The 72,089-nt window shown below is 34.8% G+C and overlaps 1 protein-coding gene across 1 annotated transcript; it reads right to left on the bottom strand.

Moving 5' to 3' along the window:
• Positions 1–40,583: 40,583 nt before the first annotated feature.
• Positions 40,584–46,296, bottom strand: LOC111369860. Its single transcript, XM_022991557.1, has 6 exons — positions 45,655–46,296; positions 44,723–44,934; positions 41,752–42,019; positions 41,569–41,654; positions 41,375–41,466; positions 40,584–41,294 (listed from the first exon to the last, which is right to left on the bottom strand). Exons 1-6 carry the CDS (start codon positions 46,018–46,020, stop codon positions 41,038–41,040), a joined length of 1,281 nt encoding a protein of 426 aa, XP_022847325.1. The 5' UTR covers positions 46,021–46,296; the 3' UTR covers positions 40,584–41,037.
• Positions 46,297–72,089: the final 25,793 nt, after the last annotated feature.

Raw genomic sequence — 72,089 nt, 5'->3', positions numbered from 1 at the left:
CACCTTCTAATCAATTTTAAAGGGTAAAATAGTAACTTTCCATTTCCAATATTAAAATAAGTTAAAAATTAAATTAGAAAAAGCAAAAAAGAAAAAGAAAAACATAAAAGTTGTAAATCTTCATCTTCCCCACCGGCCACTGCCATGGCCGGATCTCTCTCCTCTCTCTTTTCCCTCCCTTTTCCAATCATTTTGATCTCCAACAAGGTACTACATACGAGGTTGGAGCAAGTATGTTAACATATGAGGCGGGATCCATAGCCGATGCCCTCCAGAACTGATTATTATAAGAGGTTACTATTTTGTGGGATTTCACAATTATAAGATGAAAATTAGGCACCCAATGATGCACAGACAATACCATCCTCTAGGTCCTCTTCAGATTACAACGATTTAGTTTACAAAAAGGTTGTGCGAATCAAGATTTCCAGGATTTCAATGCGATTTACAAGCTAACGCTTAAAATTCTATTCGACACATTGATCTCCCAATCTTCCACAGCAAAATTTTACAAAGCCACATCCGAAGACGACCAATCCGCCATTAATGGGCTCTTTCAATGTAGAGGAGATCTCTCAAATTTCGACTATGTCAACTACGTGAAAAAAGCCTTTAAAATGTCCAAAAAGCTTTGCGGTCACTCCATTGTTGTTAGAGTACAGCTAAACGGATGTTATTTGAGATATGAAATTGCTGGGTTAGGCAAGTGGGTGGGATTGACTTTCTGTACAAGGTTTGTGGTTCAACTCGGGCATTCTATTATTTTATGAGAAAAATTTCAAAGTACTATTTTGCCCTTTTAAAATTGATTAGAAGGTGGTCAAAAATAATATTTTTGGTCAACTATCGTCAAATTGGATGGAAACCGTCCGTTGGGGCTTCGGCTGCAATGATTTGAAAGGTTTGGGATGACGACTACAATGATTGAAATGTTAGGGAAAAGTCCACAAATGTTTGAAAGGTTTGAAGCCTCAGCTGCAATTTTCCCTTTTATAAATGTATTTTATCTGAGAAGGGATATAAGAAAGTTGGCTTTTCGTAGCTTCCTCAAGATACTATTTTACAAGAAACAGGAACTTGTCAAATGAGCCCAGAGCATCATTATTTAGTTTATGTTAATCTTGTTGGTTCTGGGCTTGTATATGTGCGGCGAGATAGTTGTTTATATGTAGTGAATAGGATAAGAATTAACTTGCAAGAGCGTAAATAAATCACGAATATATGTATGGTAATGTAGAATCAAAACTACCCAAAACAAAAAACAAATGAGAATTGAGAAGAAGAAAAATAATCTGAGGCAAGTGCATTTCACTCTTTCCTTAAAACAATATTGTCCCGTAACAATGCTCATGCACTTGTCTACCAAAATACAACGAATTTTTAATCTTATATTAGTAGCACTTCAAACCATAAGAACCGGCCAACTCCGACAAAATTTCCCTCTACAAAGGAATTTTTATGCAAAGAAGAAGAAGAGAGATTTTGTAAGAGAAGAAGAATGCTCAATGTAAAATATGAGATGATGTGTCCAAAAACACGTCCAAAGGGTCCTATTTATAGAGGAAGAAAGGGTGCAAGAGAAGTGGTGTGGGCCAAATCGTGCATTCTGTCAAGTAAATGCAACACTTCAATTTCGTTAGCTTTTTGCTAGATTTTCGCTTTAGCAATGCTGTCAAAATTCAAATAGAAATATTTTCGATCAATCCTTGCCGAACCTTCGCTCAAGCGACATGTTATCTGGCCGTACACATTTTTATTTTATTGTTTTATTTCCTCCAAATTTGGATCGCAATTTCTCATTCATCCAAAATTGGTTTCGAGAGTACAAATATACTACGATAACCTACTCGACGAGTAAAATAAGATGGCCTATTTATTTTCGTAATTTGACCACCAGATCAAATCCGAATATTTGGTCAAAGTTGACACGTTAGTCACACTTTTCGATTTTTTGTTCTTATACTTACCCAATTTTTTAAAACAATTTCTAACAAATCTATAGTGAGATAACAAATAAATTAATTTGTAAATAAGTTTATGGGGGTTATTAGAAATTAAATTTGATTTTATTGAATTATTGTGTCTTGTTATACTTATTTATTATAAGCTAAGCAACCATATTTAGTTGTAAATTTCTTTAGTAACCTAATACATTTGAATATTGAATAGGGTAAAGGCGATTATAAATTTTTTGATTAGTTCAATAATGTTAAAGTCAACGTATGAAATGTGCATCAAGTAATTGGAATTAAAATAGAGTTGATAACATTGTGGATGCTGATTTCCAGCAAAGTTTAAGTTGGTCGGTGAACTTAAAGTTGTCAATGTTAGCGGTGTTAGACATTCTTGCGATTAAGTCATTTTACTTAAAACGTTTGCTATAACTTGATCATTCTCTTCGTATCTATACATTTGCTAAGAAATGCTGGTCTAATATTGTGGTTGGCCATCTTATACGGTAAAATAACTTGACAGTTATGAATGTTAATTAATTTAGAATTAAATAAATATAATTTAATGTTCAATCAAGTGAACCAAAATTTTAAATATAAATAAATGGTTACTAAATAGTTGAGAAAATCATTATTGATAATGTTCAAATGCGCCAAAAAAAGGCAGTGCTATAAAAACAGGGCCACATGGCCCTATTTTTCCGGGAGGGGGGGGACATATAGGCAGGGTGCCTGTGGTTCTTACTCTTTTTATCCTTTGAACTATGTTGCATTACTAGGGCCACGTAGGCCTAGTAAAGGAGAATAATCCTTATTCTTATCCTTAGCGCGTTCTTTTTTATCCAGCATTTCAATATTTCTCCATTTTTTAAAAGCATTTTTAAAAGGTTATTTTGCATTCGTTGACTTTAATATTCTTAGCCATCTTTAGTTTGTTAACATTTTCATCCTCAACAGTAGGATCTTCGAAGAGCGTCATACTTAATAGTAGATATATTTCAAGTAATATCCGTCTTCTTGTATGTTTAATCGTGCAGTTCCTACAAAATAGACATAATGAGATTGGTTGATACTTGATAATTAGAAAATAGAACGAAACCTGGTTGAAGAGGTTGAAATACAAGTTATAGTAATAATTTGTTTAATATACAAAGAATTAAGCTAAAGTGATCGAATTGGTTGACATAATGGCTGATCGACCCTCACATTTTGCGCGGGGTCCCATATACAAACTTGACAGTTCTAGCGAGCTTTTAGATGTTTCATTACATGTTCTACCGAGTATTGACAACATGTTCATGGAAAAAGAGAGTAGGGATTAAGCTGAGATTTCATACGTCTATTAACTAATAAGATTTGAAAAAGCTCGATCTCCCATTACGTGGAGTTGTGTACTTGTTCAAAATCTTTGACAAGTTTCAAGCACCGAAGATGTTGGATTTGCAATGATTTCGAGCTGAACTCTTTCTCGAATAAGAGTCTTTACAGCATTAACAAATTGTTGCGTTGGTTCAAGGCGTATTCTAGTGTCACTTGTTGTCAAATCAATTTTTATAAAACATAAGACTATTGTTCCAATTGAATTTTTATATTGACATATTGGTGCTAGAAAAGGATATAAAGCATCTCAATCCTTTGAAATGCTAATTATATTAGTTGGTGGATGGTATCTAGTATTAAAAAAAGGTTAAAGCCTAACCTTAAGGGTCCCCCACCAACCCTGTCCTGGAGTATCGTGAGGGAGGTAAATCGCAGGTTATGCCTCCAAGGGTATAGGATGGAAGGCTGCTTGTACACTTGCACTTACCCAAGAGCTAAATCCATATTTCAGGATTCGAACCCTTGACGCAGCAGCCTCAAACAAAGTTGGATTTCTCCACCCTCCTCTTTTACCACTTGAAGATGTGCCCTGGGGGCGGATGGTATCTAGTACTAGTTATAACCCAAGTTGGTTTACTTCGTAAATGAATTACCTCATCTTTCACCTTTCTAATCATGTAAGCAAAGTTTGAATTATAGAAAGTTAAGACCAGCAACCTAATTAAACCTACTTACTTGATTATTTATTCTTTTCAAAAACCTTGACCAATAAGAATTCCGTTTGTCAAATCCTTTAAAAATTTAAATTGTTTATTACAGTATCATTCTCCACCATACATTCACATAATAAAATATTATACACATAAACCAATAAAGTTTCCTTACTTTGTAATCAAAAAATAATATTCAATAACTTATTATTCTCAAATAAATTCTATCAAACAGGCCCATAAATCATTTTTTGTAAAATTAATCAAATATATACATATAAATAATTTTAGTATATTGAAATTGTATGAGTCAATGAAAATAAATTGATTTTGATTATTTTCATAGCAAGATACAAATATTGACTAAAGTATTAAAAGAATATAAGAAATTGCCACATAAAAGATTATAAAGGTAAACTCTCAAGACAATTTCAATAAGGTAGATTGAACAACTACTAGACATGATTGAAAAAGACAAATACTTGATATTTGGCAATCATTCTTATCTAATATTGCATGTGTTGTTATTATGATGCAAGTCACAACAGGACAGCTGATTTTCCACGTTGTGACTTATATCAGTAACTAACTTATTACTATATTGATTAAATAATTTTCACGAAAGTAAAACTTATTTACTTTTAATCCCAATTTAATATTGAATAATATAGTAATTAAGGGTGATAATAAACATTGAAGAAAATTGCACTGTTGGGCTGCCAACCTATTGTTTTAGCAACAAAATGATCATTAACCTTCGTTAGTCGTTACAATTCGCATAATCAATTTTTTTTAAGGACGAAAAAAAAAGGAGAAAAAAATTAATCTTTAGGAAATGACATGGTTCATTTCAGTCGGGTATTTAACCAAAGTGCTCAATATGCAGTAATGAAACTGAACCGAACCAAAAGTGACTAGGTTTGGTTTGATTTTAGTCTGATTCTTTTTGTGTTTAAATAATGAAATGGACTATTTAAAATCAAGATTATGCTTTCTGTTGACCTCGAAAATTGGACTTTCCACCTGGTCAATCGAGAGCTACTCCACGTATTTCTCGCTGTGCACAATCAACGTATGGTCAGACGCACACCGCCGGGACCAACAGGGGTGGTGGCGGCCATATACACTCCGACGATCAAGTCAGGCTCAGGTGGTTGGAACAGTACCCAGGGGTTGTGCAAAATAATAATAAGGGGGAAGAAAATATATATATGCTTGTTATGGAGTGCTACGTAGTAAGAGTTTCATTACATTTGCCTCTTGTCAACCCTTGGGTATTTATAGGTGGGATGAACCGTTGGATGTGGAGCACGTGTATACATCTGACGGTATGAGGTGTCTGCTCATAGGCGTCAATCAGCCGCGTCTGTAGAGTAGGCGAGTAATTGCTTCACCCGAGTTGAGTTGATATAAAGTTGATAAGTCACATCAATTAGCCTCATGGAGACGTCAAATCAATTTAAACATTAGGGACAGAAAGGATCTTGGCAAATATCTCTTTCTGAAATTGACGGCAGATCTTTTGACAGAAGTCCCTGGAGTGCAATTAGCCTCGGCCTCAGGGGCGAGGACGCTTCGGTAAATTCAGCAGGATCGCCTATGTTTCGCAGTGTGATAGCAGGTCGTTGACATTGAGGAAATTACTTCGGAACCACTTCGGGTGGGTGTCTGTCAGACTTGACATTGGGGAGACCACTTCGGAACCACTTTATGTGGGTGTATGTCAGACTGGAGTGCGTGGTGGTGGAAATATAGAGGTGGTTTGAATAGGGGCGTAACAGTGGTCCCCCAAATCCAGGTATGAATATTTATATCATGGGTGGACTTGCCTTCCCGATCGGATGTGTCTGCCTCGGTACGTGGACCGTGACTTGTGGGAGTTTGTGGGCCAATCTTCTGCATTCGCCTAAGCGATGATCTTAGGCAGATTCTATAAAGCTTCGCTACTGTGTAAGGAAAATAATTACTCATATGAGACAGAAGTGCTGCAAGACTGGATGATGCGTAGGAAGAAGGTCAATGCAGCTACCGAGGCGATGACCCACAGTGGACTCGCTTCAGATGCGTCTAAGCTTTGTAAAGTTGAGTGAGGAGCTCATCTGCCACCGTTGCGCTGACCCACAGGGACGACGCGTTGGGAGATGGCTAAAACTTTGTAAAGCTTAGGAGGGAACGCAGGAACCGAGGCGATGACCCATAGGGGACTCCGCGTCAAGTGCGTCTAAACTTTGTAAAGTTGAGTGAGGAGCTCATCTGTCACCGGTGCGCTGACCCACAGGGGGCGACGCGTTAGGAGATGGCTAAAACTTTGTAAAGTTTAGGAGGGAACGCAGCGACCGAGGCGATAACCCCCAGGGGACTCCACGTCAGATGCGTCTAAGCTTTGTAAAGTTGAGTGGGGAGCTCATCTGCCACCGGTGCGCTGACCCACAGGGGACGACGCGTTGGAAGATGGCTAAAACTTTGTAAAGTTTAGGAAGGAACGCAGTGACCCAGGCGTTGACCCCCAGGGGACTCCGCGTCAGGTGCGTCTAAACTTTATAAAGTTGAGTGGAGAGCTCATCTGCCACCGGTGCGCTAACCCACATGGGAGGACGCTTTGGGAGATGGCTAAAACTTTGTAAAACTGAGGAGGGAATGCAGCAATCGAGTCGATGACCCACAGGGGACTCTGCGTTAGGTACGTCTAAGCTTTGTAAAGTTGAGCGACAAGCTCATTTGCCACCGATGCGCTGACCCACAGGGGACGACGCTTTGGGAGATGGCTAAACTGTGTAAAGCTTAGGAGGGAACGCAGCGACTGAGGCGATGACCCACAGGGGACTCCGCGTCTGGTGCGTCTAAGATTTGTAAAGTTGAGTGGGGAGATCGACCTGGGGGCGGGCATCTGACTTTAAATGATTTTACAGTTCTTGCGTATTTTCAAGGTGACAGTTGGGTGTCATGCCCATTCCCCTAAAAGGCTGCTGCGGCTACTTATTGTCAACGGCTGGTGGTGACCGAGGGGACGCGTTTTATATGAGCGTGAGGGTCACGGCAAGATCTTAGGCGTAGATCAAATCTGGCGCTTCAGTTCAACGACCTAGATTGATGATGTGACAGATGGCCTAGATTGATTGCATTTGAATTTGACGGTGGAGATCACCTGGAGCGTTCTATAAAAGACAGACTTTGAGCGTCTTTGAAGCTTTTCACCCTTGTGCAAACAGAAAACTCACTTTGCTCTCAAATCATTCGCAATTTTTGGCGTTTTTCGAGCGTTTCCGACGAGAAATATCAATTTTCAGCGACGTTACATCATTTCCTGATCATTTCCGGCTGGGGCCCTCTGAATTCATAAGTTTCAGTAACTTTTTGGATATTTACTTTCTGAAAAATGGCTTCTGAGGAAAGTTCTAGTTCAGGGAGGGGGCTAGAATTAGTGAGGATGGACGGGCCCATTGTAGCGATCTCCTCCGATATAGCCAAAGCGATTCTTGGGGAGAGAATAAGTGGAAGACGCCGAATAGCCCGGTTAATACTTCTGTGCACTGGGGGGTTTCCGATTACCCTTCCAAACTAAAGGAGGTCGACCTAAGAAAACTTAGGGTAGAATATAGGATTCCAGATAGCATAAATCTGCTCCCCGAGCCTGAAGAGAGGGCCTACTACCCTAGGTCGGGGTGCATGGCCATAAGTGAGGCGATCCTTAGAGCCAACCTTAGGCTTCCAATTCACCATTTCTTTAGGATGGTACTTACGTCCTATAGATTAACTTCGACCCAACTCAATCCGAACTCCTAGAGCCGAATGGCAGGCTCCTGGATGTTGTGGAAAGAGGCAACACCTGGGGTTGAGATATCCTTCTCCGTCTTTCAGACCCTTTATATCCCTAAAGTAACAACCAGGGGGATAAGACCCGAGGCTGGTATTACCTTACTTCATGGGGTTTCCATACTCCATTCGTGCTCGATCTGTCGAGCTCCATCAAAGAGTGAAAGTGCTCGTGGTGCTGGGCCATAGGACGATGGGACACAATGGAGGGGGACCCCCTGGCGCCTCTTACAGTCCCCCACGAAGTACTCGACACTTAGTGAGTATCGTAGTTGCGTTTCTTTATGTTTCTCTTCGGTTCGAATCGTGACTAACATTTGTATTTCTCTTGAAGGTACTCTTCCTCAGTGCGAACTGTCTTCTGAAGACTTCGACACCATTTGCATCATCTATCAGCTGCCTCAGAAGAAGAGGTCATACCATCGGCTGATCAGAAAAATTCTGCACTTCGTTACACACGACCTGATGGCATCTCAAGGTAACTGTCCGAAACCTTTTACCCTTCAATATTTCTGAACTCTTTGCACTTGTACTAATTCATCGTTTGTTCCTTGCAGAAAACTTCAACAAGAAGATGTCAGTGCGCCCCGACTTTAAGACCATCCAAAGGTTGATGGCAGAGGCACGGGCGCTGAAGGCCTCCTCCTCCTCCTACAAGAAGCAAATGGAGGATCTGGTGGATGCCAGTAAAAGGCTCCAGCCTCCGATGGAGGAGGAGGTGCCAGAGGACCCCGAGGTCGACTTGCTACGGAAGGGCAAAAAGAGTGCCGCCCCTTCTAAATGCCCAAATGTGGCGAGGCCACCCCCCATTCTGAAGCAGACTACAATTCCAACCGGGTGGCCATTCTGGAGAAGAGGCCTGCACCAGCAGCGGTTGCTACTGCCCCGACCACTTAGCCACTTGCTGCCGTGCCTATTACACAAGTGCCAGGGACAGCAGAAGAGGAAGAGGGCCCGTCCCTCTAAGGAGGTCGACTTCTTGGGCATCAACCCGAAGGAGTCGGTGAAAGAAGTGTTGGAGGCTCTCCCTCCAGAAATGGCTGCGGTGGCGGTGGTCCACAACAAATATTGGACTGAAGAGTGGAGGGACCACACCGCTTCCTACACAGCCAAAGACCTGGTGGCGGCCAACGGTGCCTGCGTGGCCCGAACTCTCAGCACTAGCATCCAACTATTGGGCTTGGTGAAGGATCTGAATGCTAAGAGAGAGGACCTCGCCAAGCGCCTCGAGGAGGTGATACACTACGAGGATGATGTGAGAGAGGCCCGGGCCAAGGTCACTGAGGAGGAGGAAGGGAGGAACGAGGTCGAGACCCAGCTAACTGTTGCCAGGGCTGAAGTGGAGAGGCTGAAAAAGGAGCTAGACGAGGTGGAGTGCCAGGTGACTGCCATGAGTCAGCGAGTGGATCATGCCAACGAGCACCACCGGCTTGCCACGGAGGCTCTGGAGGCCTCAAAGAAAGAAAAGGCGGAGGCTCAATCTAAGGAGATCGCCTCCTTGAAGGAGGAGTTGAAGTCAGCAGGGGAGGTGGCGGTTCAGAATTTCATTGACCACTTCGAAGAACACCCCCTGTACGACAATTTCTCCAACTTTTGGCCTCCTGGAGTGCCCAAGGCTTGCTGGTTCGACTGAAAGAGGTCCACCCCACCCCGGACATCTCCTCTTTGGAGGCAGAGTTCGGGGGACCCACTGGAGGCTGGCCTGATAGGCTTGCTGAAGAAGCTCCGGAGGCCTCGGAGGCAATCGAGGCAGAAGTGGTCCAAGAAGACCCTCCAGTAAAATAGGGCTAACTTTTGTAATGGTTTCGACCTTTTTGTGTTTCAAATTCAAGTAAATGAAATGAAATTTTTTGTTTAAGTATTGGTGATTCTGCTATGTTATTGCATTGATTTGTTTACCCTTGTATGAAAATTTAAGACTAAGCGCCTCTTAACAATATCCAGTTAATAACAGAAGATCTGATCACTCAAGTTAATATGAAGCGGACCGCTTAAGTAAACATGAAGTGCCTCTTGACGTTAATCAGTTAACAATTTGAGATCGGGTCACTTAAGTAAATATATTGAAGGACTGAGGAAACAATTTACTAACCGATGTGGCACAGAACCGAAGTTTCATTACTTTGACAAATCATACCACACTTTACCAAGGAAATTTTAGCACTTAGTAGGCTAGAGAATTTACAACTAAGATCAGATCAAAACACTCATTCATTAAACAATATTGAGATCGGATCGGAACAAAGGCTCATCATTGATAGTACTTCCTTAAGTGTTCGATGTTCCATTGATGAGGTAGTGCATTTCCTGCGATGTCTTCAGTTTCGAAAGTGCCAGGTCGAGATTCTCTACGGATGCGGTAAGGGCCCTCCCAGTTCGGTCCAAATCCGGACCCTGTTGGTTTTGAGGATTGGAAGACCCTTCTGAGGACGAGGTCCCCCAAGCGAAGAGTTCTGTTTCTGACCTTGGAGTTATAATAGCGGGTCATCTTTCGATGATACTTTGTCAAGTTCACTTGGGAAGCATCCCTCCTTTCTTCAAGAAGGTGGAATTCGCTTATTCAAGCCTCATCTTTGCTGATCTCGTTGAAGTGTATCCGACGGTGTGATGGGACCCCGACCTTGACCGGGCTCATAGCCTCGACTCCGTAGGTCATCTAGAATGGTGTTTTCCCTGTTGTAGTTCGGCTAGATGTTCTGATGGCCTAGAGAACGTGGGGGAGTTCGTCCACCCAAGCCCCTTTTGAGGTGTCAAGCTTCCTTTTCAAGGTGTGCTTTGATAATCTTATTCACTGCCTCAACTTGTTCGTTCGCTTGAGGGTGATGAGGTGTTAGAAGTCCTTCTTTATGTCTAGCTCGTTGCATAATTCTCGCATCTTCCTGTTGTCAAACTGTCTTCCAATGTCGAACACTAAGGAGTGGGGAATGCCGAACTTACAAATGATGTTCTTCCAGACGAATTTAGTGGTGTTCACCTCGGTGATCCTGGCAAGAGGTTTAGCCTCGACCCACTTAGTGAAGTAGTCAATGGCGACAATGGCAAAAGTTGCGCTTCCTCTTCCTTTTGGGAGTAGACCAATGAAATCAATGCCCCACTTGACGAATGGTCAAGGGTTGGTTACTACGAAGAGGCTCTGAGAAGGCTGCCTTTGAATATTTAAGAAGCGCTAGCACTTGTCACATTTCTGGACAAACTAGCAAGCGTCCCTTTTCAGGTTCGGCCAGAAGTAGCCTTGACGGAGAACCTTGTGTGCCAGAGCCGTTCCTTTGGAGTGATTTCTGCAGATTCTCCCATGGATTTCCCTGAGTATGTATGTGACCTCTTTGCCTCCCACGCATCGGAGAAGTGGCAAGGCGAAGCCTCTCTTGTAAAGAGTGTCTTCTTGCATGATGAAGTATGCAGCCCTTTTTCTTAACTTCCGCGCCTCGCTTTTAGGAGTAGGCGGTGATTGATCCTTCAGATAGGCGATGATAGGCTGCATTCATAATGGGGTGCCTTCTATCCATAGTACCTCCTCACCTTCGAAAGTGGAGGGCTTTGATAAGTGCTCGATAGGGACAACCTTTAGCAGCTCTGAATCCTTACTGCTAGCCAGTTTTGAAAGGACGTTTGCATGTGTATTTTCTAGGCGGGGGACTTGAGTCAGTTCGAACCTTTCAAAATGAGGAACTAGGTCCAGAACCAACTTCAAGTGTGCAACCATGCTACTGTCCTTGGCTGCGAAGTTCTCGTTGACCTGATTCACAATAAGTTGAGAATCACTGCTCGCCAGGAGCCTTCTGACTTGCATCTCTTTTGCCAGTCTAAGGCCCGCTAGAAGGGCTTCGTATCAACTGCGTTATTCGAGGCCTTGAAGCCGAACCTCACTGCGCAATTCAGCTTGTGACCTTCTGGGCTTTCCAAAACTATTCCTGCCCCGGAGCCTACCTCTCCTGAGGATCCATCTACGAACAGTTTTCATGTGGGGAGCTCGGCTAGTTCCATTATTGTCTCCATTTCTGGGGCTTTGGAAAACTCGACCATAAAATTTGCAAGGGTCTGGCCTTTGATGGCGTCTCGAGATCGGAACAATAGATTGAATTCACTGAGCTCGATCGCCCACTTTAGCAGGCGTCCTGATGCGTCTGTTTTCTGCATCACTTGCTTCAAGGGGAAGTTGGTGAGAACTTCGATTGAGTGGGTCTGGAAGTATGGCCTCAGTTTTCTTAAGGCTGTGATAAGGGCGAGTGTCAGTTTTTTCATGTCTGGGTAGCGTGTTTCAATAGGGAGAAGTGCTTTGACATAGTGCACTGGCAGCTGACGCTTACTTTCTTCTCTGACTAGGACGGCGCTGACCACCATGTCCAAAACCGCTAAGTATAGCAGTAGTGACTCATCTTGTTGAGGTTTTGATAGGAGGGGTTCCTCTCCGAGGTACTTTTTTAGCGCCTGGAAGGCTTCCTCACATTCAGAAGTCCATTGGAACTTCTTTTCTTGCTTAAGCACATTGAAGAAAGGCAAACTCTTATCTGTGGCTCTGGAGATGAAGCGACTGAGTGCGATTACCCGACCATTGAGGCTTTGGACCTCCTTTGGTTTCTGAGGTGACCTCATCTCTAGCAAGGCCATTATTTTCGCTGGGTTTGCTTCAATTCCCCTTTGGTTGACAATATATCCCAAGAACTGACTCGAAGCCACTCCAAAGGTGCATTTGAGGGGATTCAACTTCATCTTATATTTTCTAAGTATTTGAAAATTTTGGTGGAGGTGACTTACGTGTTCGGCTGCCTGGAGGCTTTTGACTAACATGTCGTCCACGTAGACCTCCATGATTTTACCAATGAGTTCGGTAAACATCATGTTGACCAGCCTCTGATATGTAGCTCCGGCATACTTCAATCCGAAGAGCATGACTTTGTAACAGTACAGACCTCTGTCCGTAATAAATGACGTAGCTTCTTCATCAGGTAGGAACATGGGTATCTGGTTGTACCCTGAGTATGCATCCATGAAGCTTAGCAATTCGTGTCCAGCAGTGGAATCCACAAGTTGGTCTATCCTTGGAAGCGAGAAGCTGTCTTTAGGGCACGCCTTGTTCAAGTTTGTGAATTCTACGCACACCCTCCACTTTTCGCAAGGCTTTTTCACCAGGACCGAGTTGGATATCCACTTCGAGTAGATGGCTTCCCTTATGAAACCACTGCGGCTAAGTTTGTTTACTTCGTCTTTCAGTGTCTCGTACCTCTCTGGATTGAAGGCACGTCTCTTCTGTCGATAGGGGGCACAAGAGGAGTTGATGTTAAGATGGTGGCAACTGATCCTTGGATCTATTCTTACCATGTCCTCATGCTTCCAAGTGAAGACATCCAAGTTCCTTTTCAGGAAGCTTATCATCTCTTCTTTTGCTTCGGGAGATAGTGTCTTCCCTACACGCAAAACCTGACTGGGGTCTTCTGGGTTGGCAGAGAAAGTTTCCAGTTCTTCCATTGGGGTTGCACTTGGTTTAGAGTCAATTATTTTGGGGATCTAACTCATCAAGAGGGTGCCCTTGTTCAGGGGCCTCTTCCATGTCGACGTCTTCCTCTTGTTCAGAGGTATGCCCTTGTTCGGGGGCATCGAGCATTTCCACGATTGTACTGGTTTCAGCGGGAACCTCAGTTAGAATTACATTAACAGTTCGGGGCTCCGACTTTCGCAGCGAGTTTAAGTAGCATGCCCTGGAGCCCATCTGATCACCTCAGACCGTTGCAATCCCATGTTCAGTTGGAAATTTCATACACAAGTAGTGGATGGATGTGACAGCCCAAAGATCTTTCAAAGCGGGTCTTCCCAATACTCCATCATAGACCAATCTGTGGTCTATCACTAAGAATTCCATAAAGTATTGGGCCACTAGGGGTGCCAACCCCATCTCGACGGGCAGAGTGATCCGCCTTCGTGGGACGATGTTGTCCCCAATAAATCTGAATAGTGCGTCGGTCATGGAGATCAACCCATGTTCAATCTGCATTTTGTCAAAGGTGGAGCCGAACAATATGTTCACCAAACTGCCATTGTTGAAGAGAATGCATTTGAGCCCGTTTCTGGCTACTACGGCTCTCACAACCAGTGCGTCGTAATGGGGATAGTGAACTCCTTGCACATCTTCCTAGGAGAAGGTAATTGGGGCCATCCTGTTGCCCTCTTGGGACTCGTTGACAATGTAAGTGATCATTGGCGGGTCCTTTGCTTCCCTTATATAATTTTTTTGGGCATTCCTGGTGTTTTCACCGATGTGGGGTCCCCCAATGATGGTATCAATTTCCCTGATAACCTGGCTCCCAGAGAATGGGGCCTGATTTCTCTGTCTAGATTGACCTCGGTCCCTTGATTCTCTTCTCCGAGGTGATTGCTCTCTGTGCCCTCTCTCTCTCCTGCTTGGGGAGGCAGATCTGCGAGGATATTCATTCCTGCTGGAAGGGTGTGGGTTGCTTCGATTAGGGCGTCGATTGGCGTCTCGGCACTCACTAGTGTCATGCCCATAGAGTTGATGGAAAGTGCAAAACCTTGCCCCTTCCAAGGGCCTGTTTGATCGCTTCTTCTTCTTTTTCTTGCTATCATTTCTTCCAGATGGCCCTGCTTCGCCAATAGCATTTTCATATGCCAATACCAGCACTGCATTTAGTGTGGTAAAAGTCAGTGCCTGTCCGGAGGTGGGAGCTATTATGTGTCCTGCTTGGGTCCATTGTTGAGTAACAAGGTGTGTTGCGGGTCCTCGACCTACCTGCCTCTGAGGCGGAGGGAGTCCCTGGGCAGCACGGTTTTGGTGATCAATCATTTCTTCACTCACAATTTCAACTCTCATCATTTCCATGAGTTCATCATAGGTGGAAGGATTCTTGCTGCGCACGTCCCTCCAGAACAAAGTGTTAATGTTGAGGCCACCTTTTAGGGCTGAAAGGGCTTCTCTGTCAGTGACCTGTTCACAATATGTGATTTCGTCCATAAACCTAGCGAGATAGCTTTTCAGCGTCTCTCCAGGGGCCTACCTCATGTCTTGCAGGCATTGCACCGGGGCCTCTCATTCTCTTCACGAGAGGTACTGATTCAAGAATGCCTTCTTCAAATCTAGCCAACTTCTAATGCTTAGGGGGGAGTCTGCTGTACCACACTTCAACAGTTCCGCCTAGTGTTAAATGGAAGGCTCTGCATTTCAAAGAAGGCGAGGCTCCCCTGAGACTCATTTGTGTCATATACTTGGTGAGGTGCTTCTCTGGGTCCCCTTTCGTTCATATTTGGGGATCTTAGGGGGCATGAAATTCGCTGGCATTGGGAAGCTTCGAATCTCCTTTGAAAAAGAGAAGTTATCACATTATCATCAATCTCAAAAGACTGACAGGGCCCATCTGACCCTTCATCATCTTGAATGCTCTGGGGAGGTGGAGGTGCTTCTCCTCGACTCCCCCAATCGACTAGATTCCTCATATCCCTCCTATTTCTAGAAGGAGGAGCCTGTTCTTGTTCCTGATCTGAACAAACTGATCTTCTCACTGGGCGAACCCTATTGCTAGGATCCTCCCCTATCCGGTCGAAGACGCTTACCGACCTCTGTTCCTCATATTCTTGAGGAAAATTGTCCCCCAAGTGTGGTTCTGATGGCTGGTTCCCTTGCACATAAGATGTGGCTTCGATGCCCACTTCTCTTTTGAGGGGGCGTTCTCTGTGCTGATTGGTGTGGCCTTGGGAACGAGATACTGGGGCTTCTTGCGCTGGGTAAGATCCTTGGGGCATTTGAGAGCCCTGGTGATCTCTGGCTTGTATGAGAAGTTCATGCATCGCCATATTCTGAGCTGCGATGTCTCTCATGCTCGTAGCTATTTGAGTCATTCCTTCAGTGAACAGAGTTGAGTTGACATAAAGTTGATAAGTCACATCAACTAGCTTCATGGAGACGTCAAATCAATTTAAACCTTAGGGACAGAAAAGATCTTGACAAAGATCTCCTTTTGAAATTGACGGTGGATCTTCTGACAGAAGTCCCAACATGGCTGTTCTTTCACCTCGACGACGCCGATGATGGGGTCTCTGGTGAGTCACATTGTTATGGAGTGACTCCTCTTCAGAGGCCTTTCTCATGGGATTGTCGTCTTCATGGCTATAACTCATCCTATCTCCTTTTTCAAGGGTGATGAGAACTTGGATTGTAACTCGACTTTGTTCTTTTTCAAGAACGTGCCCTTTTCAGGGTTAGTCGCTAGTTTTCTGGTGATTTCTCCGGTGGAGAATGCAGAACTTTCAATGGGAAGTGTTTCTCACAGACGGCGCCAATCTGTTGACCTCGAAAATTGGTCCAAATTGAAATTTCGTTATATAGCTTGTATTGTGTAAACTGATTTGTGCGATTCCAAGGAAACATCCGCCTTTACTATTATATGTTAAATCGTCTTGTTACCTCCAACTTTATTGTATCCAAATTTTGATTTCCAAATTGAACTAGCGTACAAATTTTTGAAGTAACCCATTTTTATGTTAAGGTTATGTGACAATTTGATCGCAATTGTGCAACCAAGAAGAAATCAAGCTATTCCTTTTTCAGTTTTCAAAGGGTAGATACTAAATAACTTCCATGAAAATATATCAAGGACCAATAGTGCAATATTCCCTAAATATTCAAATTTCGGATGTTTGATTTTTCTAAGTATACTATAACAAAAAACACAATAACCAAAAAGCAAAAATCCACTCTCAAAGGGATCCAAAATAGCGTGTTTGATTGGCTTTACTTTCTAATGGAAAATATCATTTTTCATCCAAGTTCCTACTTTTGGGATTTTTGATTGACAATCTTTTCCAGAGAATATATTTCAAAATTTGATCACATGATCATATTTTCCTCAAAAATATTTTCTTTATGAGGGTGGTTTTTATTTTCTAGACAATTCACACTTCTCAAAAATTTAACTTTATTAAAAATACAATTTTTTCTAGGTTGAAAATCAAGCCAATCAAACACATTGAAATTGAAGGGTGATTTTGACTTCGGATTGAGGTTTGGTGGGTGTGGGGTGGATGAAGAATATATTATTTTATTTTATTCCTTTTTTATTTTTGATTTAATTATTTTCATTATTTAATGTGACAAATACAAAGTTACAATTTTGCCTCTTTTTAAAATATTAAAAATGTGATCAAGCTCAATTTTTTGGTCAACTAATAAACATGAATGAATTCCACTGCAACACTTTGAAAGATTTGGGATGTGAATGCAACGTATGAAAATTTTGAGATGAGTCTTCAACCTTTTGAAAGGTTTGGAGGTGCAGCTGCAATTATACCGATGAACTGGTATAATCTCCATTTTATTAAATTTTGATGTCATATTTAACGGGATCTAACATCCAGTTATGAATGGTGTCGGAATTGACTTCCTAAGCACTAGGTGACATGACACACTACAATATTTAGGTAGTAATCAATTGTTATCTTCAACGATTTACTATAGTGTGTCATGTCACCTGAGTGCTTAGTATAAACTGAGCTAGTGCTTAGGAGATCAATACTGTAAATGGTGTCATATATGACATATTAGCATTAATGCCTGAGTGCTTGCTCATAAGGTTCTACTTTAGCCCTTTCTTGTGAAAAACGAGTTTTGTAATAATGATTTTTTGGAGAATATGTGGTTAAAAGTAAAGGAATATTTGGGTTTACTTACAAAATTATTTTATTTGGAGATTGTATGACTCAAAATGAGTTCAGATAAGAATGAGTTTTTAAATAATGGGATTTAAATGGGGGCTAAATAACCTCTTACGTGTTTATCTTGATTAAGAGATAAAGAAGAACTATTCCATTTTATTACAGGAGATGATGTAGTGAATGTTCATATTAACCAACCATGCATGAAAAGAAATTCACTTTTGTGGAAATGAGATCTGTGGAAGAGGCTAATAAGTGTAGTTTCTACACTTATTTGGGATCCTAAATGATGATATTTATTTTCTGAACGGATTAGTACCTGATTTGTTATTTATTGTTTTTATTGCGAAAAGTTCATGTTTCAAAAACGAATTGGAAAAAAGAATGAAAATGGCTAAATGAAGCAAATCTAAAGTATGGGACCAAAGTGTAAATACTTAATGGTTGATTTGGACCACAAAAGATACTTTGAAGATTGATGGGAGTCAATTGAATGCAAATTGGAGTCAAAAGGAAAGGGATATGGTTAGAATATTATCATAAGATATCTTCAAGATTTTTGGTCAACTTGAGACCCATTTTTCGGATTGGAAAACGTTTGAAATGGAAAAATTGTATTTCTAGAAGAATTGTATCTCTTTTAACTAGTTTTTAATGCACTTTGAATCACCTAAATCGGACACTAAAAGAGAAAGATATGATCAAAATACTGAAAGTTGTACAAAGACAAAATTACGTGCGCGCGAAGGCAACTTTCGTTATTTGATTCAAACTCTTTTGGAAAACAATTTGGACGTGAATTTTGACCTAATTTCATCATATAAATACAAGATATGGATGACAATGAAAGGGTCCCTCTCTCGCCTCTTCATACACAATAGTTTCATCAAATCCATCAAAAACAAAGGGTCAATTGCTATATATTGAGAGAGAAGATCAAGTCATAGCAAGGAATTGAAGTTCAATTACATCAAGTTTTGAAGAATTCAACTTTGAACGTGAAGATCAACATCTTTTGTATTCTTTCATAATCCGGGTGATATTTTTCTATTATTCTTCTTGTAATTTATATATTAATATTCTAGGCTAGTTTTTTATTATATTTGATGAATGATGAACCCTATCGTTTGTTTATTTTAATTCAAGACAATTAATTTAGTATTTCATGATTTGTTCTTGATTGATTTTGCATTCCCATTGAACTATTTAATTGTTTAATCACCAATTAGATAGTAAGTTGCTTATTGTAGTGTAAAAATATTTACAATAAATTTAGAACGCGGTAAAATCAACACATGGACAATAAGCGTTAGGAATAATATCTATGGCATGTGCAATCATGTGAATCAATGCATGTTTTTCATATGAATTTGGATTAGGAATTGGATCGGATCGTATTAAACATAGGTTTAATATATCTTGGGAAAGAATATTAAATAAAAGTGGATTACCGATTGTCTTGAATGCATGAATTTACTAGATTGTAAATTAAGAGTTGAATTAAATATCAATAGGGGGATTCACGATTCTAATACAAATATTCACATATTAAATAAATATTTTATTTGCTTTCTTAGTTTGAGATTAGTATAGAAAACATACAAATCACAACTTTTTTGATTTTATATTACTTCGAATTTAGTAAAAGTTACTTAACTAAATATTAAATCTTATTTCTCGTGGGAACGATACTCTTAACTCACCAATTTTATTGCTTGCACAACGATCCCGTACGCTTGCGGGTTTTACACGAACAAATTTTTGGCGTCGTTGCTGGGGAATAACGGATTTAATTTTAGTTTAGTAGTTTATATTAGATTCGATTTTTTTCACTTTATTATTATTATTATTTTGTTGAATTTAGCTACCCACCCCGATCTCTATTATTTGGTATTTTTTCCAGGTGTTATTCAGTAGCATATGCAAGATTCTGACGTTGATATAATAAAATTATTTTTGCAATAATTAATCTCGACATGGACGATGAGAAAGAAGATATATATTGTAAGTTCTACTATGGAGTGCATTATACTGGCTACTGCTTGTATACATGCACTGACCCAAGAAGGCTCAAGCTTCTACAATTTCAACAATACTTGCGATGTCAAAGATTAGCATTTGACAATGCTAATGAAGACTACATGCCTGTGGGCGAGTGTGTCCCTTCAGACACGCTTGTGGGAGTTGGTCCTTGCATGTTGAACAAGGGGTACTTGCAAAATACTATACTGATCTTGTCAAGTTAGATGAAAATAAAATGTGCATGGGAGATGGCATATTCTGGATCGAATTTAAAAGGTGGGGGTATAATCCACTCGAGAAGTTTGAAAGAAAAGAGTTTCCATTGCCCGTAGATGTAAATTGTGAACCAGTCATTCAACCTGAGGATATATCAATTATAGAAAACAAGAACGAAGACGATAAAAGTTCAATTAGAAATGAACAAAATGAAGGGGAGGTAATTAATGAAGAAGATGTTAACTCACACTTTGTTGACTTCATTGATTGCCCTATCATTGAATTTGTAATTAAACTCGAAGAGGAAGAAGAAGTCTACATAGTTGAACTTGAATCGGATGAGATAAGCAAGTCATATAACATTGGAAGGGACAGTACTAAAATTTGTACAAGCAACGAAGAGTGGCACAAAATCAAAAGGGGCAAACTAAGCAAGGCATCAAAAACGTTCTTCAAAATTCCATGATGCCGAAACAATAAAGTCAAGCTAAAAACTATAAATAAGCGCTTGTTGAGAGGCAACCCAATATTTCTATCCCTTTTATTTATTTTGCTTTCTACTTAGGATAATTTAGTTTATTTATATGGTTTAATGAGGGAATTATCATCCATATCCCATTTTTCCTTATGTTACTTGTTGGTTTATTGATGTTTGAGCCAAGTAACACTTTTTCAGATCTTTTGTGTCTTAATGCTTTATTTATCTGTATTGTGCAGGAATATGACGTCGTGAAACACTTGAACCAATCATTACCAAGGAAACAATGGGAGACAAGGAAAAGTTAGCCATTGAATTTCATCGCCATATCAAGGGAGTCTTTTAGGGAATTATCATCCATATCCCATTTTTCCTTATGTTACTTGTTGGTTTATTGATGTTTGAGCCAAGTAACACTTTTTCAGATCTTTTGTGTCTTAATGCTTTATTTATCTGTATTGTGCAGGAATATGACGTCGTGAAACACTTGAACCAATCATTACCAAGGAAACAATGGGAGACAAGGAAAAGTTAGCCATTGAATTTCATCGCCATATCAAGGGAGTCTCTTTTTTTTTCATTTTCTCCCCCACCCCTTATATGATGAGATAGAATTTAAGACATTGAGGACAATATCTAATTTAAGTTTGGGGGTGAAAAACATGAGTTTTCATTTGTTTTGTGTATTTTTGTGTGTGTTATTGTTTTAAATATTAAAAAAATACAAAAAGATAAAAAAAAATTCAAAATTTTCAAAAATATTTTCTTTTTGTGTGCTTGTGTGAGTTAGCTAGCCTGGCTAGTAATAATGTATATATTGAATTATGAATTAATCTATGAATGGTGAATATGTTGCATACTTAAGTTAATTTTTTTATTTTTCCATGCGAAGTTGATATATATTGAGCACATGAATTAAGTTAAGCATGTGTAAGAATGAGTTAATTTCATAATTGGATAGGTTGAAATAGCAGACCATAGATGCTAAACCCAAACCAACTATATTTTACATCCTTAGACCAAATTTAGAATAGTTTGGAGGATTTCACTATTGTAGGAAGATTTTGAGATAAATGGGAATTCCATGTGTGTAACCAAAAAAAAAAAAAAAAGAAATAAAAAAATCTTGTGTGAATTGTCTAAGGACAATAGGATGAAATTGGGTAAAAATCTCAAGTTAGAAGTTGGTTTACTTGGATGGGTGTTTAATAAGGGATATTGCACTAATCAAGGTATAAAAAATAATAATAATAAAATAAAATATTTTATTTGAAAATTTCTTTTCGTAGCCTTTATGACTCAAGTTATTAAGCCTGTAAAGGTGTTAAAACTTGGTGTCCTAAAGTCAACTAACTTAGGAGTCATCAGCCTAAACCTTGCTAAAGGGGTTATTTAGAAAGTTTAAGAGAGAGAATACTGAAAAAAAATGTTAAAATAAAAATTGAAAAAAAAAAAAGAGAAAAGAAAAAATTGGTACATGAAACAGAAGACGCAGTAGATGCCTTGATTAAGTCTCAAACACTTGTTTAAGAAAATTGACTTTTGATAAAGGATTATTAGCCTAGTTGAGTTCTAGAGATTGAAACAACCAAACTTTGGAGAATCTTTATTTATTAATATATCGACAAGATTTACCTAATTTAGAGAGGTGATGATAGTATAAAAATTCAATCTTATGTCACACACATGAAAATAACGAAAAAAATAAGTTTAAGGGTATGTAAGTCTTACGAGTGATGAAAGGACATATTTCATCATTGAGGGCAGGGAATTGAAACTACTTGTGAATTATGATGCTATGCTTAATTCTCCACACACACGTGTCAATTTTACATTGGAAAAGTAGATTTTAATTTCTGTATTTTGATTTTGAAGCTGTGCACAGATTTGATTTTATGATTTCAATCTTGAGATAAAAAGCCGGGTTAGCTAGCTAAATCATTTTACATTGCTTGATTGAATGGCCACCAATTAGGTAATTAGCACTGTGTGTTTGCTGAATTGTAGTTTTGTTTGAGGACAAACAAAGATTCAAGTTTGAGGGTTTAATAAGTGTAGTTTCTACACTTATTTGAGATCGTAAATGATGATATTTTGTTATTCTTTGAACGGATTAGTACCTGATTTGTTATTTATTGTTTTTATTAGGAAAAGTTCATGTTTCAAAAAAGATTTTGAACAAAGAACGAAAAATGACTAATGAAGCAAATCCAAAGTATGGGGACCAAAGTGTAAATATTTAATGATTGATTTGGATCACAAAAGATACTTTGAAGATTGATAGGAGTCAATTAAATGCAAATTAGAGTAAAAAAGGAGAGGGATATGGTTAGATTATTACCATAAATCGACTTCAAATCATATAAGATATCTTCAAGATTTTTGGTCAACTTGAGACCCATTTTTCGGATGGAGAAACGTCTGAATTGGAAAAATTGTATTTCTAGAAGAATTTTAGCTCTTTTAACTAGATTTCAAATGCACTTTGAATCACCTAAATTGGACACTAAAAGAGAAAGTTATGATCAAAATACTGAAAATTGTGCAGAGACAAAATTACGTGCGCGCGAAGGCAACTTTCATTATTTGATTCAAACTTTTTTGGAAGACAATTTGGACGTGAATTTTAACCTAATTTCATCATATAAATACAAGATATGGGTGGCAATGAAAGGGTCTCTCTCTTGCCTCTTCATACACAATAGTTTCATTAAATTCATCAAGAACAAGGGGTTAATTGCTATATTTTGAGAGAGAAGATCAAGTCATAACAAGGAATTGAAGTTCAATTACATCAAGTTTTGAAGAATTCAACTTTGGACATGAAGATCAACATCTTTTGTATTCTTTCATGATCCGGGTGATAGTTTTCTATTATTCTTCTTGTAATTTATATATTAATATTCTAGGCTAGTTTTTTATTGTATTGAATGAATGATGAACACTATCATTTGTTTATTTTAATTCAAGACAATTAATTTAGTATTTTATGATTTTTTCCTGATTGGTTTTACATTTCCATTGAACTATTTAATTTCTTGATCACCAATGAGATAGTAAGTTACTTGTTATAGTGTAGAAATACTTACAATAAGTCTAGAACGCGGTAAACAACACATGGGCAATAGGTGTTAGGAATAATATCTATGTCATATGCAATCATATGTGATAAATCCTGTGAATCAATGCATGTTTTTCATATGAATTCGGACTATGAATAGGATTAGGTCGTGTTAAACATAGGTTTAATATATCTTGGGAAAGAATATTGAATAAAAGTGAATTATCGATTGTCTTGAATGCATGAATTTACTAGATTATGAATTAAGAATTGAATTAAATGACAATAGGGGTATTCACGATTCAAATACAAATATTCACATATTAAATAAATATTTTATTTGCTTTCTTAGTTTAAGATTAGCATAGAAAACATACAAATCACAGCTTTTTTGACTTTATATTACTTCGAATTTAGTAAAATCTACTTAACTAAATATTAGACCCTATTTCTCGTGGGAACGATACTCTTAACTCACAAATTTTATTACTTGTACAACGATCTCGTACGTTTGTGGGTTTCACACGAACAAAGGCCAATAATGAAATGGCCTTAGATGGCATTATTTTTTAGGTATGTTAGAAAATATGGAGGAGAAATTGAGTAGGGACAAGAATAATATCACAATAATGCAACAACAAAAATAATTAACACCAGAAACTTGATAAGAATAAAATCGAAGGTTCGAACGCGTAATCGCTGTCCTCAAACTATATTTGCCTCATTTCGGGATTGATTGAGATGCTTAAGAATTTTGACAAACGGTTCATAGGATTATATCAAGCCTTGTAAATGATCTAGCACTAAAGCACAAGTGCGACCCTCCAAAACTTTAAGAACATAATGAAGAAAAGAGTATGAATATCAATCAAGAATTTGATCTTTGAGATAGGAATGAATATGGATCACAAATGTTTCTCACTTATTTTTTGCTTGAAATGCATCACCTATATATAGGCCACCACCAGTGTGCACGAATTGGTGCCAAAATAGGTCAAAATGCCACCACAATTCGGAGTTGCAATGGTAGGAAACCGACCTCCAACGTTGAGTTTTGTATAACTATGTGATTTCATAGTATAAATCTATGCGATAGCATAGAACAATCCAAAGAGGTCCCATAATTCCCTGCAATAGGCCATGCGACAACATAGAACAATGTTTTACCCTTAATATTGTTTTTTGATTTTTCTTTATATTTATTCATCCCATTTCATTTTTTCTTGAATGTTGAACAACATTTCAACAAGGTATATTAACATCCCTTTGACCTTTATGTTATAATAATAATAATAATAATAATAATAATAATAATAATAATAACAAAGAATGCTAAAATACAAAGAATGCTAAAATTATTTTTACTGCATTGATAAACTGTAGAAAGTAAATGCTCCTTCAACCTGTTTTAACTTCAACGGACACTTGACATTGCTTGTTTTCGGAAATTACTATTCACATACTTTTTTAATAAGCACTAACAAATAACATATTCTGTTAAGTCTCCAACAAACGAAAGTGGAAAACTTACTAAACATAACATATCCTGTGCATAAGGTTCGTTACGCTTTACATACCTTGTCTTTCAAAAAAATTATAATTTACATACTACTATTTTGTAAGTGTTAAAGAATAACATATTTCATTGTGTCTCTACCAAATAAATAGGAAAAATTACAAAAAAATGAAATCGTTTGCTCAATAATCCAATAATTATAACTTACAAGGTAAGACAATCGTGTAAAAAAGGAAAAATATATGATGTAGCAATATGCAATTCGTAATTTTTGAAAACACGGAATGTCAACACCTATGAAAAAGTAGTACATGAAGGTAATTTCCGAAAACACAGCTTGTGACATGTAATATAAGTTATAGGAAAATGCTTCTTGTACATAACTATTTATATAATGTTTTATGTAATGATGAAGTGTTAAAATGTAAGTGAGACAGATCAGAGAAATATTAGAGGACACGTCTTAACATCTGGCAGTAGTAGTAGACGACCTGCTCGATATCAGTTCCTAGATTCAAAATCTAGAGCAGCAGAAGTAGCATTCTAACTATCAACATTTTTTGACTGGTCTTAAAAAGTTCAATTAGAAGTGAATAAGTAAATTACAAAATAAATTATTCTTTATATATCAAAGTTGGAAATAAGCTACTTTCAAAGAAAGAAACTTTTTTCTTTACTTAAAAATAATTAAAAAGGTTATATTTTCCAAACATATCCACTTCATTTTGCGTGGTTTTCATCTATATGGTTTTGTTTGTGGCCCTTCGATGACGGGGTGGCCGTGGCTAGCATCAACATTTTCCTTCGTTCTACAATATTTTCTAAATTTTGACGATGCTTGTATTAGTTCACATGTCCTGACTGGAATCTATGTTGAAATTTTTTTATCCTAAAAATGCTATACAGTGCAGGTGATAGATTATTCTGTACATCTATCAACAGCAGCAGCAACATCGACTATGGTCGAATTGACAACAAATGATTTTTTTCCAAGGAAAGGAGGTCTCAGTTTATGGAACAACTCCATAACCTCGATTTAAACTATGAAACGTCACAAGATAATCTGTATTAATCATGAACTGATCGTAGTTCCTTCTTGCGACTTTGTACATTCTTGCTAGTTACGAGTCATATTCTCAACTTTGGTGCTTGTTTCGTATTTTTGGATAACTCGAAGAATGCAATTAACATCTAGGCTCTCTAATTCTTGCTAATTTATAAGGTGCACAATGTCGTGTGGACGTCGTGTAATTATTTATGCCCTTGTTTGTTAAGGATTAAAATCAGATTTTTAGAATATTTTGATAAAAATTGATTAAATGTATGGTTGAAAAGTTATAAAAATCATAAAATATGTAGTTAAAATTAATTGTTGACTTTAATTTAGATTAAACTCCTGTTTGGAGAAGATTCTCACAAGATTTTATAATGAAAATTTGGACCGTCAGAAATATAGATCTACCCTTCGAGCCGCAATTTTTCACTCAATATTTGCTAAATTACCATACACGTGCTTCAATAAAATAGAATGAATCAAATGTCAGCCATGAATGTACAAGTAGCTTAGTTGATAAAATTATTGCTAAAATTCTTCACTTGTACCCCGGGATTTTCATTTTATCGACTCGAATTAAAGACTCTTGTTTTATAATGGTTATTGCTAGTGCTATTGCAAAGACTTACAAAGGATTACAGTTGGGAACTTGATTCCATGTTAATGTAGTTGATTAGTTTAGTTTTGGAAATAGTTGAAAATCTCTCATTGTTTGATTGATGGAATTCGAAGCGCTCTCTGATGTGGCACAATCCTGTTCTAAATAGGATTGATTTTATCTCTTTTTTCTTTTTCTTTCTTATTTAGAATAGGATTTTCTTTGTTTTAGATTAGGATTTTAGTTTTCTTTCCTTATATAGGTAAAATTACGAAATTAGTTTGCCCATCTAGTTAAAGGCTTTGCACACTTTTCAAGCAACCAATTCATTATAATCAAATTATTCTTTACATATTTTGAGTTAGTTAACTTTCTGTATCGAAGCATTTGTTGCATATTTCACAAGGAGTTCCTTTTGTTTGCAGATGCCCTGTCTGTTTGCACTACAATTTTCACGTATGTCTAATAATGTTCTTTGATTCATGAAGACACTTATTTTATCGTTGTAAGTATGTGTCTTCTTGGCGTGCTTGCTTTACCGCAGTGCTCAATCTCATTCAGCCATATCTATGTTGAGGAAAGACTTGCAGGAGAAACATTTACATTGTCTCAAGGAGTCTTCTAATTTTGATTCTCCTTCTGATATGGCTGCTGATTCTTTTCTTTTATCATTTGCTCATAATTCACAACCTGCTAAGAAGCCTGAAAGCATACGAGCTACTTCGTTTAATGAGGCAAGCTTATCAGGGAAAAGTTCAGATGACAATTCTTCAGAAAAGTATGCTAACCACGGTCAGAATTTACACAGCATTTCCAAATTATATCCCACTTTTTAGTTCAAAATTCAATTGATGATGTCAAAACTGTTTCATTATGATTTATTTTTTTGCCCTTGGGACTTAGTGGTGGAAAATTTATCCCTTCATGGGCTTTCTCTAGAATAAAGTTCAGAAATCTTTAACTAAATAGAACTTTCAGACATATCATAAGTGAAGTGCATTCTCACTCAGCCTCCGATATCACAATTGCTCCTAACTTGTTGTGTAAGCACTGTAAAACAGGTTGGATAATCTATATTTTTGCAGCGGGCAAATCGGCAAGTTCCCAAGATGTTTTGTAAATTTTTTAGAATAATTCTATTTGTACACCCAAAGGTGTACCGAATTGTTTACCTTCTCTCACATGCATGCAAGACCCACGTGAATAAAAAAATCACAAAATGTGATCCCCACCCCCTATTGTGAATAGTCGGTAAGGGATTAGGTAAAAAAAATTTGGTGCATGTAGCATGGTCCTTTTGTTTATGCTGTGCATCTTTCCCTCCTGTTGCAATTTTTTCATCTGCTACATTATAAATGCCTGCAATGATCAATAAGTAATCATTTTTCTTGAATATGCTTAGTTTTGCTAGGGGAGGGGATCTGTTCTTTCTTTTAAGCTCATTGGTAGAAGGAAAAATTTAATACTTATAAGCTGTTTTTTTACTTTTTGCTTGGTCTTCTGATTTCTAAGAAGTCCTTCTTTTCTGAAAACTGCATGGTCTGTTTGTCCTCGCTGATGTTAAATGTTTGCAGAGTGCTTGTTTTATTTATGTTCTACTTTGCCAATTCAACAAAATTGCAATAAGTAGATTGAGTTGTTAACAGCTTGGATAGGAAATATCATAAAATTAGTCTGCATGGATTTCAGTATATAGTAGTTATATATGTGGGAAGAGACCGTAGAGACAGCAGTAGCAGCAATCTTTACTCTTCATGTTCTTGTTTGAGAAATTTTAGAATTGAAGGGGTATAGCAGTTCATTTTACTTTCTAGATATAACAATAGAATAAAAGAGGTGTAAATACAGTAACTTCCGAAACACAAAATAGAAAGTGGATTTGGTTCTTCAAATTTAGAGAGTCTACCTCACTCTCTATTCTTAATATCCAATGATTGCATTTGATACATTACTTATTTTAATACTCTACAATTTAAATTATTCAAATTACATTTGAATTGATTGGCTATTAACATATAAAAAAATTTATGTTAAATAAGATATGAGAAGAAAATATTGAGCCTTTTTGAGCGTCCATTAAAAGGCTAAAAATACATTTTGGAATAGTAAATTAATAAAGAATGTCTAGTTAAAAAATAAATAAAAGTTTTGGGTTTACGTGTAAATATTATTTTATTGAAGAATGTGTAGCTAAAAAGAGAAAAAGATAAATGTATTTTGAAATTAATGAAAAAAATGGTGAATAGAGATCTTGTTGAAGTGCAATAAAAGATTACTGTTTAAATTTAAAAATGCTCTATATTAGGCATAAAACGCTCTTTTGGCATCTGGATCATTTAAATGGTGCATTTTGGTTATTTTCACATCATTTATTTCTCAAAAACCTCTCTCTTTCCTTTTCCTATTTTCTTGCCTCTGTTATATGTCTTTCCTTTCACCAATAATTATGGAGGTGTCTTTACATATCAATAATCCTGTCAATTCCAGAAGAAATGAGTTTTCAACGAATTTCTTAACCATTTTATATTCGATAATTACGATCATTTATCTTATTTCTTTCTGATTGCAGAATACAGCCATCTCCATCAACAGACACTGGTCAAGAGAAGGCCAAGAGTCAATTATTTCCACTCTTATTGAGGTATGACCAGCAGTTTGCATTCTTCGACTCTTAGTTATGGACAGAATTAACCATTGTCAACGCTTTGTGCTAACTCAGCCATTGTGTATAATGAAGAGGTGAATGGCCAATGTAACCATTTTGGACCAGTGTCAACTCTTAGAAGAGACTTTCTTTGTATCCTGGTGTTTACATTCAATAGATCATTCCTAATTTGAGATTTGCTATTTGAATACTGAAATAGGAGACGATGAAAATGGCTGTAAAAATCGAATTTATAACTATTTCATTTTTCTGGTAATGATTTTATGTTTGAAGCTTGTTTTCTGCCATTATGGTGTCGAGTCGTGATCCAGCTATTTCCTTTATGTTTTTAAATGTAACATCTATGCATCTGCTGGTGACTGCTCCTACCGTGTTGGAGTATTAGCCCGAGCAAATATTTGCAATGGAAGTTATTCAGCCACTCGAAATTATTAGTCACGAACATACGAGCTTAGATTTCAGTCGGTTTGAAGGGTTAAGAGGCCCGTTTGTCATGATTTTTCAGAAGTCAAAAGGAGTTTTTGAGATCCAAAAGCTGCTTTCCGACCCATTTGGCTAATTTTATGAAACGACTATTAGTTACAAACTTTAAAAAGTTGATCCAATTTAGCTTCCTTTAATCATTTTTAAGCAATTTTCATTTGTCATTGAATTTGAAAAGTTTCCTCCGAGTTGCTAATGATTTTTTTTAAACGTTTCCTAGCAGGCATTGAAGATTGAAAGTTTTTTGAGGGGTTGGCAAACTTAACAAAATGTTATCTCATGTGTCACTATACTTTGAAAATGCACATCACCAAAATGTTATCTCATGTGTCAATTTACTTTGAAAATGCACGTCACTTGTGATTTTGGTTATGTGGCATATACCAACATCAAAAGCATGCCACGTGTGAAGATTTCGTCCATCACGTCAACAAGTTGTATGTTAGTTTAGTGAGAGTTATGAATGGGATAACGGTCTGGCAAATAGAGTGGTAACTCAGAAAAAAGTATAAAGTTCGATAGCAATCAAAAATTGGTGGAAAAAGGGGTCCAGCAGAGCCAACAGCTTTCCTCACCGTTGTCTCTAGTCGCAACACCCTCTCTCTCTCTCTCTCTACATCCGAGGAAACCTATCCCGTTTCCGCTCTTACCTCCAGCCAAACATCCTTCTCTACCACCACAAAACTTTCCATTCCTCGTCTCAACCGAAATTTTAAATAGCTGGTGTATTCACAATGGCAGGGCACAAGTAAAAATGCATTCAAAATCTTCCAAATTGTTCAGCTGATCATATCCTCAACACGAGCTAGCTCAGTATTTTTTTGGCCAACAGATGCATGGAGATTGGAGAGTTCAAATATCATATTCCATCCCCATGACAGTAAAAGAAAGATCTCTCTCAAGTTAGAAGTTGGTTTACTTGGATGGGTGTTTAATAAGGGATATTGCACTAATCAAGGTATAAAAAATAATAATAATAAAATAAAATATTTTATTTGAAAATTTCTTTTCGTAGCCTTTATGACTCAAGTTATTAAGCCTGTAAAGGTGTTAAAACTTGGTGTCCTAAAGTCAACTAACTTAGGAGTCATCAGCCTAAACCTTGCTAAAGGGGTTATTTAGAAAGTTTAAGAGAGAGAATACTGAAAAAAAATGTTAAAATAAAAATTGAAAAAAAAAAAAGAGAAAAGAAAAAATTGGTACATGAAACAGAAGACGCAGTAGATGCCTTGATTAAGTCTCAAACACTTGTTTAAGAAAATTGACTTTTGATAAAGGATTATTAGCCTAGTTGAGTTCTAGAGATTGAAACAACCAAACTTTGGAGAATCTTTATTTATTAATATATCGACAAGATTTACCTAATTTAGAGAGGTGATGATAGTATAAAAATTCAATCTTATGTCACACACATGAAAATAACGAAAAAAATAAGTTTAAGGGTATGTAAGTCTTACGAGTGATGAAAGGACATATTTCATCATTGAGGGCAGGGAATTGAAACTACTTGTGAATTATGATGCTATGCTTAATTCTCCACACACACGTGTCAATTTTACATTGGAAAAGTAGATTTTAATTTCTGTATTTTGATTTTGAAGCTGTGCACAGATTTGATTTTATGATTTCAATCTTGAGATAAAAAGCCGGGTTAGCTAGCTAAATCATTTTACATTGCTTGATTGAATGGCCACCAATTAGGTAATTAGCACTGTGTGTTTGCTGAATTGTAGTTTTGTTTGAGGACAAACAAAGATTCAAGTTTGAGGGTTTAATAAGTGTAGTTTCTACACTTATTTGAGATCGTAAATGATGATATTTTGTTATTCTTTGAACGGATTAGTACCTGATTTGTTATTTATTGTTTTTATTAGGAAAAGTTCATGTTTCAAAAAAGATTTTGAACAAAGAACGAAAAATGACTAATGAAGCAAATCCAAAGTATGGGGACCAAAGTGTAAATATTTAATGATTGATTTGGATCACAAAAGATACTTTGAAGATTGATAGGAGTCAATTAAATGCAAATTAGAGTAAAAAAGGAGAGGGATATGGTTAGATTATTACCATATATCGACTTCAAATCATATAAGATATCTTCAAGATTTTTGGTCAACTTGAGACCCATTTTTCGGATGGAGAAACGTCTGAATTGGAAAAATTGTATTTCTAGAAGAATTTTAGCTCTTTTAACTAGCTTTCAAATGCACTTTGAATCACCTAAATTGGACACTAAAAGAGAAAGTTATGATCAAAATACTGAAAATTGTGCAGAGACAAAATTACGTGCGCGCGAAGGCAACTTTCATTATTTGATTCAAACTTTTTTGGAAGACAATTTGGACGTGAATTTTAACCTAATTTCATCATATAAATACAAGATATGGGTGGCAATGAAAGGGTCTCTCTCTTGCCTCTTCATACACAATAGTTTCATTAAATCTATCAAGAACAAGGGGCCAATTGCTATATTTTGAGAGAGAAGATCAAGTCATAACAAGGAATTGAAGTTCAATTACATCAAGTTTTGAAGAATTCAACTTTGGACATGAAGATCAACATCTTTTGTATTCTTTCATGATCCGGGTGATAGTTTTCTATTATTCTTCTTGTAATTTATATATTAATATTCTAGGCTAGTTTTTTATTGTATTGAATGAATGATGAACACTATCATTTGTTTATTTTAATTCAAGACAATTAATTTAGTATTTTATGATTTTTTCCTGATTGGTTTTACATTTCCATTGAACTATTTAATTTCTTGATCACCAATGAGATAGTAAGTTACTTGTTATAGTGTAGAAATACTTACAATAAGTCTAGAACGCGGTAAACAACACATGGGCAATAGGTGTTAGGAATAATATCTATGTCATATGCAATCATATGTGATAAATCCTGTGAATCAATGCATGTTTTTCATATGAATTCGGACTATGAATAGGATTAGGTCGTGTTAAACATAGGTTTAATATATCTTGGGAAAGAATATTGAATAAAAGTGAATTATCGATTGTCTTGAATGCATGAATTTACTAGATTATGAATTAAGAATTGAATTAAATGACAATAGGGGTATTCACGATTCAAATACAAATATTCACATATTAAATAAATATTTTATTTGCTTTCTTAGTTTAAGATTAGCATAGAAAACATACAAATCACAGCTTTTTTGACTTTATATTACTTCGAATTTAGTAAAATCTACTTAACTAAATATTAGACCCTATTTCTCGTGGGAACGATACTCTTAACTCACAAATTTTATTACTTGTACAACGATCTCGTACGTTTGTGGGTTTCACACGAACAAAGGCCAATAATGAAATGGCCTTAGATGGCATTATTTTTTAGGTATGTTAGAAAATATGGAGGAGAAATTGAGTAGGGACAAGAATAATATCACAATAATGCAACAACAAAAATAATTAACACCAGAAACTTGATAAGAATAAAATCGAAGGTTCGAACGCGTAATCGCTGTCCTCAAACTATATTTGCCTCATTTCGGGATTGATTGAGATGCTTAAGAATTTTGACAAACGGTTCATAGGATTATATCAAGCCTTGTAAATGATCTAGCACTAAAGCACAAGTGCGACCCTCCAAAACTTTAAGAACATAATGAAGAAAAGAGTATGAATATCAATCAAGAATTTGATCTTTGAGATAGGAATGAATATGGATCACAAATGTTTCTCACTTATTTTTTGCTTGAAATGCATCACCTATATATAGGCCACCACCAGTGTGCACGAATTGGTGCCAAAATAGGTCAAAATGCCACCACAATTCGGAGTTGCAATGGTAGGAAACCGACCTCCAACGTTGAGTTTTGTATAACTATGTGATTTCATAGTATAAATCTATGCGATAGCATAGAACAATCCAAAGAGGTCCCATAATTCCCTGCAATAGGCCATGCGACAACATAGAACAATGTTTTACCCTTAATATTGTTTTTTGATTTTTCTTTATATTTATTCATCCCATTTCATTTTTTCTTGAATGTTGAACAACATTTCAACAAGGTATATTAACATCCCTTTGACCTTTATGTTATAATAATAATAATAATAATAATAATAATAATAATAATAATAACAAAGAATGCTAAAATACAAAGAATGCTAAAATTATTTTTACTGCATTGATAAACTGTAGAAAGTAAATGCTCCTTCAACCTGTTTTAACTTCAACGGACACTTGACATTGCTTGTTTTCGGAAATTACTATTCACATACTTTTTTAATAAGCACTAACAAATAACATATTCTGTTAAGTCTCCAACAAACGAAAGTGGAAAACTTACTAAACATAACATATCCTGTGCATAAGGTTCGTTACGCTTTACATACCTTGTCTTTCAAAAAAATTATAATTTACATACTACTATTTTGTAAGTGTTAAAGAATAACATATTTCATTGTGTCTCTACCAAATAAATAGGAAAAATTACAAAAAAGTGAAATCGTTTGCTCAATAATCCAATAATTATAACTTACAAGGTAAGACAATCGTGTAAAAAGGGAAAAATATATGATGTAGCAATATGCAATTCGTAATTTTTGAAAACACGGAATGTCAACACCTATGAAAAAGTAGTACATGAAGGTAATTTCCGAAAACACAGCTTGTGACATGTAATATAAGTTATAGGAAAATGCTTCTTGTACATAACTATTTATATAATGTTTTATGTAATGATGAAGTGTTAAAATGTAAGTGAGACAGATCAGAGAAATATTAGAGGACACGTCTTAACATCTGGCAGTAGTAGTAGACGACCTGCTCGATATCAGTTCCTAGATTCAAAATCTAGAGCAGCAGAAGTAGCATTCTAACTATCAACATTTTTTGACTGGTCTTAAAAAGTTCAATTAGAAGTGAATAAGTAAATTACAAAATAAATTATTCTTTATATATCAAAGTTGGAAATAAGCTACTTTCAAAGAAAGAAACTTTTTTCTTTACTTAAAAATAATTAAAAAGGTTATATTTTCCAAACATATCCACTTCATTTTGCGTGGTTTTCATCTATATGGTTTTGTTTGTGGCGCTTCGATGACGGGGTGGCCGTGGCTAGCATCAACATTTTCCTTCGTTCTACAATATTTTCTAAATTTTGACGATGCTTGACTGCTTGTATCAGTTCACATATCGTGACTGGAATCTATGTTGAAATTTTTTTAATCTAAAAATGCTATACTGTGCAGGTGATAGATTATTCTGTACATCTATCAACAGCAGCAGCAACATCGACTTTGGTCAAATTGACAACACATTATTTTTTCAGGGAAAGGAGGTCTCAGTTGATGGAACAAATCCATAACCTTGATTTAAACTATGAAACGTCGCAAGATAATCTGTATTTATCATCTTCTCTTAAGTGGAACTGATCGTAGTTCCTTCTTGCGACTTTGTACATTCTTTGTCCCTGTGTGTATAGTTAAATTTCATTTTTGCTAGTTACGAGTCATATTCTCAACTTTGGTGTTTGTTTCGTATTCTTGGATACCATGAAGAATGCAGTTAGCATCGAGGCTCTCTAATTCTTATCAACTTATAAGGTGCACAATGTTGTGTGGACGTCATGTAATAATTTATGCCCTTGTTTGTTGGAAATTAAAATCAGATTTTTAGTATATTTTGATAAAAATTGATTAAGTGTATGGTTGAAAAGCTATAAAAATCATAAAATATATGGTTAAAATTATTTGTTGAGTTTAATTTAGATTAAACGTCGGTTTGGAGAAGATTCTCACAAGTTTTTATAATGAAAATTTGGACCGTTGGAAATGTAGATCTCCCCTTTTAACCGCTATTTTTGACTCAATATTTGCTAAATTACCATAAATGTCCTTCATTCTGATAGAATGAATCAAATGTCAGTCATGAATGTACAGGTAGCTTAATTGATAAAATTATTGCTAAAATTCGTGACTTGTACCCCGGGATTTTCATTTTATCGACTCGAATTAAAGACTCTTGTTTTATAATGGTTATTGCTAGTGCTATTGCAAAGACTTGCAAAGGGTTACAGTTGGGAACTTGATTCCATGTTAATGTAGTTGATTAGTTTAGTTTTGGAAATAGCTGAAAATCTCTCTTTGATTGATGGAATTCGAAGCACTCTGATGTGGCACAATCCTATTCTAAATACTAAATAGGACTGATTTTATCTCTATTTCTTTTTCTTTCTTATTTAGAATAGGATTTTCTTTCTTTTAGATTAGGATTTTAGTTTTCTTTCCTTATATTGGTAAAATTACGAAATAATTTACCCATATATTTAAAGGCTTTGCACACTTTTCAAGCAACAAATTCATTATAATCAAATTATTCATTGCATATTTTTGAGTTTTTTAGCTTTATTCTTTGTTTCAAGAATTTCAGTTCCGCTTCGGCACCACCTAGTGTCTTTTTGAGAAAATCAAGCTCAAATTATGTGAAGAAATAACCAAAAATAATGGTTTGGTATATTGGTGCCTAGTGTTTGAATTTCATGACCAACCTTCATGAGGTGGGAAGTTTCAACATCTAAAACTTGCTTCGAGCTCACTAGATAGCTTGTTCGCAGAATTTACTTACGTGCAAATCCTAATTATGTTAGATCGATCTTTTTATCATTTATTTTAGCTGTATTGAAGCTTATATTGCGTATTTCACAAGGATTTCCTTTTGTTTGAGATCTACCCTGTATGTTTGCACTACAATTTTCACGTATGTCTAATAATGTTGTTTGATTCATGAAGACACTTATTTTATCGTTGTAAGCATGTGTATTCTTGGCGTGCTTGCTTTGCAGCAGTGCTCAATCTCATTCAGCCATATCTATGTTGAGGAAAGACTAGAAACATTTACATTGTCTCAAGGAGTCTTGTAATGTTGATTCTTCTTCTGATATGGCAGCTGATTCTTTGCTTTTATCATTTGCTCATAATTCACAACCTGCTAAGAAGCCTGAAAGCATACGAGCTACTTCTTTTACTGAGGCAAGCTTATCAGGGAAAAGTTCAGATGACAATTCTTCAGAAAGGTATGCTAACCATGGTCAGAATTTACACAGCATTTCCAAATTATATCCCACTTTTTAGTTCAAAATTCAATTGATGATGTCAAAACTGTTTCATTATGATTTATTTTTTTGCCCTTGGGACTTAGTGGTGGAAAATTTATCCCGTCATGGGCTTTTCTAGACTAAAGTTCAGAAATCTTTAACTAAATAGAACTTTCAGACATATCATAAGTGAAGTGCATTCTCACTCAGCCTCCGATATCACAATTGCTCCTAACTTGTTGTGTAAGCACTGTAAAACAGGTTGAATAATCTATATTTTTGCAGCGGGCAAATCGGCAAGTTCCCAAGATGTGTTGTAAATTTTTTAGAATAATTCTATTTGTACACCCAAAGGTGTACCGAATTGTTTACCTTCTCTCACATGCATGCAAGATCCACGTGAATAAAAAATCACAAAATGTGATCCCCACCCCCTATTGTGAATAGTCCGTAAGGGATTAGGTAAAAAAAATTTGGTGCATGTAGCAGGGTCCTTTTGTTTTTGCTGTGCATCTTTCCCTCCTGTTGAAATTTTTTCATCTGCAAGATTATAAATGCCTGCGATGATCAATAATTTATTATTTTTCTTGAATATGCTTAGTTTTGCTAGGGAGGGGATCTGTTCTTCCTTTCAAGCTCATTGGTAGAAGGAAAAATGTAATGCTTATAAGTTGCTTTTTTACTTTTTGCTTGTTCTTCTGATTTCTAAGAAGTCCCTTTTTCTAAAAACTGTATGGTCTGTTTGTCCTCGCTAATGTCAAATGTTTGCAGAGTGCATGTTTTATTTATGTTCGACTTTGCCAATTCAACAAAACTGCAATAAGTAGTTGAGTTGTTAACAACTTGGATAGGAAATATAATTAAAATAGTCTGCATGGATTTCACAGTATATTTAGTAATTATGTATAGAATAAAGCCACTTGGCCCGACTTAAAAATGGGAAGTGAAGAGACGGACTAATGTGTCAACAAATGATTGGGTGTTTTTATTTTAATTTTTCAAAATGTCCAATCATGCGTCGACACGTGTCCCATCCAGATTTGAGCCTGGATGTGTAGTATGATTGTTATAAATATGGGAAGATACCGTAGAGTCAGTAGTAGTAGCAATCTTTACTCTTCAATGTTCTTGTTTGAGAAATCTTAGAATTGAAGAGGTATAGCAGTTCATTACTTTCTAGATATAACAATAGAATAAAAGAGGTGTAAATACAGTAACATCCTAAACACAAAATACTCTCTATTTTAGAGAGTCGATGCTTAAAAATGAGCTCCAAAATACTCTTCATTTTAACTTTTTAAAATAAAAAGTGGATACGGCTCTTCAAATTTAGAGAGCCAAACTCAATGTCTATTCTTAATGTCCAATGATTATATTGAATACATTACATATTTTAATACTCTACAATTTAAATTATTCAAATTACATTTGAATTGATTGGCTATTAACATATAAAAAAATTTATGTTAAATAAGATATGAGAAGAAACTATTGAGCCTGTTTGAGCACCCATTAAAAGGCTAAAAATACATTTTAGAATAGTAAATTGATAAAGAATTTGTAGTTAAAAATAAATAAAAATCTTGGGTTTACGTGTAAATATTAGAGGATAGGTCAAGGGGAGGTTTGGAATGAAATCAGAGTGGATTTGCGGCTAGAAATATTCTTGTTATTACTTCGACTCATATTCCCCAAAAAGTGGATCCCGCTCTAATAGCTCCGAATAAATTAAATACGTGCATTAAGATACGAAGTATTACTCTTTAAATTTAAAAATGCTCTATATTATGCATAAAACGTCCTTTTGGCATATGGATCGTTTAAATAGTGCATTTTGGTTATTTTCATATCATTTATTTTTCAAAAACCTCTCTCTTTCCTCTTCCTATTTTCTTGCCTCTGTTATATGTCTGTCCTTTCACCAATAATTATGGAGGTGTCTTTACATATCAATAATCCTGTCAATTCCAGAAGAAATGAGTTTTCAACGAATTTCTTAACCATTTTATATTCGATAATTACGATCATTTATCTTATTTTCTTTCTGATTGCAGAATACAGCCATCTCCATCAACAGACACTGGTCAAGAGAAGGCCAAGAGTCAATTATTTCCACTCTTATTGAGGTATGACCAGCAGTTTGCATTCTTCGACTCTTAGTTATGGACAGAATTAACCATAATCAACGCTTCGTGTTGACTTAGCCATTGTGTATAATGAAGAGGTGAATGGCCAATGTAACCTTTTTGGACCAGTGTCAACTCTTAGAAGACACTTTCTTTGTATTCTGGTGTTTACATTCAATGTATCATTCCTAATTTGAGATTTGCTATTTGAATACTGAAATAGGAGACGATGAAAATGGCTGTAAAACTCGAAGTTATAACGATTTCATTTTTCTGGTAATGATTTTATGTTTGAAGCTTGTTTTCTGCCATTATGGTGTCGAGTCGTGACCCAGCTATTTCCTTTATGTTTTTAAATGTAACATCTATGCATCTGCTGGTGACTGCTCCTACCGTGTTGGAGTATTAGCCCGAGCAAATATTTGCAATGGAAGTGATTCAGCCACTCGAAATTATTAGAGTCACATACGAGCTTAGATTTCAGTCAGTTTGATGGGTTAGACGCCGTTTGTCATGACTTTTCAGAAGTCCCAAAAGCTGCTTTCCGACCCGTTTGGCTAATTTTATAAAACGACTATTAGTTACAAACTTTAAAAAGTTGATCCAATTTAGCTTCATTTAATCATTTTTAAATGATTTTCATTTGTCATTGAATTTGAAAAGTTTCCTCCGAGTTGCTAATGAATTTTGTTAACCGTTTCCTAGCAGGCATTGAACATTGAAAGTTTTTTGAGGGGTTGGGAAACTTACCAAAATGTTATCTCATGTGTCACTATACTTTGAAAAGGCACGTCACCAAAATGTTATCTCGTGTCAATTTACTTTGAAAATGCACGCCACTTGTGATTTTGCTTATGTGGCATATACCAACATCAAAAGCATGCCACGTGTGAAGATTTCGTCCATCACGTCAACAAGTTGTATGTTAGTTTAGTGAGAGTTATGAATGGGATAACGGTCTGGCAAATAGAGTGGTAACTCAGAAAAAAGTATAAAGTTCGATAGCAATCAAAAATTGGTGGAAAAAGGGGTCCAGCAGAGCCAACAGCTTTCCTCACCGTTGTCTCTAGTCGCAACACCCTCTCTCTCTCTCTCTCTCTACATCCGAGGAAACCTATCCCGTTTCCGCTCTTACCTCCAGCCAAACATCCTTCTCTACCACCACAAAACTTTCCATTCCTCGTCTCAACCGAAATTTTAAATAGCTGGTGTATTCACAATGGCAGGGCACAAGTAAAAATGCATTCAAAATCTTCCAAATTGTTCAGCTGATCATATCCTCAACACGAGCTAGCTCAGTATTTTTTTGGCCAACAGATGCATGGAGATTGGAGAGTTCAAATATCATATTCCATCCCCATGACAGTAAAAGAAAGATCTCAACCAGAGGAACATAACAAGGCAATGATATTACATACAAAATATAAAAATTTTAAGAACATTTTTTGAAAACTCTTCTAAGTTGATATAGGATTTATACATTCATTTAGAAGTAGCTCTCTCTCTCTCTCTACATCCGAGGAAACCTATCCCGTTTCCGCTCTTACCTCCAGCCAAACATCCTTCTCTACCACCACAAACCTTTCCATTCCTCATCTCAACCGAAATTTTAAATAGCCGGTGTATTCACAATGGCAGGGCACAAGTAAAAATGCATTCAAAATCTTCCAAATTGTTCAGCTGATCATATCCTCAACACGAGCTAGCTCAGTCTTTTTTTGGCCAACAGATGCATGGAGATTGGAGAGTTCAAATATCATATTCCATCCCCATGACAGTAAAAGAAAGATCTCAACCAGAGGAACATAACAAGGCAATGATATTACATACAAAATAAAGTAAAATATAAAAATTTTAAGAACATTTTTTGAAAACTCTTCTAAGTTGATATAGGATTTATACATTCATTTAGAAGTAAAGACTACGGATTGGTCAAGTTTTCATCATCAACAGACAGCAGTTGGGGACATCTAAGTCTACCGGCTCCATACTCAGCCATTCTACTAACATATGGATATCAACGATCAATTTTCTCATGCGCATCAACAGCCACCACCTGCTGCTGCATGATTATATCCTACTCTTTTGATAATAACGCCTTTGAAAGAATTTTACACAACTAAAAGGTAAAACAGTAGTTAAACAACACTGCACAATTTTTCACCAGGATATTTGTTGGAGAGGGAATTGTTTTTTGTATAGCAGTTTAGCTTCCAAAAATCTGTCTTCTGTACCAAAATTGGCACTGAACTTCAGCCACTACAACTAGATATGGGCACGTGAAGAAAATTCAGACCCCATCATCTTCGTTGAGAGTAGTGAGTGCGAAAGAATTGGTAATCGGGGTGGTTCACCTGCAAATTTCGAAGCCAGTTGTCGGCAGATTGCAAAAGATAGTTCTCTTGCTCACATTCACGGGGTCCAGTAGGACTCAAAAGTGAACCTTTCAGCTTGTAGGAAGCTAGGCCAAAGACTGGCAAAGAAATTTTCGAAGATGGGTCAACAATGTCACGGACTTTCCTAGTATACGCAGCATGAAATCGAGGTGGAAAATTACCTGTACAGTAAAAATGAAAAAACAATCAAGAAATGCACAACGCATATTTGTGCACAAACACATTTAGAGAGAGAAAGTACTTCTAGATAGTGTTGACAAGGAATGAAATGTCAAAAAAGATGCATCCAAATCCTTTAGAGTTGGGCTCACAGGTATTCTATAAATTGGATACCTGCAATAAATTTGATTATCGAAAAAGAAGACAGTAAGAGTCATAAACATCTCAATCAAAAAGTATAAAGAAATATAATAAATATGCAATTAAAAAAAATACCAAGCTACAGAAATCCAACTTGACGGGAGTAGATCACAGCTCCTACACTGTCTCAGCTCAGGAAATTGAGATGCAAGAATAGAAATCTGCAGGAGTTATGGGAAGATATTCAACTGCGGTCCTTCGCCAGCACATAGAAATCAATAGCTGCTAATTCAATATTTTCATCTCAAGTTAATCTACCTTATCACTTAGTGGTTTACGTAGATGTGGTTGTTCTTGTTCTAAGTATTCAAACAAGAGTAATCCAGGCCAATTGGAAATTTCAGCTTCATCACTCGATGAACTTTTGACAAATTTATCCGTTGACAGCCTATTCAGTTGCTGGGCATTCTGATGAGGCCGACATCCATCAACTGGGGATTTGGATCGCTTATCTGCTTCACGATCACTGCTGCCAGCACTACTTGTCTCCCTAGATGACTCAGAATCGCTCTCCTCACCAGGCCTCCTAAAAGGGGGAAAAAAAGGTTTAAAAGGGAAGAAAAGAAATGATACACTCAACATTACAATGTCTAGTGCAGAAAGCAAGTAGGCAGTTTTTCTTATTTTAATGCTTCACATTTACAAAAGAGTAAAGCGAAAAACAAAGCAGTCAGCATGATCCACAAATCATAATGTTATTGAAAAGAACAAAGCAACCTACAGGACAAGCACAGCATATTTGGATGTTTAATGAGGTTAAACAACAACATGATGACTGAAACGCTTCCTTACCAATAATCCATGTATTATCTGTGGAGAAAGATTCAATATAAATGAAGAAATAATGCTCGACAACGATAAATGTGCAAAAGTCATCAAGTGTGAGTCAGGCAGCCTATCGGGCGCTTCTCCAACTTCTGTTCCTAGTGTATTGATAAGACAATAACACGTGGAGAAAATCGTGAATTTAAAGTCCTTTGACTGAACTCTTCTTCTGTAATATGCCAATTTAAATTTGCTAAATTATGATCAAAATGCCTTCAGCGACTGCTTTTTTTACAAGTTCAATTGTAACCCCAAAGGGGTATTTACTATCATATCCTTAACCTCTGTATGTAAAACATGATTCACTCCTAAATACATTTAAGAAAAGACAAAAAAGAAGTGAACTGCTCAAGGATATTATACTGATCATCTAGGCAGGATATTTTAGTAACCGATACAAAGAAGTAGGGCAATAGGGGAGCAAAATATTTCTGCCCAAAGAAGAGATAGTATGACAGACAGTACATGGAAATATGTTTTTACTGGAAGAAACAGAAATCAGCTTTTCCAGAATAATGTTACTGCACACTTCAAGCAAAAATAATTATCAATCTTAGACTCACCAGCTAGAGCCTTTACAAACATTCCCCTTGTAGGGGACAAGGAGAAGCAGACCCCAAAAAAGACAAGCATAAGCTCTTGAATATATCATGTAATACATGCATTAAATCCACTAATACATGGACAAGAATTTCTAGCACATCCAAAGAAATAGGTCAGATTGCTTAAAATTCCACAATGTTTTGGCATCTATAGTACTTAATCTAATAAAGCCAATTATATTTGGAACTCAGAAGATGCAAATAGAAAAGCAAGAATAGTATGCTGCTACTGAATAAGTAAGACTTTTATCACTGAGTCTTCAACAATGCAAGAAATAAAATGAGAAGGTAAGAAAAAAAATAAGGAAAGACGGAAAAGCAACTTCAACACCAGCATAGGCCTGATTTTACTGCTCAATTCCTCAAGAACTAAAAGAGGACAAATGCCGATGACAGAAACAGTTCACTAATATTCATCTCCAGCACTTTTTGTAAAGTCAAATACATTCTTCATATCACAGTTTGTCTACCACCATGAAGGGAAACTAATATAACTACAGATCATTAGTCATTACTGTAGCATTGAGGGTGTATAAACCAACATAACAAATCTATCTAACACTTGGCAAGAAAGAAATGAGGAAAACATATCTAGAAGCCATTTTTTATGACAGGGAAAACCCCTCTCTATTGCTAGACCAAGAACTAATGGATCGTGGTTTTGAATTTTTTCATGTTCATCAATTAAATAATATTTAACAACCTTAAAGACCCGCTTTCTAATATGAACTTCCTTTTAGATCCTTTTTGGTAGATATATAGGCGGTCTGTATTCTTATAAGGAGATATCTACAGCCCTACCTCCCAAATTATTTAAGGTTTAGCTTGTAGTCTGGGAGACAGATAAAAGTAAAAACAAACCCATGAAAAGGCAATGCAAAAAGTCAAGCAGCAGGCTAGATGGAATGAATGAGTTGTAAAATAAAACAGTTTGCACTGCTCAATGCCCCTGAAATACCCTATAAGAAATAAGACGATAAAAAAGAATTAATTTTTTGCTAAATTCCTTATTTACCCAATGTATCATTGTTTCAGCTCACGCTATATATATAGAGGGGAACTACATTTTTTTGGTTCATTGTTAGTCGGTTACACTTGTTCGATATTAAATCCCGTCAATTGGAATGTTATTAGAGCTGGTTTCACAATTCTTTTTTTCCCCTCACTGTGTAGCTGGACAATTCAAATACCACTGCATCCTTCTATTCCTCAGAAAAGATGATCCACTCGCCCACTGGCTTGGTGAGCAGAATTGGTACCCGTAAAAGTTGTCGTCTATAATCATATCCTACATTGGGATTGATGAAGGAAGTGAGATCTGAGAGAAAGTCTTCTAATCCAACTATTTATGGTACCCGTGAGATCCTTAGGGTCCAGCATCAAGAAATGCCACTAGCAATAAAGTTGTCTATTAAACTAGAGTAGCAATGTCCAAGAGCTCATAACAGAAGCAATTGAAATAGATACATCGCTAGTCAATGAATCTTACTTACGGCTTGTTTGAGCCCCATTATTTAGAAAAAATGCATTCTTCTACAGTATTTTGACATCAATTCAATCATATATTCTTCAATACAATAATATTACACGTAAATTCAAAACTTTTGCTTATTTTTTAACCACACATTTCCCATCAACACACTATTCAAAAATTCATTTTTTTCCTCCAAAATGGGGCTCAAACAAGGGCTTAGAAAACTACTAATTGAAGACAACATAATTGATTATCAAAACGAGACACCAACCTAATTAAATTTAAAAATCAATTAACACAAGCAAAGATTAAAATTATTAAGGCTCACCTGCGATGAGGAGGAGGCTTTGACTCGTCTATGTACAACTGTAGGCCTGACAAGTACGGAACATAATATTGTGTGATTAGGTCCTTCCCATTTAACAACAAAGGTACTCCAGCTCCATACACGCTCCATTCACGAAAAGATTCCCAAAGATCCTCCAAGCAATAAAATGGAAGGGACTCTACTTCCTGCATTTTCCTTCTTCTTACTCGCACCTGTCAAAACATAATCTTCCAAAAATTTACGAATTTTTAAGAGCTTCCTTTCTCATAAGATCTTCCCAAACTTCCTCAACTTGACAGGTTTCAAAAAAAATACTTCTCTAAATGACTCAAATCGGCTCAAACTGACAACCTTTTAGAAACTACACCTCTCATAAATCTTTCAAAATAATGCAAATTAAAGACCATTCAAGAATGAAATTCAGAAATATTTCAAAACAGACCGCAATTCCAAAAACCTACTCCATATATCCTTTCCAAGGATCGAATTTCACAATCTTCTAGTATCTATATTTTTATAAATTTATCAAACGCCGCAAATTAACTACTATTCTTTCTATGCATCAATTGAGAACATTCTTTTCCTTTCAGAATGCATTTGATTTAATTTTGAATGGGGCAAAAACTGGCATTCAAATCCATCTAATTTCAAATCCCATGTTTCACATGCTAATCCTGTGATGCTAAAAAATCAACAACAAGGAACTCACCAAATTTAAATTTCAAGAAAAATGAAGTAAACTTGATTCTGAATTTTAGACGCTTAAAATTGGTTCATCTCTTCTGCAAAAACAAGTTCTTCTAATGATCTAAATAAAATAACTAAGTCGGACCTATTCCGTTTCGTTATTAGCAGCAAACAAAGCAGAGCTACGGGCATACGACCAGAAAAAAAGAGAAAATGAATAAAAAACAAATAAACCCAATTCATACCTCAGAGAAATTCTGAGCAGGAACGAAAGGAGTGACAGAATCCATCAAACGGTCTAAGTTCGTAACATTCACCGGCATTGGTCTGGGGGGCGATGCCGAGCTGACAGAAGATGGTCTAGAAAATGACTTCGTTGAATCATCGGACTCACTCCGATTTCCCGCCTCCACCACTGCAGCGGCGGAAGAAGATTCCGACTTCACCGGCGCCCTTGGCAACTGGTGCTTCTGCCGATGCTGCTGCTGTAACACCTGCTGCTCCGGCTGCTGCTGCAACAGCATCTGCTGGTGCCGACGTACAGCCGGTGGGTTGTAAAACCTGTCCCCACCATGGCTCCGCGACACCGCAAAGCCTCCCGAACCTGACATTATGCTCAATTCAGTTAAATCAAATCCTGCGTGTATGAACAGTAAGTCGTCTATGTTGTGTACTAGTGCGAGTATTTTGAATTGGGGAATTCGTTAGCAAACGATTACAAAAAAAATATGAAAAAGTGAAGCAAAATGAGATCGAATTAAGCGAATTTGGGATTATAGTAATTAGGGTTTTTGAAGGTTTTTCAAAGGGTCTGTTTGCAAATGTGTGTTGAAGAAGAAATGGAAGATTTCAACTGTGTGTGTTTGGCGTCTTCCTCTATTTTTATTGGGTTGTTTCCGTGTGGGCTTTGAATGTGAAAAGGAAAGGGAAAGGGAAAGTCGTAAATTCTGCATTTCTTTCAAATTAAAATAAATGCAATTTCGGATCATAATTTATATTAATTAGTCCCTCCGTTCCAATTATATAATCACAAGAATTAAAAAATCTTCTTTAATATCATTGAAAAATTAATTTTTACCACGATCTTTCCTAATTTACTGATATTTAATTTTCAGTACGTAGTAATAAATTATTGTTGGAATTAGTAAAGAATTTGAATGATTTAATTTGAAGAATAAGAAATGAGAGTTGTTCCATATTTTCAAAAAGTAGAAAATGTATATGTTTGGATAATTTTAAGAAGTCAGCATATTAAGAAGGGAAAAATTGAATAAGAGTACATTGGTAAAGAAACAAAATAAAATATTTTAAATTAGGAAACATGCTTGAAAAATGAAACTCAACCTATATATTTGGGTCAAAGAGAGTAATTAACAAATTTTTTGTTCTTTTTTTTTTTTTTTTTGAAAGTGATATTCTTGTAGTCTTACTGTTTTCACGATAGTAAATATATTAATCATGTTCGTATATATATATATTTGCGAGAGAAAAACAAGGATAGCATTAAAATTACAGAAAGAAAAACATATACAAGAACAAATAAAATTTATAGGGGATCGCCTCATTGTGAGACTAGATTCTGTCCATCTCTCTAATAACTTCACTATGATAAAAAGAAGCTACAAAAGAAAAGAAAAATCACGCACCCTATTTTTTGGATAACGATCCTCAGATAATTAAGTAAAGGAAAAGCAAGGTATAAAAATGTGCTTAGTGACTTTTTTGGGATGAATATTTGTTGTCTATAAAGATTAGGACGAAGCTAGTCTCACTTGGCTTTGCACATACTAGAGATTTGTCCTCGTTTTGCACCGTGGTGAATTAAAAGGACCGAAGAGAGAATGAAAGTTGGAGCCATTTGGACTCAAGACCCTTGGATCTTGTCCAATGGGCTCACCCGATTTCTAATGGGCCAAGTTATTCTGGCTAACTTGAAGCCATTAGAAGACTGGGTCATCAGAAAAATAATCAATTTTTTTTGTCTTATTTGTTATAAAATTAAGGGGAAGAGAGAAAATATGAGAAGAAATAAAGAATTAAAATCCAATTGTGTAATATTATGAACCAATGTCCTATATTTATTGAGTCCAAAATAATACTTACAATTGGAATAAAATAGATTTTCTAAATTATAGATAAGATTTATCCATGTATCATGATAATACTAAATAATTATCAATAATTATTTCATTATTTTACAACACTCCCCCTTTGATGATTATTTGTACAATAACTGTCTCGTTAAAATCTTGTTTGATAAAAATTCAATGGAAAAAAATCAAACAAAGGAAAAAGAGTACAATTATTTTGGAGTACTAAAAATAAATAATGCCTCATTAAAACTTTGCTGCGAAAATCCAGTGGAACAGAACCTAAGCTAAGAAAAAAGAATACATCTACTCCCCCTGATGTTGATCACTGAAAATCTTTGAGTCGATGCATTTCAATCTCATGAACTAATTTCTTGAATGTAGATGTTGGCAGTGCTTTTATGAATAAATCGGTCACATTGTCACTTGAGCAAATTTGTTGGATATCGATATCGTCATTCTTTTGAAGCTCATGTGTATGAAAGAATTTTGGAGAAATATGTTTCGTCCTATCACCTTTGACATAATCTCCTCTGAGTTGTGCAATACAAGCTGCATTGTCTTCATACAAAATTGTTGGATTATCCTTTGTTGAAATTGATCCGCATGATGCTTGGATATGATAGCTCATGTTTCTCAACCATACACATTCTCGGTCTGCTTCATAGATTGCAATAATTTCAGAATAATTTGAAGATGTAGCTATCAAGGATTGTTTCACAGATCTCCATGATATAGTCGTTCCTCCATGTGTAAACAAATAATCTGTTTGTGATTTAGTTTTATATAAGTCAGATAGATAACATGCATCTACATATCCTACTAAAGCAGGTCTCGACTTTTGAGAATAAAATAATCACAAATCAATAGTACTCTTTAGGTAACGAAAAATATGTTTAACATTCCAATGTCTTTGAGTTGGTGTAGAGTTATATCTTACAAGGAGATTTACAGAAAAAGCTATGTCGGGTCGAGTGCAATTTGCAAGATAAGTTAATGCTCAAATTGCACTAAGATATGGTACTTCAAGACCAAGAACTTTTTCTCCATCTTCTTTTTTCACATCAAGTGATCGAACAACTATAGGTGATGCCAATGAATGTATATTATTCATGTAAAAACGTTTTAAAACTTTTTTGGGTTAATCTCCTAAATGGTCACTAAACTTTGCCGAAAGTCCCCAAAGGGTTACTGAACTTCAAAAATCCCCTGGTTAGTCACTCAACTTTGCCAAATGGGATCCCATCCATCATCGACCTGACTCTGTTAGTAATATTTGACAATTTGGTACACTTGTCTGACAAAAGAGGTGATGTGGCAAGGTTTTAAAGCTGGAAAAAAAATTCTTGAAAGAGAGAACCACGTAAAAGGCTGGGAAAAATCATTTTAAACACCCAAACCCTTATTTTCCCCCAAATTCAGATTCTCCAAAATCTCTCTTACCAAATCGGAACTTATGGAACTCTTGGTAGAATTGCCCCAAGCATAGTTGATGTTGGCCGAGCTGGCCGGCCAGGGAGCAACATCGACGGGCCGCTAGATGGCATAATTATGTGGATGCTGGTCGAGCTGGGAGCTGAGGAGGCTATTGATATGGTGAATGATAGCAGCATGAGAAGAAGGGAATGATGGTAAAGATTAAGGATAAGCTGCTTGGTGGTCGCTAGATGACATAATTAAGTCTGTCTATGTGTGTTCCAAAATCATGTTTTATGCTATGCTTAATCTGGATGGATGCGTTATTTTTGCTGAATATGGAGACCAAGACCTCCTCCATCTTTGAATAATGCACCTACATACAACCAAAGCTTATTGGAAGAAAGGTCCAATGGTCGAAATATGCCATTGTTTTGATCAAATAGAGCATTTAAATAACAATTGATGTGTGGTGCTTTTAAATATCAAATAGAGCTAATTGGAAGATGGTCTAGAGTTGTTGTTGGTTGGATTTTTAATTTCTTATTGTGAGTGGTGCATTTCAGTTGATGGGTTCTTTTGCCAAGAACTCAAAATCTCATTCATGATCAATTAACACTCCATCTAGCGGGGTGGAACCACGGGTGGTCAGTGACAAAAGATCAAGCTGGTTTTTTAGGAAAAATCCACATTATTCCAGGGGAATTTTGTCATGCCCTGTCAATGAGTTTGAGTCCTAGAAACCACTCTCTATTGCAGATCCCATTACATCAACATTGGTCTCTAGCACAATTCGAGAGAGCTCTGGTATTATATATAGCATCTGTTGTAGGAACTCCAAATATGTTGTAGTTCTCGTTTCAATTAGAAAAATATAAGATGGAATGTTGTATTACTTTTGTTGTAACATCTTTCTGGTAGATCAATGGGATGTTGTTGTTATTATTATTATTATTATTATTATTATTATTATTATTATTATTATTATTATTATTATATCTTCCAATGGACCAGATTTTTTGATCACTGGACAACCATAAACATAGCAAAACTGAAATGCAGATGCACAAAATGCTCATTAAATTCAAGTGTAATTACATTGCTCCAAACAAAATCATATCATATCTTCTAAATAGTCGGACAACCAAAATACTACAAAACAAACTCCGACATTTATCAGATAGCTTGGCTGCTTCCAAACAAAATACAAACCAAAAGATATCCACATTTTTATCCCTATTGGTGCTTTGTCAGCTTCTAATCTCCATCTAACCACTCTCTGCTTTCATGAACTTGTGGTTCTACGAACTTATGGTGCCTTTTGTTATGTCCCTTTTCCCCACAAATAGAACATGTCATGTATACAACACCCTTTTTTCTTACTTGTGATTGTGACTGTGAATGTGTCTGTGACTGGGATTGTCCATCTTCATCAGGTCCTGTTCTTCTCTTTTTTTGTTTTCTTCCAGCTGAAGGAATATAAAAAGGGGAAGCAAAACAGGGGAGTGTGCACATTCAGGCCATAACGCCTTACCAATAATAGGATATATGACATTCTCGTACGTGCTCATGTAGGTCTCAACCATATACCAGTCGAAGACGTAATCTCTTATCTCGTGACCCATATCCAAAATGCAAGCAATGGTATGTGGACATGGAATGCCAGAAATCTGCCATCTCCTACAGGCACACGTTCAACTATCCATGTCCACAACAAATTCTCCATATGAACTCTCAACTTGATATTGGTTTAGCCCGTTCCATCTCAAGATACATTCACGGGTTGCATCACAGTACTTCTCCAACTTCTTTTGTATTTTTGCACATATGGGTTTGTTGTAATATCTTAACTTGTCTCGCTTTACCTGAATTCTATGCATGAGTTTCATCTGAATGCCTACAACATATCTAACAATGACTTTTCCCTTTCTTCCAAAATGAAGTTGTTGAAGCATTCACAAAGATTATTAAGGAGCATCTCACACTTCGACTGATCTGAAAAATGAGATCTACTCCATTCGTTTGGTGACTTTGTCATCAACCATCCATGTGACTCCTTCTTGGCACTTTCAATCTTAGCCATCCAATATTTAAAAGATGCAAAGTGACTAGATTTCGCTGCACCCCACAAATAGTTTTTCAATTCCTTACCCTTAAAGTCACTCCTAAAGAAATTCCGATACATGTGTCGGACACAAAATCTATGTTCGGCTTCTGGAAATAATTCAGCAACAACATTAATTAATCCCCTTTGTCTATCGCTCATGAACGTCACAGATGGCCAATTTTCTATAGCAAGATCTTCAGACAATAACGTCAAAAACCACCTCCATGAACTAGTGTTCTCCCTCTCCACAATTGAATATGCAATCGGGTATATACAATCATTTGCATCTACGCCAACTGCTACTAGCAGTTGACCACCATATTTCCCTTTCAAAAAACATCCATCAACACCGACAAAGCGTCTACACCCCTACAGAAAACCCTTCTTACACGCCTCTATGCAAACATAAATACCCCTGAACACATTATCCACTTGAGAGATAACCACAGTTGAACCTGGATTTGTTCTCCTTAATTCCTCAGCATAGCATCCTGACATCGCAAATTGTTCCTCATCACTCCCCTCTACTAATACTTTGGCATACTTTCTAGCGTTTGAAGCTACTTTCTTAGTAATGTGCACTCCCAAATCCTTTCTAACTGTAGCTCTAATATTTTTTGTCTTCCAATTAGGATCGGATTTGAAATTATCCAAAAATAGTAATCGGCCAACCACTTATAGGTTACGTACTTATTTGTACGTGCCTTAAAGCAAGTGTGCCTAGGGTCATACGTTTTAATCTGGATCGTTTCTCGATCGTGTATCTTCGAAGTCCACAACTTCCACGGACAACCTTCCTTGAAAACACAATGTAATCTATTTTTCTCATTGCGTTTGAAAATCGGTTCAACTTGATTGAATACCGCATAATCCCTCACCGCAGATTTTAATTCCTCAAACGTCGCAAACAATAACCCTACCTCAAATTGAGGATTCCTCTTCTTGCTACCAACATAATATTCAGGATAATTGAGTTTACCACTTAATCCCTCCGAGTCCGAACCACTTAAGAAGTTTAGCTCCTCCGATGATGCATACGAAGAACTATCAAATTCTTCGCCTTCTACCCATTCCACAATATGCATACCCATTTCGATGCCTTCGGTCACATTACGATCAAATAAGCAATCGTCATCATCATATACATTGTAGTCCGAGTCGTTGAAGTCAGGGTCTTCATCTGCAATCATAAAAACAAGTACATAAATCTGCATACCCATAAACTACAGAGACACTTACTACAGCAAAGGTTGAAAAATTCCAATCCAACGGGCAAAATAAACTACAGATACATGCAAGTTGTAGATTTGGGACAAAATGACTATATATATATATATATATATTCATGATAAGCATGAAAAATGCCATGCAAATCTTCTTCATTAATAAAAGAAAAAAACTTAAATAATATGTATTTGAAGATTTGTGAGTCAAAGAACTAACAAATACCTGTAGATTCATGCTCAACACCAAGCATGTTGCGAACTCAGCCACGAACAGGTCGCCAAATCAGCCATGAACGGATATATATATATATATATATATTCATGACAAGCATGAAAAATGCCATGCAAATCTTCTTCATTAATAAAAGAAAAAAACTCAAATAATATGTATTTGAAGATTTGTGAGTCAAAGAACTAACAAATACCTGTAGATTCATGCTCAACACCAAGCATGTTGCGAACTCAGCCACGAACAGGTCGCCAAATCAGCCATGAACAGGTCACTATTTTGGAGTTTCTGGGCTTGCAATTTTTCAGCTAAAATCGTCGGTGTTTGGATGTGTCGATTTCCAGTTTAGAGCCACTGATTGCCGACGACGGGAAGAGATGGTTTGAGGAATCTGAATTTGGGGGAAAATAAGGGTTTGGGTGTTTAAAATGATTTTTCCCAACCTTTTACGTGGTTCTCTCTTTCAAGATTTTTTTTCCTAGCTTTAAAACCATGCCACATCACCTCTTTTGTCAGACAAGTGGACCAAATTGTCAAATATTATTAACGGAGTCAGGTCGGTGACGGATGGGATCCCATTTGGCAAAGTTGAGTGACTAACCAAGGGATTTTTAAAGTTCAGTGACCCTTTGGGGACTTTCGGCAAAGTTTAGTGACCATTTAGGGGATTAACCCAACTTTTTCTGTATATGTAGATTGGTGAACAAATAATCCATCTGCGAAGTGTTCAATCTGCAATCCAAGACAAAATTTGATTTTTCCAAAATCCTTCATCTCAAATTCATTTTTCAAATAATCAGCAGTTTTATTGAATTCTTCAGGAGTTCCAATTAAATTTAAATCATCAACATAAACTGCCACAATTGCAAATCCTCTATTTTTTTTCTTTATGAAAACACATGAGCAAATATCGTCATTTTTATAACCCTCATTCAACAAATATTCGCTAAGGCGGTTATACCACATTCATCCGGATTGTTTTGATCCATATAATGACCTTCGCTAAGGTATATATCATTTGTTCCTGGTATCTTAAGTCCTTCGAGGACTTTCATATATATGTCACTATCAAGTGAACTATACAAATATACAGTTACTACATCCATAAGGCGCATATCAAGTTTTTGTGATACGGTCAAACTAATTAAGAATCTAAAAGTGATGGTGTCCATTACGGGAGAATATATTTCCTCATAATCAATTACTGGTCTTTGTGAGAAACCTTGAGCTACTAGTCGGGCTTTATACCTTGTGATTTCATTATTTTTATTTCTCTTTCGTACAAAGACACATTTGTATCCAACATGGATTACATTTTCAGGTGTTCAAACCACATATCCAAACACTTTTCGATTCTCCAAAGAATTCAATTCCGCCTGTATGGCTTCTTTCCATTTTGACCAATCATTTCTATTTTGACAGTCTTTAACTGATTGTGGTTCAGGATTCTCATTCTGTATAATATCAAGAGTCACATTAAATGCGAAAATATTGTCTATAACAACATTATTTCATTTCCATAATTTATGAGATAATATATAATTTATTGAAATCTCATTATTTTCGGACTCTTGTGGTTCTTCAAGAACCGTATTTTCAATATCTAATTGATCAATCTTTTCTAATGTAACTTCTTTCGAAATTTTTAGTTGGTTTTTCTCATTTACTTTTCTTTTTCGAGGTACAGAGTTTTTTGAATCAACTGGTCGATCACGCTTCTGGCGTATTTGAGATTCATTTACTACAGTAGATTGTCCTACAGGAACATCAATTTTTGTTGGAATATTTTCTGTTAGAACATATGACTTTGTCACTTTTCTTGTGTCAACAAATACTTCAAGTAATTGATTTGCAACTCTTTGCAAATGAATGATTTTTTTAACCTCTTGCTCACATTGATTGCTACGGGATCAAAATGAGATAGAGTTGTTTCATTCCAAGAATTTTACCTTATTTTTCAGGATGTAGTTTTTCCCTTCCCAAAGTTGGGAAAGTCATTTTATCAAAATGACAATCTGCAAAAACGTGCAGTATATAAATCACACGTTAAAGATTCAAGATACCTAATAATTGATGGTGAATCAAAACTCACATAAATTCCAAGTTTTCGTTGGGGACACATTTTAGTTTGTTGTGGGGGTGAAATAGGAACTTGGACAGCACAACCAAAGACTTGTAGGTGAGAAATATCATATTCATAACCAAATGCCAGTTGCAAAGGTGAATATTGATAATAAGCAGTTGGTCTAATACGAACCAATGATGCAACATGTAGTATGGCATGATCCCAAACAGAAGCTGAGAGTTTTGTTTTCATAAGTAATGGTCTAACAATAAGTTATAGACACTTAATAAACGACTCTGTCAAACCATTTTGTGTATGGACATGCACAACTAAATGTTCAATTACAATCCCGATTTACATACAATAATCATTGAATGCTTGTTATTTGAATTCACCAGTGTTGTCAAGGCGAATAATTTTAATTGAGTAATCGAAAAATTGTGCTCGTAATTTTATAATTTGAGCAAGTAGTCTAGCAAATATTACATTCCTAGTGGAAAGTAGGCAAACGTGTGATCATCTAGTGGAAGAATCAATTAATACCATAAAATAACGAAATGGTCCACATGGTGGGTGTATTGGCCCACATATATCTCCATGAATTCTTTTTAAGAAAGTTGGAGGTTCAATATTGACTTTTGTAACTAAATGTCTAATAACTAACTTGCCTTGCGAACAAGCTACACATAGATAATCATTTTGTAAAAGAATTTTCTGGTTCTTTAAAGAATGTTCATGTGAGTTGTTTATTATTCGACGCAACATTTTAGCTCCTGGATGTCCAAGTCGATCATGTCAAAGTATAAAATTTTTTAGGTCAACGAACTTCTGGTTCATGACCTTATTTGATTCAACCATTTTTATAAATATATAATACATGCCAGATGGGAGTGCATGAAATTTTTCTTTTATCTATTTCTAACCATATACAAAAGAAGTTATACAAAGATATTCGATATTATTTTCTTGTATCGGCTCAATATGATATTCATTGCAATGGATATCTTTAAAATTAAGCAAATTTCTTCTAGATTTGCTACAATAAAGTGCATCATTAATATATAATTTTGTATTATTTGATAAAATAATACATGCTCTTCCGGAGTTTTCAACGATATTCGATGCACCTGATATTGTATTGACATTATTCTCTTTTAATGTTAAATCCAAAAAATATTTTTTGTCTTGAAAAAGAGTATGTGTAGTTGCACTATCAATCAAGCAAATATCTTGACAATCCATCATGAATCTATCAATCTAACAAAATAGATATATTTTAAAAAAAACTTGAATTTAAATTCAAAATGATAAGCATAATTAATACTATGAAATTAACGATAGATAATAAAGTTCAAAATTTTTGCAAAAAGTAAAAACATATTTCAAACTAAATTTTTAAAATAAAGGGAAATACTAGAAACATTAATAATAAAAATTAATCTATATCTTCCATCACACCACCCTCAATCAAATGGTCAATATTTCCATTTGGATCAGTAAAGAAATCGGAGACATACAAATGAGTCACATTAATTGGACCATCATAATCAACAAAATTTGTCTCCACTTTTCCCTTTCCCTTAATTGATTTTTTATAGAGATCCATAAAGTGTTTTGCCGTACGACATGTACGTGTCTAATGCCCTTTCATTCCACATCTAAAATAACTTTCTTCATGTACCGTTTTAGGTATGTTACTTTCATTTACTTTATGCCTTTTGAAATTCTTGCCTTGTTGTTGATAACTTTGTTGATTATTTTTTCCATGATTTACTCCGCGTGCATGTCCACGTCCACGTCTGTGTCCTTGTCTTGATGTTGCACTTGCTTCGGGCAATGGTACAGTACCAGTTGGATGTAACCCATAATTTTTCATCAGCAGTTCATTATTATGTTCAGCAACAAACAGGCAAGATTTAAGTTCTAAGTACTTCTTGAAACCACGCTCGCGATATTGCTGCTGCAGGAGCACATTCGAGGCGTGAAAGGTGGAAAAAAAATTTCTCCAACATATCTTCATCAGTGATTTTTTCTCCACACAATGTCAATTTTGAACATATTCTAAACAATTCAGAGTTTTACTCGCTAACAGTTTTGAAGTCTTGCAAACGAAGGTGCATCTACTCATAACTGGTTTTGGAAAGGACTATGATCCTTTGATGATCAAATTTTTCAGTTAATTTTTTTCCAAAGAACCTGTTGATATTTCTCAGTAAGATATTCAATTTTCAGTCCATCGTGAAGATGATGACGAAGGAAGATGAGTGCTTTTGCACAATCTTGCAGGGATTCTTTATTTCCTTCTTTTATTGTCTCTCCCAAATCTTTTGAGACAAGATAGATATCAGCATCAAGTACCAATGATAAATACTTTTTGCCAGAGATCTCAAGTGCAACAAACTCAAGTTTTGTGATATTTGTCATTTGATTAACTACACAATAAAGTAAAAGAAAATATAATTAATTTTGAAAAATATGATTAAACATCATATAATAATTAATCAAGTAGTCAATATCAATATGACATAAGTTACGTATTTTCCTTCAAGGATAAACACTAAAATAATATGTTTTTCAAAACATATGCTACTTTAGGAGCACATATTTTATTATTATTATTTTTTCAAAATCAATACGTCAATATTCTTCTGAAATATTGAAAAATACAATTTATGCTCTTCAAGAGCAAATAACATTCTTTGACAATATTAATTATAATGTTGTGCTACTTCGAGAGCAACAACAAATTATTTATAATAAATAAATAAAGTACTAAATTCATATATTATACTAGTGTTAAAAGAATAGAACGTGATAATTAATTGAATGACAAATACTGCTTCAACAGACACATTTATACGTGCAATAATCACATTTATACGTGCAATAATATAAAATTATTACACAATTTTTATTTTATTTTATTGAAAGATGTGTTGTTGGATATTAATTCCTGTCTTTCACATAAATTGATAAAAGACATGAATAACTCTTAAAAAAATTGATGGAATAGCATAGATCGGATGAATTCATACACTGATATAATAAAAATAATAATAATTGGAGTGAAAAGTAATCATTATCTTTGCATGCTAAACTTTGACCAAAATAAGTTAACAAAAGAATTACATTTAAACAATTACACACAGTTGAGGCAGTTCACATAATAATGGGTGGCAGAATATGTTATTTTTACTTTAACCATAAACCATTGTGTCTATGCAATAATGGGCAGCAGAATCAAGGGACAAATTTAGGTTGGTCACGTAATCACTTTGATAGAAATAATACGATTCCAACGTAAAATTCACGTGTTATCAAATTAATTTTGATACACGTGATAAATAATTATGCTTAAAAAAATTACTACCTTCTCCAAACTTTGAAAAATTAAGCTATCGTGCTGATAACGTGTTATAAAATTTAAGGTAAAGAGAAAATAAGAGAAGAAATAAAGAGTTAAAACTCAATTGTGTATTATTATAAATCAATATACTATATTTATCGGGTCCAAAATAAGAGTTACAATTGAAATAAAATAGATCTTCTAAACTATAGATAAGACTTATCCATGTATCATGATAATACTAAATAATCATCAATAGTTATCTCATTATTTTACAACAATATTCTAATGTTTACTGAAATTTTATTAAAAACTTAATAATAGGTCAATTGTCAATGATTTTTAAATACTGGATCTGTGTATATTCCATAAGCAAGGGAGAATTAAGTTCCATTTAGCTTTATTTTTTAAGATTCCTATGGTTAAAAAATTAGACGAGATATATTTCGATAACAAATAATTATATCACAATGAAGATTAAATATGTTAATTTTAAAATTTGTGTTTCATCCTATTTTAAAATTCATTTTAAACCACATATTTAATGAAATTTACAATTTTTGTCAATTTTTCAACTAGACATTTCATTTACCTTTATGAAAAATTATTAATAAAATTTACAATTTTTATTAATTTTTCAATTACACATTTTAACTACACGTTTAAATCCATTATGAATTTGGAAGTATATGATTTAATCTAGTATAAATTTATTGTTAAACTAAGCCCCCGTTGATATTTATTAAAAAGAGTGTTTTTAGTAAAATGGGTTTTGAAATAGCGATTTTTTGAGAAATGTGGAATTAAAAAGTAGGACAAATTTCGAGGTTACGTGCAAAATATTTTACTGTAAAAATGTGTTATTGAAAATGAGTTTTAGAAGGAACGAGGGTGCGCTTGGTTTGTTATTTTCAGTTTTTAATTTGGTAAATACTGAAAACGTGTTTTGATTTGAAGTTTTTCGAAAATGCATTTTCAAAAATAATAATAAACTTGTAACATAAAACTCAAAAACACATTTTTTTGACATTTTAAATGTTTTCAGTAAAAACTCTGAAAACATTCAAAAACATGAAAAATAATCGTTTAAATAAAAAATTTATTTACTTGATGGCAACAATTAAAATGAAATATTATTTAATCGTGAAAAATGTCATGTCAGGCACACCTATTAAAATCGAAACAAACCAATTACCATATCCACCTATCATCCCCGACGTAAAAATAAAAAGATCATTAAAAAAGCATGAGCCATTATTAAAACATTGCAAAGTTGATGATTCCGACCAAGAATTTGATTATCGGGCGTGCTAATTCCACACTAATCAGTACTGAGAAGCATGTGCCCACCACTCTAGCAATGACATCGAAGATGAAATATATAGTCCATATATCTTTGTGGTTAGTGGAGAGCAGCCATTGGACTAGATTTGTCATAAAATTACGATGAATTTTTTATAGCTTCGCTTCTTGCTCTGAAAATGAAGAGAGATTTAATGGAAATAGTCTGCTGGAATGGTCCAACCAAGAAAGACAAGCGAGTCCTAATTTGTAAAAAGTAATAAATATGAATTTAAATTTTTTAATATATATATATATATTAAAAATTCTAGAAAAATAAAAATTAAAAATAGTTCAAGGTCTTAATGATTATATAAATTAAATTTTTCTAAATATTTAAATGAACGCGTATGAAAATTAATCTCAGTCCACGTCAACAATTTTTGTTTTTATTTCCTATATTTTGAATTTAATTTTGTTATTTATATTTACTTTTCTTTTGTAGCAATAAACATTGTAAGATTCTTTAACTTTAAAATGTATATATATTATTTGATAATATATTAACATAAAATTATTATATTTTTACCAAATAATCAAATTTTACATAATAAAATATCATAAAATAATTTTTCAAAAGTTCAAATCAAATGAAATTTATAGTTTTTGTTTTGAGAAACATTTTTTCAAGATGACAAACCAAACACGTTTTTAGCAATCTTAAAAGTTAAAATAGACTCTCAAAAACAAAAAGAAAACCAAAAAAAAAAAAAAAAAATTGAAAATGAACTCAAAATTTAAAATTGAAACACAAACAAGCTAGACTCCGAGTTTTTGAATGATCGACAAATAGGGTCTAAATCTAACAATGTTGAAAAGGGTATAGATCCTAATTATCACTTAGGTGTCCTGGGCATATTGAAAAGGGCATAGATCCTATTTACCACTTAGGTATCTTTTTTTGTAGCAATACATGAATTTCAATATATATTTGGTACAACTTTTCTAAAACTCACTTGCAATCATACATTCTTTTAATAAAATAATTTAAATTTCAGTACATGTTTGGTACAAATTCAAAAACTCACTTTCAATCAAACATTCTTTTAATAGAATAATTTGAACGTAAATTCAAATTTTTTCATATCTTTTAACTATACATTCTAATAAAAAAATTCACTTTTCATAAAATTTAATCTCGAAAAATCCACTTTAATAATATTTTTACAAAATCCTGAGTTTTGACCTTTTATAAATAAACACAGGGCCCAATTTCATTGTTAAAAAAAAAAAAGGAGGCATGTGGGCTAATTTTTACAAAAAAAATTTGTGGGCATGAGCTTTTACCCACTCGTATTGGATCAGTTAACTATTGTGGACTTTCTTTGAGGTGAATGGACTACAATGGGGTCTTTGGGCTGGAGGGATATTTTAGGCATCGCAGGCCCAAAAGGAATTCTCAGCATTACATTTATGAGGTATTTAAAAGATACAATTCCAAAATTAAGAAATTTGTAATAAATTTTCAAAAATTAGGTAATAGTTAAATATATAATACAAAATATTTTAATTAATAAATATATTAAAGTTATAATATTTTATAATTTATGGTCACAGTTATATGTTAGTTACAATAAAAAATCATAAATTTTATAGATTACAATTTATCAAATTAATTGGTAACAACTTAACAAGTTGTGAGTCGTAATTATAAATGTAGTCGCAATCTCATTTTTTTTCTACGTCATATAATATTTATCTATTACAAATTATCTATTTTATCTGTCATATATTATTCACTAATTACAAATTAATCAATTTATTGATCACAATCACCTAAATAATTGATCATAAACATTTTTCATCCCACCTCATCCCACTATCACCAACCAAATGTCGCCACCACCACTAAAACCATTATTGCCTATACCACTACCACCACCATCATCACCAATACCACCACCACAACCACAATCGCAAGCACCATCACCACCACCATCTGCAAACTACCCCAAAACTCGACTAAGCAACAAATGGAAGGAGAAAGTAACTGACCCAAAAAGCACGTCCAAAATTTCATCACGTCGTTGTGCGACACTCATAGCGCCATTGCACAACGGTGTGATTGCCGCTTGATGCTCACATTATTGATAGCGCCGATGCAATTGTGGTGTTTATTTATTTTTATTTTTATTTTTTTGTGAGAGGGAGAGCATAGAGGGAGAAGTGATATTATTAAGATTTGGGGGTGAAATTTGGTAGGGTGAATATGTAAATTAAGTTAATTTTATAATATTATTAATAATATAAAAATTTTGAATTATCGCTCGATTTTTTATTAAAAAAAACTATTTTTGATTTTTGAATTGGTAAGTTAAAAAATATGTACATGAGTTCCATATTATAATTGTAACTCACCATATTAAGTGAACACAATATTATATGCAGTGTATCCCAATATGTAGCAGCATTCTGGTGTTGAGATATTATTTACTCCCATTCAATTATTCGATTTCTTCTGCTTATGTTCCAAATATTCAATTTATATTTTTATAACCTTTTTAGGAAATTTATTGGTTTCTAATTTATTTATTTTTTTAATTGACACACATCTATTACAATTAAACTGTTAAATAATCAAGTCATCATGCCAATTATGTCACAAACGATGAACAAGTACTATGATGACTTGAGTCGGTGTAGAAAATCCTAGAAACTATGTCCTAGTCAACGCCTCTTTGAATTCTCAGAGACCATAAAACAATATGTGAGTTCGGTCACTGTCTAAAGTCGATATCAAATTTGGTGGTTAATTCAACCCTAACAATCAAGTTAGTAGGTTGCAATGAAACCTCAACAAAATTCAGTAAACACATATTATGTTACTCATAATGAATAGTCTTCCAATATTTATAAAGGTTTTTATCAAACTTTGCCTTAGAAAACAATATCTTATCTTGTCAAACTATTTCTTTATATTTATTTGGCCCTATTCCGAATACGATGAGATATTGGACCATATGGATAATAACGATCAATTTGGTCAAGCTTTAGAAAAGTTTTTTGAGAAAACTTCTTTAAATAAATTTTCTCTAAGAATTCTTCAAATTAGACAAAATACTTTAAAAAATTATTCAAATACGTTCAAAAACAGTTTATTAATTTTAGAAGGAGCTTTTGATTGACTCTAAATTGTCTAAAAAACACCCATTTTGAATGAAGATGTTACCTTTCCTTCTACTATATTATTAAAAAAGTCAACATAGTTTGTATTCTCGTATCAAAAGCTTAAAGAATATGCCCTTACGAGGTACATTCCCCACGAAAAAAACATTGGGATTAGGATACTAAGTTTTAGTTTTGTGGGCATTCCCAATGCCAGATTAACCCTAATAATTAAAGGCAGATGTCCCAACCAGACAGCTCAGTAGGCTAAAAATGTTTGTGAATTTAATTTTTTGTGTCATCATAATCAGGGACAACCTGGATGTCCCACTCTATAAAATAAGTTTTTTGTTAATTTCCTCTGAAGCAACATATAATTATAATTTTATTAAGTATGTTGATGATTGGATGCAAATTTTCTAGATGATTCTCATGAATTAGGAATTCCTGTTCATACTACGCGAAAGAATAGTTACTCGATCAATTAAGAGACATAATTATTTGATTGTGTACTCGTAATAATTAATAAACACAACATCATCTCAAATTAGATGAGTCGATCAACTAAAGAATCATCTAAACATAATTTCCACAAACTTGATAAAATAATCATGTAACTTCGTCAACCTACTTGACCATTTTTCTTCTATAGGGAGTCAATATAGAGAAAAAAAAATGGTGAACAAGGAAATCCCACCTCGATCAACCACAACTAAGGATATAATGTGGGTTGGTGACTAATCGCTTAGTATGATACAACCTAGACACCTAGTTTAACCTAGGGCTTTCATTTTTCTAAATAAGTTGAAAAAAAAAATGTAAAAGAGATCATGTTGGCCTTAAAGATAACTCGCACTGAATTATCTCAAGTGTGCGACTTGACTGGTGTTACGTTTCAACCTACAACTCTGTAAGGCATGATAGTTTGAAAGGGCAAACATAGAGATGGCAAAATGGTCAAGCGAGCTCTCGAGCTTGGCTCGCCCCAACTAGGTCCATAAACGACTTGAATTTTGAAACAAGCCATGTGTCGAGTCTAGCTTAAAATATTTTCACAAGCCAAGCCTACGCAACTCATGAGGTCCACGAGCTGGCTCACTTGGTGTAACGACACAGGTCTCTGTACTCAAGTCATTTGCTTACATATTGTCTGCTTTGGATGGACTTTGCACCCACTTACCCCTCACGGCTTTCTGTCGCGTCCCCCAAAATTCGAACTTATAATCTTTCCCTTAAGTAAGATTTAAGTTAAATCCTAGTACCAATTGGACGACCAGGGTCTTTTGTACCCAAGCCGTAAGCCAATGTATTGTCCGTTTTGGGTAGGCCTTGCACCCACTGACCCCTTACAACGCCCAATTGATACTAAGATTCAACTTAAATTTTAAGGAAAATGTTAGAATTCAAATTCTGGGAGATGCGACAAAAAAGTCGTGAGGGATAAGTGAGTGCAAGGCCCACCCAAAGCGAACAGTACGTAAGCTAACGATTTGGATACAGAGATTTGGGTCATTACACTTGGACTCACGGGCATGAGCCGGCTTAATTGGGCTCCTAGGTGCTCACACAAGCTTGAAAACATCCAAAGCTCCAACTACACTTGCCAATTTATAGGTGTAGCATGAGAATTCAACCCCGCAACATTTCAATGTATTACAAAAAAATAGAGATGAGATCCAGTAATTTCAACAAAAACAAGCAAAAATAGATACATTTTTTTAGCCCAAATTAATTTATGAAATAAGTGGGACACATTCTTATGAAAAAATAAAAATATATGATCATAAATCAATTGAAATTATTAATTATCTTCTTCGCTCAACGCAATATCAACAAAATGTATAATAATAAAGAGAATATTAATTTATCGAGTATTCTTCTTTTGCAATATGTTGTCAACTATGAATGGCCGATTTCGTATTCGTTCGGACTGGTGAGGGGAAAATGTAACCGTATTGCCTGTGTGTTGAGGTGGCAGTGGCACGTGCCCTCGATCATGTTAAAAAAGGAGGCCGTGGGGTTAGAGATTTGACAAATTGAGTCAATTTGGCATCTTGTGGTCTTCTTGCCACACATTGTAATGAGGTCTCCATTATTCTCCCACACTTTGATTACATGGATTGTTTTTTGACATTAACTAGGTGTCTAACATGCTGTATAGATGTATACTTTAGTGGTGAAAATATTATTTGACCCATGTTTGATTTAGATAAAAATTAGATTTTTAATTATTGACATTGACTTAAATTTTGATCCAATTTTTTAGCTGAACCAAACATAGACTTAATTCGTAGATCAGAAACTAGAATTAAGTGAGTAGATAACTTGCGCAAAGGTGTTTGCCTAGGAGGTGGCATGGACCGAGCTTACAACCATGAGCTCGGCTCGTTCATTCAAACTCATTTGGGTATGAGTCGAGCTCGTGCCAAAAATATGAATTTTGTCGAAATTACTAGATCTCATCTCTATTATTTTTGTAATATATTGAAAAGTTGCGAGGTTTAATTCTCATGCTACACCAATAAATTGGAAAGTGAAGTTGGCCCTTTGAGTGTTTTCGTGCTTGTAGCAGTTGTCAACTTCATAATTTGAAAGATATCGATTATGTTGATGAGTCACACGTTTTCTACTTAAAATCCCTCAATTCGTTAGACGACAAAATTTGCGCTTATGATTACAAAATACTATACCCATAAACTATCTTGAAATTACATTACATTTACATTTGACAGTTGTTTAAACAATGTATTTAGACCAGCAAAAAAACAAATAAACCAGATCCAGGCTTATAATTTCTTCTTCCTCTCTCTCTCTCTCTTTCTTTCCTTCTTTCCTTTTTTTTTTTTTTTTTCCAGTAAAGTGTGTAGAATCATTTGATGACCCAAAAGAAATGAGAGAAATGATACCTTTCTCTTCATCATAGTTTGGTCCCTTTGGTGGGTTGTAAAAGTTAAAGCCATAGGATGGGAGTGTTGTGCTTTCATGATGTATAGGCATTGTTCCATGGACCCCTACACAATTGAAAAATCATCAAAGTAAGTCATGATTTTTTCCCTTTTTTTCTTTAAGTAATTGGGTTTACTTTATTCTTATCAAAAAGTAAATTTAGCCTTTGTTTGGCAAAGATTTTCTGAGAATAAATTTTGTGAAAAGTGATTTTTGAAGAGTGTGATGTTAAAAAGTAGGGAAAAGTAATCGGTCTATGTGCAAAATCATTTTATTAAAAAATATAGTTGAAAATGAGTTTTAAAAAATGAGGATCAAATAGAACTTAGTACGATTATAAAAGAAAAAAAATCTTATAAAGAACCTAAAATATTAGGAAGAAATGTGGGGATGTGGTTTGTTAATTACTTAAAGTTGAAAACAAAGATTTTCTATAGTGTACAATCGAAAGTTTAATAACTCAAAATAATATCAGTTTACATTCTGATTCAAATTAATAATGACCACTTTGCAACATTAAGTATTCATTGGTGATCGATAGTTAAGTAGTAAAACAAAAATATGAAATCGTAAGCTCTAAAGTAATGGAAGTAACGAATAAATTGTTCTTGTATCGATGCTACATTTGGTCTATAACTATAATACTGACCATCAGACATTAGATGGTAAAGTATATAAAAATATTTAGCGCTATTTGGGTTACACTAAAAATGAATTTTGAGAAAAATAAAATTTTATTTTGAAATCGTGATTTTTTGGAGAATGTGTATTAAAAAAGGAAATTTTGTGGATTTATATGTAATATTATTTTGTGGATTTATGTGTAATATTATTTTATTGAAAAATATGTGGTTAAAAATACGAAAGATGAAAATGTATTTTGACAAAAATAGACCCCACCCAAGGGCTTAGTAATTCCTTTCTCATAAAATTCCTTCCTCATATAATACTTTTCAATATGTTTAGATAATTTTTTAGAAATGTTTTTATGTGGTTAAAAGAGCTTTGAGAGGAATATTGACTAAGACTTCATTTGGCACGACTTTTGAAAAGTCAAAAATAAGCTTTTGAAATCCAAAAGTCGCATTTTGAACCCATTTGATTATTTTTTCAGAAGTTTTTTTTTTTTTTTTTTTTGGGTTAGAAAAAACCACAAAGGATGTTAATCCAATGTGACTTTTTATAAAAGTACTTTCGAAATAGAAAGTTCTTTTAAAAATTAGTTCCAAACAAAAATTAAGTTCTCATTTGTTTCTCATTTTTATCAAAATACATTTTTACATATAAATAAAAAAAATTGTCCTTATTTTTCATCCACACATTCTCCATCAATCTATTATTCTAAAATTCAATTTTTCATAAAAATGAGTGTCAAACACCATCAAAAATAATTTCCTTTAAAAGCTCTTGTACATGAAGGAAAAGTAAACGACAAAAGTCATGTCAAATGAAATACTTTTTTAGGAAGTTTTTTTACAAGAAGTAGAAAGAAAAATGAAAATGCCTTACATTTTTTATAATTTTGGGTAAAAGGAGGGTTTTATGTGTAATTTTTGATCCACGTATGCTCCTACGTCAGAGCATTATTTGAATTATGAATAATTTGACACCTAAACCAACTTAATTTGGGAACCTAATGTGCCACGAAACTTATTTTTGACTATTGCTATGCAAAAAGGCTTGCTAACGTGAAACTTAGTCTCACTTTAAAATGTTCCTAGAATAGGTGTTTTTACTTTTAAGAAATTTAATAAAGTCTCGGTCCCGTATAAAAGAGAACGAGTATTAAAATTTTGACATTTGGACTTCCGATTTTTTCAGAATCATGCATCATAGTACTATTTTTGTCTAACAGTGCTTAAAAATTTGATACTCTAATGGCACCCGGAGCATTATTTTTTATGCGGTCATGCTCGCAACTTTTGATTTCTAATATAGGTTTGAATAGAAATATATGAATTACATCGTCCTAATTGAGTAAAGTTATTATAATGAATCTTGATTGTTATACGAATTGAGCATCGTCCATCACTTATAATTTTTGAAGTTCGTTAAATAAATTTTCTTTTTGAGTTTTCAATCTACTCTCTCTCTTAATTCACACGTTTTTGTATAGGATTCGCATGTATAAAATTCAACAATATCATAATTTCCACCATAGCAAGGGTAAGAGCCAAAGGGAGTAAACACTAATTATGTCAAAAAACGACAACACACATGGGTTTGCTCATTTTTTGCTGACATGTGGAAAAAATGAAAAGGGACCAAAAAGATAAATTAGGTGACGGGTCGATTTGTATATTTCAATATCAATGATCATTCATTACACTACAAGTGTTCGGAAGAAGGAACAATTCGAATATATGTGATTGCTGAAATCTGACCGAATGGTTTGAATTCGTCTTCACTTCTAATTTTAATATTTTTTCAAAAAATATTGAAATAACAATACCATTCATCTTCCTAATAAATAGCAGAAATGAAAGTGAATATATGTTTCAGCACTTTCATAATTCATTGCCAATGTAACACAAAATATCATCCAATATTTTGCAAACTTGTTATTTGCTAATCTTTGCAAATTTGTTATTTGTTGAACCGGATTATTGGGTCAATGTGAATAAATTGTAAAAAAAAAAAGAAAAAGAAATTATAAAAGAACAAATTCGATTTTAGAGTTGGATATCCATGATTCTACTTCAATTACCAAGAATCATCCGGGATAATCACTTCTTAAAGATACTCTAAAGTTATCATGAACTGAAAATTAATGTCATTCTAAGACTTAGCTACTCTTTTTATGTTAAAAATAAATAAATAAATAAAAATCCCTAAGGTTTGTGATATTATTTTTGGAGAATACATGGATAAAAGTATGTTAAAGTTTATGGTTTAAGTGTAAAATTATTTTACTGAAAGAATATGTGGTTGAAATTGAGTTTGAAAAAAAATGAATTTTTTGATAAAGAGACTTAGGGGGTGTTCTCTTTGTGTTTCAGTTTTGTGTTTTGAGTTTTGAATTCATTTTGAGTTTTGTATTTTGAGTTTTTGTTTTGAAATTGTTGAAAATGCGTTCTTTTTGTTAGTTTCTCAAAACAAAAAAAATAATTTTTTTTTTAAAATTTTGAGAATCACCGCAACACAACCTCAAAACACCAAAAAAAAAAAAAAAATTAATTTTTTTTTTTTTTTTTTTGAAATTTTGAGAATCACTACACTATCTCCTCAAAATTTATTTTTTTTAATTTTTAATTTTTTTTGAAATTTTGAGAATCACCACACCACCTCCTCAAAAAAAAAAAAAAAAAAAAAAAAAAGAAGTGTTTCCCGCGTTTTCAATTTTTTCAAGTTTTACACTGAAAACGCCCAAAACGACAAAAAAGTCGTTTTGTGTTTTCTTCACAAATTTTTTTTCGTTTTCGAAAACGTTTTCGAAAATTCGTTTTCGAAAACGGGAAAGAGAACACGTTTTCACCGTTTTGAAAAATCGAAAACAGAAAACGACCCGAAAACGATAAAGAGAACAGGGCCTTAATAATTCGATAATCAACTTTCTTCCTTTTCTTTATCATTTGTAAAATAAATAGTTTTCATTAGTAGGTAATTACAATAAAGCATCATCATTGCTAATATGGTACAAATTTTAAACATTAAATCCCAAAAAGAAGTTTGCCCTTTCACAAAGAATGGAGTGATTCTCATTAAAAAAATAAAATCAAAACCTTTATATAACAATTGAAAGGAGAAGAAAAAGACATGCGGGGCTTACTCCTTGATGTTCTATTATGCGTGAGTAGGAAGTTTCAAGAATATGTTAGAAATAATCATTTTTTAAACTTATTAAAGCCCTGTTTATTTTTCATTAATGTAAAAATAAAAATAAAAAATATAATCGTTACTGACTCCACACAAAAGATAGAAATTCAAATATAGTGACTTGATGTAATGAATAACGGTCAAATTTTTCATTTTAAGGGTCAAGTAATGGGGGAAAAAAAGGGACTAAGTATCAAAATTTATGATGTGAGGATACGTAAAAGTTATATTGTCTATAATAAGAGTAAAATAAGATTTACTTTTTTTTTTTTTTTTTTTTTTTTTTATCAAATTTCCAAATTGTGCATATTGCTTTTCTCTATCCATAATAAAATCGTAGATAGTAAAGTGAAATTTAACCATCGACATAATTTGGCAAAATAATATGATATATGAAAATGTAAATGTTGGGTATTTATTGGCTCTTCTAGCAACTTATGCTGCGTCAGCTTACAGGCTATTAAAACTTTCTTATATATTTTTCTCCCTTTTTAAAATTTTTTTGGTTAAAATATAAACTATTTTAATATTAATGAGCCGTGAAATGGGGCCAAACTCTCTTTGTGGGACCAGAAGATATCCGGATCTACCAGCTTCGGTACCGAACCGCCAATTTCAAAATTTTCGAACGTTACACGAGATTTTTATGATAAATGGACGAATACGCCCTTGGAATTTTAATTTTAGTGGCTGCAATTTTATTTTTTTTGATAATGAGGCTCAAATCGGGCTAAATATTGACCTTTCTAGAGCATTTCCAAGAAATATTCTATTTTTAAACAGTATATTTTATAATTTAAAGAGCATCTATAAATTTAGCCCTTGTTTCCATTCTTACTAAAAAAATACATTTTTGAATAGTGTACTGATAAAAAATGTGTAGTTAAAAAATTAAAAAAATTGGATTTGCGTGTAATATTATTTTAATGAAGAATGTGCGATTAAAATGGAGTCAAGTTACTGTTGAAAAATATATTTTGATGGATATAATGGGGCTCAAACAAGGGCTTCGAAAATAAAAATTTTGAAGTACTTCAATAGGCTCTTTATATTTAACATTTAATTTTGTCATTCTAAAAAAATATCAATTGTTTTTCTCTATATTTTATTTTAACTAATTTTTCTCTAGATTATTATATTATCTTCCTATATTGAAAATTGAAATATAGTGAATGCATTTAATAATAGAGAGCGATTTAGAGAGTCAAAACACTCTTCAAATTAAAATATTAATTTAAAGAGTTTATTGAAATATGATTTTAAAAGTTGACTCCTTAAAAATAGAAGCATTTCATGCTTCGAGAGTCTTTTGAAAATGATAATGTAGTGCTTTTATACCAACGTTATAAGAACTCGATCACATGCTACTTCGACTCAAAAGACTAGAAACCAATAAATAATTTGGTCCACTTTAGAGGCGGAAGGATAGACAGTGGGGTGAAAAAGGCTCTCGCAACATTTTTCCAAAAATTTCTAGATCTTTATAAAATCTTTGTAACATAAACAAAATACACACACATATTTCTTTTTTGCCACCCAAAATTTAGTCTATCCAGCATGAAAATCTTGACTACGTAACTAGTCTTGTTACATGTAAAATAATAAGAGTGTAATATTCGCTAAAAGAGTTGAAAAATCGATTGATTACCAAGAAAATTGAGAAAACTTAAACTTGTTTATTAGTTCATTTTTTCAAAAGGAAATTCCCTCTTATTTTCGATTTTTTTAAAAATATAAGATAAGATAGTATTATTTATTATTTTTCATTAAGACGTGTTATTTCTCCATATTAGTTGTTGAATTGTTTATATATTTACATGCGATCATTGACTTGTGTTACGCCCCTATCTCAACCACATCGGAATGTCCACCACCACACACTCCAATCTGCTAGACACTCGTCCGAAGTGGTTCCGAAGTGATCTCCCCAATGTCAACGACCTGCTATAACACTGTGAGACATAGGCGATCCTGCTGAACTGATCTAAGCGCCCTCGCCCCTGAGGCCGAGGCGAAGTGCATTTCGGGGACCTCTGTTAGAAGATCCGCCGTCAATTTTAGAAGGAGATCTTTGTCAAGATCATTTTTGCCCCTAAGGTTTAAATTGATTTGACATCTCCATGAGATTAGTTGATGTGACTTATCAACTTTATGTCAACTCAACTCGGGAGAAGCAATTACCCGCCCACTTTACAGACGCGGCTGATTGACGCCTATGAACAGACATCTCATACCTTTAAATGTATACACGTGCCCTACATCCAACGGTTCATCCCACTTATAAATACCCAAGGGTTGGCAAGAAGTAAAGGTAATGAAATTCTTAATACATAGCACTCCATAGCAAGTGTGTATATTTTCTCCTCCCCCTTATTATTTTGCACAACCCCTGGGTACTGTTCTGATCACCTGAACCTGACTTAACCGTCGGAGTGTATACAGCCGCTACCACCCCCGCTGGTCCCGGCCGTGTGCGTCTGACCGTGCGTTGATTGTGTGTAAGGAGGAATACGTGGAGTAGCTCTCGATTGGCCACGTGGAAGGTCCAATTTTCGAGGTCAACAGATTGGCGCCGTCTATGGGAAGCACTTCCCGTTCAAAGTTCTGCATTCTCCACCAGAGAAGTCACCGAAAAATTAGCAACTAACCTTGAAAAGGGCACGTTCTTGAAAAAAAACAAAGTCGAGTTATAATTCAAGTTCTCACCACTCTTGAAAAAGGAGATAGGATGAGTTATAGTCATGAAGATGACAACCCCATGAGAGAGGCCTCTGAAGAGGAGGTGCTCCATAACAATGTTACTCACTAGAGACCCCATCACCGGCGTCGCCAAGGTGAAAGAATAGCCATGCTCACTGAAGGAATGACTCAAATAGCTGCGGGCATGAGAGACATCGTAGCTCAGAACATGGCGATGCATGAACTTCTCATGCAAGCCCGAGGTAACTAGGGCTCTCAAATGCCCTAAGGATCTTACCCAGTGCAGGAAGCCC

Source organism: Olea europaea, chromosome 20, assembly GCF_002742605.1.
Source record: "Olea europaea var. sylvestris chromosome 20, O_europaea_v1, whole genome shotgun sequence".
Taxonomy (NCBI): Eukaryota; Viridiplantae; Streptophyta; class Magnoliopsida; order Lamiales; family Oleaceae; genus Olea; species Olea europaea.
This window is presented reverse-complemented; position numbering and strand designations above follow the sequence as displayed.

What these genes read in the sequence shown, in the direction of transcription:
- LOC111369860 (XM_022991557.1), bottom strand. Translation starts at nt 46,020, where the DNA reads ATGTCAGGTTCGGGAGGCTTTGCGGTGTCGCGGAGCCATGGTGGGGAC. An exon ending in AAGCCTCCTCCTCATCGCAG is followed by an intron (nt 42,020 to 44,722) that starts GTGAGCCTTAAT and finishes TCCCCCTTTTAG; the next exon opens with GAGGCCTGGTGAGGAGAGCG. An exon ending in CTTGTCAACACTATCTAGAA is followed by an intron (nt 41,295 to 41,374) that starts GTACTTTCTCTC and finishes TTTACTGTACAG; the next exon opens with GTAATTTTCCACCTCGATTT.